We start from the raw sequence: 72,089 nt of genomic DNA, 5'->3' as shown, positions 1-72,089 counted from the left end.
AGCCAAGAACTACTCTATCACTCTTATGCAGACGATACGCAACTGTATTTTCGCATCTGCAACAAAAAGGATCATCATCCCAGTTTAGAGAAATGTCTCTCTTTGATAGAAAACTGGATGACAAAGAGTTATCTTAAACTCAACAGTTCAAAAACAGAACTCCTTATGTTTCACGCCAGCCGAAAGAGTCAACTGGCAACAACCTGGACACCCCCACCCATTCTGGGCCAAATCATCACCCCTAGCTCCAAAGTCAAAAGTCTCGGGGTCATCTTCGACACCTTCATGACAATGGACGCACAAATAGCGTCAGTAGTCAGCGGATCGCACCATCTGTTGCGCCTACTACGCAGACTTATTCCATTTATCCCCAAAGAAGACGTAGCAGTCGTGGTGGGAACAATCGTGAATTCCAGACTGGACTATGCTAACGCCCTGTACCTCGGACTCCCAAAGTACCAAATCTCCCGTCTGCAAGTCGTTCAGAATACGGCCGCCAGACTGGTGACTGGGAAAAAAAAATGGGAATCAATCTCACCTTCGTTGAGAACCCTTCACTGGCTGACAGTAAAAGACAGAATTGCATTTAAAGCACTCTGCCTGACACATAAGTGCATCCATGGGAAGGCTCCGCAATATCTTTGTGACAAGATAGAACCTCACAATTCGAATCGCGTTCTGCGATCCACCGACCAAAATCTGGTCAGGGTACCAAAAACCAAATATAAGTCCAAAGGAGAAGGAAGGTTTGCTTTTCAGGGTCCTAGACTATGGAACGCTTTACCAACCAGCATTCGGTTGGAGGAAAACCACCTGACTTTCAGAAGACAGATCAAAACTCTGCTCTTTTGATGTCATGAGACACGAACAACTAGCGCCCAGAAGCGATTCAGTTCGCATGCGCCGTGCTTTATAAGTTTTTCATTCATTCATTCATTCACATGACACACAGGGAATCTAGAACACATCAGGGTACATGTCACATAGGGAATCCAGCACACATCAGGGCACATGTCACATATGGAATCCAGCACACATCAGGGCACATGACACACAGTGAATCCAGCACACATCAGGGCACATGTCACACAGGGAATCCAGCACACATCAGGGTACATGTCACACAGGGAATCCAGCACACATCAGATCATATGACACACAGGGAATCCAGCACACATCAGGGCACATGACACACAGGGAATCCAGCACATATCAGGGTACAGGAGTTTTTTTAAATGCAGAGTAGCATGGGAAGCAGCTGTAATAAGAGCTCTTTCATAGCGCGATCCTTCCGGCCAGCCCCTCCTTTCCACCCGTCCACCCCAGGCACTCCAATATGACATCACCTGGGGTGGACAGGAGGAAAGGAGGGGCAGGCCGGAAGGATCGTGCTATGAGAGAGCTCTTCTTACAGCGCTACTCTGCATGCTGGCCGAGACTCAATCTACCTGTCAGCTCTCTGATTGATGGGTAGATTGCGGCGGAACCACTTGGGACTTTTTGCTGAAACCTAGACTTAGATGGTGGACAGCACAGAAAGTAATTAGACACTCCCTGAAGAGGAGAGAGCTATTAATTGCAAGGAGGCTGTCCTAGAAAATTGACTCTTCTTGGAGTAGTCTAGTTTAACTAGAACATTTCCTAGGCAAGTAAATAAAAATCACTTACCGAAAGAAAAAGCTCTGCAAGTAAGCATTTACAATTCTTGATTTTTTGCTTTAAGACCCGGTTCACACCCTATGCAAGTTGCTGTTTGCATATTCCAGGTGCATTTGGCATTTTTCAATACACTTAGATGCAGCAAGCACTCTGCTCCCAATGGAAAATATTTTCTGAAGGTTGTCCTTGCCTAATGCAGCAGGACAGCCACTCAGCATGGGACCAAGAAGCAAGAAGAGATCACTGGAGTAGAGGGATTCCACCTGTATGGTATATGCATAACTTATGGTAAATGCATGGCTACATTGTTCTAAGCTGGACCAATGTGTAACAATGTATAAAATGCCATACCTGGAATTCTTCTTTAACCTGTTCAGACCCGGGCCATAGTAAAAAGACGGCCACAAGGTGACTCTACATTGCTGGGAGGCCGTCTTTTTACATCCTCGGGTCCTCCGGCCACTGGAGGCGCGTGCCTGGCGTGTCACTGAGATGCCAATGGGCTTACCTGGCAGCAGCGATGGCCGCCAGGTACCCGCGATCTTCAGTGACAGAGCAGGGACGTGGATCTCTCTGTGTAAACACAGAGATCCACGTCCTGTCAAGGAGAGGAGACTGATGCTGTGTCCCTTGTACATAGGAACACAGTCAGTCCCCTTCTCCCACAGTAAGAATCACTCCTAGGGTACACATTTAACCCCTTCCTCGCCCCCTAGTGTTAACCCCTTCCCTGCTAGTCACATTTATACAGTTATCAGTGCAGTTTTATAGCACTGTTCGCTGTATAAATGTGAATGGTCCCAAAAATGTGTCAAAAGTGTCCGATGTGTCCACCATAATGTCGATGTCCCAATAAAAATCGCAGATAACTGCCATTACTAGTAAAAAAAAAAAAATGTCAGAATTCTATCCCCTATTTTGTAGCCGCTATAACTTTTGCGCAAACCAATCACTATACGTTTATTGCGATTTTTTCCCCCCAAAATATGTAGAAGAATACGTATCAGCCTAAACAAAAAATATATAAAAAAAAAAAACAAGAATTGGGATATTTATTATAGCAAAAAGTAAAAATATTGTGTTTTTTTCAAAATTGACGTTATTTTTTGTTTATAGCGCAAAAAATAAAAACTGCATTGGTGATCAAATACCACCAAAAGAAAGCTCTATTTGTGTGAAAAAAGTATGTAAATTTTGTTTGGGAGCCACATCGCACGACCGCACAATTTTAATTTAAAGCAACGCAGTGCCGAAAGCTGAAATTTCGCCTGGGCAGGAAGGGGTATATGTGCCCAGTAAGCAAGTGGTTAATAGACATGTGCGTTCCCGTTCATAATGAATGGATTTTCGTATGAATTTGTTAGTATTCGTACATTTGGATCAATTCGAACATCCGAAAAGCTGAAAGAACCAAAATACGAAAATTACGGAATTACGAATAAGCAAAATAACGAACAAGTGAAAATACGAACGTACGATTGGACAATCTTACTAAATTACTAAACACCGAAACAGCAAAAGAACGAAAATTATATCTATAACGAACGATTTGCATTCTGTATTTTAAATCCTTTGTTTGTTCGTAATTTCGTATATTCGTATTTTTATTTGTATGTTAGTATTTTCATTTGTGTGTTTTGTAAATCTGTTTCTTTGTCTGATTATAAATTTGATTACTTGAATCGTTCTTTAGAATGGGAACTGGGCAGTGTAGTTAGTGAATGATGTATCTTACTTAATATCTTAGCTAATCAGCTTATCTCTTTTGTGCTGAGTCACATTGGACAGTGTAAAGCCTCGTACACACGATCAGACTTTAAACAAACTTTTCCGTGGATTTTTGTCCAAAGGGAGTTGGCCGGACTTTTGAAACCGAAAAAGTTAGTCCGATTGAGCGTACACACGGTAACATTTTTTTAGAAAATGCTCATTTTGAAGTTTGTTGGTAAAAAGTCCGACCGTGTGTACGGGACTTAAGAGAAAGTCTATCTTAATATGGATTTGCCGCGTGTTGAAAATTAAACTAAAATACGAGATTGCGAATGACCGCGGCGCGAAAATTATTATCTAACAAAATTACGAATTTTGAATCAATGAAAATAAATTATACAGAATTACGAATTATTCAGTGTAAATGAAAATAAAACTGTTACGAAAATACGAACGGGTCCGAATAGTAAAACTTGCTTACGAATCACGGAACGAGACAAAACGAAACAAAAAAAAAATGAAATTTTTTGTTGTGCACATGTCTAGTGGTTAATACATAATTTCTTTTCAGACTCTCAAAGATGTTTAAAGTGTTCCAGCTTTGAGAAACCCAACAAACAAAGATCTCAGTGTGTTCTAAAGAACATCGAATTTCTCTCTTATAAAGAAGGTTTAGGAATTATTTTTTCTTCAATATCTCTTCTATTCTTTTTTATAACAATTTTTATCTTTGGAACTTTTTTGAAGTGTCATGAGTCTCTGATTGTGAAAGCCAATAATCGAACTTTGAGCTACATCCTTCTCACTTCCCTTATGTTGTGCTTCCTTTCTCCTTTAATGTTCATTGGCCGACCATCAAAAATTGGTTGCCTTTTACAACAAGGAACATTCGGAGTGGTTTTTACTATCTCCGTCTCTTCTGTACTGGCTAAAACCCTGACAGTCGTCATTGCCTTTAACGCCACAAAGCCAAGGAGTAAGTTGAAGAAACTTTTAGGAACCAGATGGTCTATAATCCTGATCTGTCTCTGTTCTTTGGTTGAGATCCTGTTGTCAGTCACATGGATTATGTCTTATCCACCATTTCCAGATGGCAATACAGAAACCGATACTGTTTTTCTAACATGCAACGAAGGCTCGATCACTTTTTTCTTTTTAGGAATTAGTTATATTGGACTTCTGGCTCTGATAAGTCTTATTGCTGCTTTTCTAGCTAAGGATTTCCCAGACCGTTTCAATGAAGCCAAAAACATTACATTCAGTACATTGATATTTATCAGTGTGTGGGTGGCATTCATTCCGGCCTATCTGAGCACAAAGGGAAAAAATACGGTGGCTGTGGAGGTATTTACCATTTTGTCTTCCAGTGCTGGGCTATTGTTATGTATATTCTTTCCTAAATGTTACATCATTTGTTTCACGCCTGACTTTAATAAAAGTTCCAAAACTCATTATTGTATGTAACTTCGTAACCTAATATAACCTACTATATTCTGTAAAAAATAAATAAACTAAAATAAACATCTTCAGTACAACCTGTAAAACATACAGCATGTTCAGCTCTTAAAGGCTGGAACAACATATTGTTGGAATGTTCTTTTATTATTTTGTATTATTCGTATTCATTTAATATTCCTGATTAAAAAAATAAACTTTTGAACTTTTTCGTTTTTAAAATATGGCACTGCCCATATACTGTAGTGACTATGCTGACATATAAATATTTCTATAAATATTACTATAATTTGAAAATACAGCAAACTGAAATGAGGTGATACAAAGTATGCAGTCATCACTATTCTAGCGAAGAGTACTGATTTTTATCCTATACAGACAACTATTTTATACAAGTTTTCACTGAGCCAGCTACAGCGGAGGGGCGGTGCAGCTAGATTTGATTGTTGACAGTAGACTAAATATTATATGAAATGTGTTCACTTGGGGAAATTTGTGTACAAATAAAAACTGTGTGGTCATAGTAAAGTTTGTATTTAAGATCATATTAACCTCCCTAGCGGTATGATTATTTCAGAAAAAAGGTGCTGAAAGCGGTACCATTATTTGCAAGGAAATTTGGCGTTTTATACTGTAGGCCTATAATTCTTAGGAATAACTCACTTAAATCTGTCCAAACAAGAGTCTAGTAGACATCCCGGGGTATGATTATTTTTTTTAAATTATAAATTATAATATAATAAATAATTATAAATAATTATAACAAATAATACTATAATTATAAAAAAAATTATTCAATAATGTAATCAACTCAAAATCACAGAAATTTGCTCAGTTGCAGAATTGTCGCTGTCATTACTTTTATTTTTTTATGACGAATTTCCCCACAAATCGCTATCGCACAATTGTGCAAGTTATTATAATTTATTATTGCTGTTTAGCTGCTCTAAAACCATTTTTGACATAAAGGGACACTTTTGGTTGCTATGGACAATCTACAGTTTTCAGGCAGAAAGAACAGTTTTTATTATGTAAAAGTACATGCAGGGCACTGGGCAGACCACTAGGGACAAGGGGGGGGGGGGTGTATTTTTTACATACAGTACTGTAATCTATAAGATTACAGTATACTGTACGTAAGGTGTTTGTTTACCTTTTTGAATTTGGCGCTGTTCTCCGCCCCGTGCGTCGTAACGTCGCAGGGAACGGAGATCGGCCGCACACAGAGGCACTGTGTGAATCGAGCGAGCACCTGCTCGCTCACACAGCGCGGTGGCATTGCTGGATTCAGGGACAAGGTAAGTAAACCAGGCCTGTGGATTCTGCAAGGCGAGCCCAAGTCTGATTTGGGGTTACCGATCGCAGCACAAAAATGTAACCCCGAGTCAGACTCGGGAATACCGCCAGGGGGGTTAAACAAGGGGTGGGTACAATTTTTTTGGTCTTTTTAAATATGTGAAAATAGATTGGCCCAGATTCACATACATCGGCGCATATTTTTGCTGGCGTAGCGATGGGGAATAACTTTACACCGGACATACGCCTTACGTAAACCGCGTATATGATGCGCCGGGCGCAAGTACGTTCGGGAATCGCCGTATTTCCCTCATTTGCATATTTGAATCGAAACTCCCATACGAGTCCAGCGTAAATATGCGCCCAAGAAACGCCGGCGTAGGCAAGTTACGTCGGTCGTAAGAAGCCTATTTTCATGCGTATCTTGGTTTCTGGTTCGGCGCAGAGATACGACGGCGCACATTTGTACTTACGACGGCGTGTCTCGAGATACGTCGGTGTAAGTGCTTTGTGAATCTGGGCCATAGAGTGTAGATATGATCGCACTAAAAATATTTGTGAAATATGATAAATCTATCTGCAATAAACTGCATTAATCAATCTAAATAACTATATCTATCATAGTGATATGTCTATGTGCATATGGGGCCTTAAAATGTGAATAAAGTGACAGTACAAAAACAGATACTATTGCAGCACAAGTTGGTAAAATAATACAACAACTTTATATAGCACATTCATCTGTTTCATAAAGTCCAAAAAATTTCACTTATGGTTTTGGTGCTGCATGTTGTAGCGGTTCTCTCCCATGACTCGCAATGAGCAACCCTCAAATCAGCCTATAAAGCCCGCTCGAGACGCCAACACAGCCCACTGGCAATGGATCGATTCCTAGAGAAGGGTGGCTCAAAACCCAGCCGGCTCAACGCCCGCCCAATCTGTCGGACGAAGCACCGCTCCCAAACATGGTGGAGGCAGCTGACATGAAGGTCAGTGCAGCTCCTGTCCGTGTCCTTCCCCTGCCCACAGATAACAATACAGAGCAATAAACAATGGATAAAGTCCAGTGAATACAATGAAATGTTCAGGACAGACAGCACCCCAGTGCACTTTAAAAATTGGGAACCACCACCACATGGACTTAGGCTTACCAGAAATAAGCTTAATATAAGCGTTATTTGAAATCCAGAACGGGTTATCCCAGAGGTTGGTATCACAGCATAAGGTAAATGCTAGTTTCACACAGACCACAGCTGATCGCGGGATCCACAACAGAATACAGCCAGGACACAGCGTGGGATACTCATCAGCGGTTGTATCATGCAGCACAGCGGTGAACTGACACTGGAAGGGTGAATGGCTGCAGGAATCCATTGTTTATGTTTTTCACATATGGAATTGATTGATTTCTCTTAGTTGGCGCAATTTTTTATTTTTTATTTATACTTGTGTTAGGTCACGTGATTGTTGCCTTCTGTGATTTTATTTTATCACGTATTATATTTTTGAGTTAGCGCAAATTTTTCTTCTTTATTAACAATACAGAGCGCATTGTTCAGGCAGTGGCTGCTCTTCTGACCCCTACTCTTGCAGCCTCAGTTGAAAAAGCTGTGCAGACAGGGATGGCACAAATTAATAGAGAACTGGGTGATTATGCTGAAAGACTCTCTAAAATTGAAGATGAACTTTATCAGGCCCAGGCTATCAAACAACAGCAAGACAAAACTAATCAATTCTTACTTCAAAAAACTGGAGGACCTAGAAATTTTATGCTGCCAATTGATACATGAGTTTATAACACTATTCATCATTGTTATCTGCTGAATATACAAATATATATCTATGATTTTTAATGCTATTAATTATGTGCATGTGTATAAATATGACATTATGGGCCAGATTCACATAGAGTATCAGAGATACGCTACGCCGCCGTATCTTACCTGGCTCTAAGTCGAATCCAGGAAGATTTTGCGCCGTAAGTTACGGCGGCGTAGTGTATTTCTCGGCGCGTATTTCAAAATGGGCGGGTAGGGGCGTGATTCATTTAAATGAAGCGCGTCCCCGCGCCGATTGAAATGCGCATGCTCCGTTTCGAAATTTTCCGCCGTGCTTTGCGCGAAATGATGTCGCACCGACATCATTTTTTTAACTTAGACGTGAGTTACGTCCTTTCCTATTCACGGACGACTTACGCAAAAAAAAATATCTAAATTCGACGCGGGAACGACCGCCATACTTTAACATGGCAAGTCTATCTATACGTCACGAAATAGCAGCTTTAACTATACGCCGGGAAAAGCCGACTAGCGACGACGTAAGAGAATGCTACGTCCGCGCGTACCTTCGTGGATCGACGGAAAAAGCTAATTAGCATTCCCGACGCAGATAATGACGCAAACTCCACCGAGCGGGCGCCGAAGTATTGCACCTACGATCCGAAGGCGTATGAAGCCGTACGCCTGTCGGATCGAAGCCAGAAGCCATCGTATCTTGGTTTGAGGATTCAAACTAAAGATACGATGCGGCAAATTTGAAAGTACGCCGGTGTATAAGTAGATACGCCGGCGTACTTGCTCTGAGAATCTGGCCCAATTTTTTTACATGAGCTGAATTACTGTTATGCAATTATCAATTTTACTACTTTATTAAAATATGAATTCATTTAATCTACCCCTTCGAGTCAACTACCTCATCTAAAGTCCCAAATCCCCTTTTCTTGTTGATCTGAACCAGGGATGGAGACACATAAACGATGTGCCTCATTTAAAGTCCCAAAACTCCCCACACATTGTATATACAATCCTTATCATGGGCCGAATGGTTTTGTATTGGATCTAAAGAGCGGGTACTACTAGATCCCCATGCACCCAGAAGACAGCTTTTAATAACCCGCTGGGGTTTTTTGAGTTTGAGCGAATGCCACAGGGATCAACTGGGGCCCCTGCCACTTTCCAGCGACTGATGGTGAACACTGTGGGTGATATGAACTTGGTGTAAGTATTTGTTTACCTAGATGACCAAACATTGGAAGAGCACGAGGGGTTGAAGCTGTCATTGGAGAATTGCCAGTTCAGTCAGTAACATACCTAGGGAACAGACTTCAGTCACATACCTAGGGAACGTGGTGTCTGCCAAAGGGATAGTAACTGACCCTCAAAAGCTGGAAACAGTCACTTCTTGGCCCTGCACAACTATCGTCACCGAATTGAGGTTGTTCTTGGGCTTCTGCTCCTACTTTAGAAGATTTGTGAAGAACTTCACAGATTGCTCGGCCATTGAATGAGGTGTTACAGTAGCAAACGGAAAGGGCACCAGCAGAAAACCCAGAGGGGGGGGCCCAGGAAGCCTCGAAAGTCTATCCAGGAACAATGGACAGTGAGGTGTGAAAGGTCCTTCTAGCGGTTAAAGGAGAGCCTGGTTGAAGCATCGGTGTTGGCCTACGCTGATCCCTCAAAACCATATGAACTACATGTGGATGCCAGCAGAGATGGTATTGTTTTTTTTCCAAGAGGCGCAGGGGAGACTTCGCACAGTGGCCTATGTGAGTCGCCCCCCCCCCCACTATCCTGTGCACAAGTTGGAGTTCTTGACTCTTAAGTGGGTTGTAGTAGATAAACTACCTGACTATCTGTATGGGGTCACCTTTGTGGTAAGGGCTGACAACAACCCCCTGATTTATTTATTATCCAAACTGGACGCAACTGGAAACTGGTGGTTAGCCGCCCTGTACAAAGTTTCAATACAGTTTGAAATATCGACCGGGAGATGCTGATGTTCTCTCCCGAAGCCTCATTACATCCAGAATAGTCAGAAGAGTCGGGTCCATTTACCTCTCGAAGGTCTACAGGCTGTGTGTCACGTACCTGGTGGGTGAGCCTTACATGTAGAGGAAGGCCTCCCGTACAGCTCCGGCTCGAGGGCTGCTGATGGTGTTGCACTCCAATACGGGAAGTAAAGAATATAAATATAAAGTGCTGGAAAATTGGGGTGACAAAATAACACAATATCCAGTGATGGACTAAACGTGTACTAATACACAGTTTGGTGTTCAAATAAACCAGGTATTAAAATAATAAAAGATGCTCAGATATGTCAAATAATAAAATAATACAAATGGTCATGAGTAGAGTGCAAATGATGCAGATAGAGTGACTATAGTGTAAAAATTTGCAAATAAAGTGACTGTAGTGTAAAATTACAAAAAAATAACAATAAAATCACATTCAGCAGTAATCCAGGAAATAAACATGCAAAATGGTGCAAATGCAGCATAGTCCAAAATAAATGCAATCTTCCAAGTGAAAGCGGGTGCAGGGTGCAAATCGTAAGGTGCTAGCTGACATCAACACCGTAGCGATGTGACATATGTGTTGTGAATCTTCGGTGTAAAATGACACCCACGGGTGTGCTAAATTATTACCTTACTGCTGAAAGGTAAACAACATTTAACGTGACGTGGCGTGACGGTGACGTTGACGCCGCCACGTCCGCAAACTAGGAAGTAAAATACTTCCACGCATGCGTCGAATACATTCGACGCATGTGGGAGATTTCTGTCCGCTGGTTAGGTGTACTAACCAGCGGACATGTTGGACGGACGGGTTTCCAGCCGACAAGTTTTAAAGCCTGCTTTAAAACTTTTGTCTGCTGGAAACCTGTCTGCTAGGCTGTACACACGATCAGATCTGTCCGCTGAAACTGGTCTGCGGACCAGTTTCAGCAGACATGTTCGGTCGTGTGTACGAGGCCTAAGAGGTTAAAACAAATTCACTATCTCTAGAGTTATTTTAGGTCTTACAAAGAGACTATAAGTCTGGTTATAACAAACTCCCCAGACCATTAATTCAAAGGTTTGAACACTTAGTTTGTCCATACCAGTATCCCAGGTTATAACTCAAAGGTTTGGACACTTAGTAAGATAAACAAGAAAAAGGATGCTGGTACAGACTAATACAAACTGTGTAGCATTGTCTTTGTATAATGAAGCCATACGTCATCCAAAAATAAGCTATTATATTATGTATCTTAAATTGTTTCTTTCACATATCTTAACAATGTATCTGTGTAGTAATTCATATATAAATTAGTTTAATACATGTGCATTATTATGGTAAAAGGGTTACAAATCTATAGCCAGATTCAAGTAGGTCGCCGCATCTTTAAGGCAGCGTAGCGTATCGTATTTACGTTACGCCGCCTTAATTCAGAGAGGCAAGTACTGTATTCACAAAGCACTTGCCTCCTAACTTACGGTGGCGTAGCGTAATGGGCCGGTGTAAGTACGCCTAATTCAAATGAGGATGGGGGGGCGTGTTTTATGTTAATGTTTGGTGACCTGACGTGATTGACTTTTTTTACGAACGGCGCATGCGCCGTCCGTGTACATATCCTGTGTGCACTGCTCCAAAGTACGCCGCAAGGACGTATTGGTTTCGACATGAACGTAAATTACGTCCAGCCCCATTCACGGACAACTTACGCAAACAACGTAAAAATTTCAAATTTCGACGCGGGAACGACGGCCATACTTAACATTGACTAGGCCAGCTATTTGTTGGAATAACTTTACGCCGGAAAATGCCTTACGTAAACAGCGTATCTTTACTGCGACGGGCGCACGTACGTTCGTGAATCGGCGTATCTAGGCATTTACATATTCTACGCTGAACTCAACGGAAGCGGCACCTAGCGACCAGCCTAAATATTGCACCCTAAGATACGACGGCGTAGGAGACTTACGCCGCTCGTATCTTAGCCTAATTTAAGCGTATCTGGTTTCCAGAATACGCTTAAATTTACAACGGCGCAGATTCAGAGTTACGTCGGCGTATCTACTGATACGCCGGCGTAACTGTATCTGAATCTGGCCACTAACATCTTATGAAAAGTGTGAAGGATATTAGAAGCTGTATTTGTCAACCAAATGACTTCAATCTTGAGGAATGTTACTACCCTTAGCTAATATGTGGGTAGATTTTCCCAAGACATTAATCTGAGCCAAGCGCCAGGTTGTCTGGACGGAACTTGACACTGTTTGACAGATTTTGACAATTAATGGAGTTTTGTGGAGCTTAAATCACAAGGTGCCGTAAATGATCTTTGACTCGATTGGAAATAATATTAGAAATTATTTATATTACGCTACTGCCCTCTGGTGGTGAAAATACTTAATTATTCAAGATGGCGTCTATTTGGTTGCTATGACAACCTACCCAATCACATCGTCACTTGACGTCATAGATTGCATAGCTGTGACATACACACCTACTTTTGGGAGTAAGATAAAAGTAGCAGCTGATATAGCAGTAAGGGGTCTCTCTAAATAGATCTCGCTGGCTTGACATCTGACTAACTCTCAGGAGGACAGGAGCTGGAAGGAGGAGATCTTTTAACGCAAACATGTACGAATGTTGGGAGAGGTCCCTTTATGAGACTCATAACGGGACAGAACCCTTAACTACTGGTAACGTATTATTCTGTTTAATATACCTTTTGGTAACTGAAGAGTTTTGCATATACGTTAACTAAAACCATTTAATTATATATAGCAGAGCAACTTGGAGTTATATTATTTTTTAACTGCAGTATGAAATAATTATATTCCAAATATTAAAAGACATACAGTTTTGTCTGTCTTTATAAAGCTAAAGCTAGATTTGTACAATGTTTTTATAATAATATATGTGTAAAAGAGATTCATCCTAAATTTAACATAAGCCTTGATTGTATTGTCAAGCCATGTGCACAATATGACATTTGTCTGCGCACGCTTAAGAGGGTAAGAGAAGGTCTGTTTGTTTTAAGAAAGATAACATAGTGTTAAAGTAAACAAAATTTGTTTACACCTTCCGTGAAGTAACGGGAAGACATTTCACAAGTTACCAGGTTTAAATATACAAGTATCATTTAAGTATTGAACTGTGGATAAATCTTGTAATATGACATTTGTCTGCGCACGCTTAAGAGGGTTAGGCTGCATTCACATCTAGGCGGACAAAATCGCGGTGTTTTGTCCCGCGAATTGCGGCGACAAATAGCGGCATTTTGTACCGCGATTTGCGGCGACAAAACGCAGCGATTGTCCGCCTAGATGTGCCCCTAGATTGTCCCCCTATGGAGATGGTTCCCATCTCCTATGCTGAACGCCGAAAGCCGCCTGAAAAAAAGGTCCGGGACTTTTTTTCAGGCGGCAGGCGGCAGGCAGCAGGCGTGGAGATGTGAACCATCTCCATAGAGGGCAATGTTAAATCATCCCTCTGGCGTGTCGGGGCGGCAGCGGGCATCACACTACAGGCGACAAAACGCCTAGGTGTGAATGGGCTCTAAGAGAAGGTCTGTTTGTTTTAAGAAAGATAACATAGTGTTAAAGTAAACACAGTTTGTTTACACCTTCCGTGAAGTAACGTGAAGACATTTCACAAGTTACCAGGTTTAAATATACAAGTATCATTTAAGTATTGAACTGTGGATAAATCTTGTAATATAGAGCTAGAATATAGAGGTAGAAATATATGTGAATATTATCTGAACATTAATAACCATTTATCTCTGATTGTAGAAGTATATCATTTATTTGTTTTATCATGAATTATGCCTGATTTTTCTGTATCTTTAGTTAATAAATATATATAATTTTAAATATTAATTTGTGTTACTTGTCTTCAAACTAGCACGGATCAAAGAACTTAGGATTTCTTGTTTGATGTTGTAGGAAGTTGTAAATCTCCCAAATCAAAGATTTTCATATTTCCATTAATACAAAACTATTTTAATATTTCAGTATAAACATTCTGACAGTATTTTGTACGAAACAATTCCAAATTGAATTTAGGACACGAATCACAAAATATGAATTTTCGTCTAATACGAAACGGAATGGAACCAAACGAAACAAATATATTGACGCCGCACATGTCTACTGATTCATGATATTTAGTGACTGTGAATACTTTCCAGAATCTGTGGGGTGAAACAATCATCATACATCTGACAGATTAAGCAGTGAGGTCATATAAGTTAGGGCTGTGGAAGTAGGTAAGTTAGGGTTGGAATCTCTTATCCTACAGATTTGTAGTAAAGATCTATGATTTAGTTAAAGTCTCCATCCACTATACATATGTTTTCAGGAACCTTCAACACCCAGTCAGTTAGATCTTGGAAAAAAGATTTACAACGGTGAATTTGTTGCATAAATGTTTGTAATTGCAATTTTGTGGGAAGCTATAGCTAAATTAATTGTTAGCTTACAACCAGAATGGTCTGCATCCATCGAGATTAGTTTATATAGTACGTTTTTATGTAAAAGAATGGCTATACCTGCTTTTCCTCCTACTGCAGAAGATCCTTTAACCTCTCCCATCCATGATTAATGGAGACATTGTATGTCTCCTGACAACATCTGCGTGAAAATGCTTTAAATGGCATAGAACCTTCGTTCCCTTTTTAGGAGATCTTAGCCCCCTGACATTCCAAGTTATACCTTTAATAAAAAAAATGATTAACTAAGGCATGGTTCACACTAGTGCGAATTGGATGCGGGGTTTTTCTCCGCATCCTATTCGCATGACAGGAGATTGTTACCGGTTTTCTAAGGAGTGCTGTGTGTCCTGTGTGTCTAGGTTTCAGGGCCAATTTTTTGCCTGAATTTGGCCCTGAAACACAGAGCCAAAGACACACAGGACTCCATAGAGAGCTGGTTATACAATCTCCTGTCATGCGTATAGGATGCGGTGGAACCTGAATCCAATTTGCACTAGTGTGACCCCTGCTGCGAGCCTTGTACGGTATTAGTGAGAACCCAGCCTTAATATTGTAATGTGGGTCGAGTTTACATTTTGTGCTTTGGGCTATTAGTGTTTGAGGAATAATTATTGACCCATTAAATACCAACATTATTTAGGACACATTTCCTTGAGCATATAAAAAACAAAATATTCTGAATTGTCAAATTAACACATAAAACAAAATAAAATATACCATAAACCAGTATGCACTAATATTTTTTACACATAAAGTACTCCACTATCTTATATCCAAGCAACCTCTGAGCCCTTTGTAGCTTTGTATCAGGTAATAATGTGGAGATCCGGCTAGCATACGTTTAGCATTAAGTTGAGAAGTGGTTGAATGCAGTAAAGACAAAATAAATTGATTACAGAAGCACTGCAGCCTAAATTCTGATAATTACATGGATAAGCTCACATACCTAGCAATTAATAATATACCAACAGCCAGTTTCGCCTACATACATTGTGTCCTGCAGTTATTGTAGATGTGTTATTCCTCAACATGTTATAAGTTGTCCTACCTGTCCAGTTTAGCGCAACCGCTTAGGAGTTTTCCTGGGGCTACATTGCTGTTTCGGAGATTGGCTCCTGGACACTTTTGGAGAGCCTTCATCTCTGACAGAAAGTTAGCAAAACTCTGAGGAGTAATTGTAAGAGACTCCAGATAGCTTTTGGCTATTGATGGAGATTTAAAATCTTGTAGGTGATTTATGATAGAAGACAAGCAAGAGTACATTTTACATGTTTCTGGAATAGAGTACATTGGCGTGTGACTTCTATTGTGTAATCTGCAAAGAGTAGCAGTTTTTGCCCATCTATTGAGCTATCTTGCTTTCCTATAATTTTGAAGAATCACCATTTTGTTGGTATAATTAAGAAAGTGGGTTGTAACCCGGTCTAGGTGTTGTGTGATCTTCTGAATGTGCCCCAACTCTGTAAACCCTTTCTGCCATGCATGTTGTGATTCCCAGAGCCTCATGTGTTAGTTTAGAACAAATATCCATAAGCAAGTTCCCCCTTTAAGATTCTGGGGAACCTATACCTCTAAGATTATTTTGTCTAGAGTGATTTTCTAGGTCTTTTCAGTCTATTCAACAAGAGTTTCTAGGGATTAATGTGTTTAGAAATAGTGAGAGATGCCTGCTTATGCTCAAATGCAAATATTCTCTGCTCAACCTGTGTAAGCCTTTGAGAGGGCTCCTGTAAATCCCTGCGGAAGTGCTCTTATTCCTGGGAAGCCACTTTATCCACAGCCTCTGTGATCTTTGGTGTAAATAAATCCACCACTGCTTGTGCTATTTTGGTGTAAGCTGTGTTCCCTCCATGATGGGTATGTGCAGTGAGGGGAGAGCACTCTGTGTCTGCTCCTGTGTCCGCTCCTATTTTTGGCTGAACGACCATCATAGGGCTTGGGTCAGTTGTGATGTCTTGGAGCTGACAGGGAGAGAGTGTGACCTGGACCTTACTATAAAACAGTCAATGAAGTAAGCTGTGCATTATCTGGATCAATTACTGGCTAGCTGTGGCAGTCAGTGTCCCTGAGAGCCACAACACCTGTTATATGATAACATTGTACTGCACTGGTGACAGCATGTTAAAATAAAGTTTTTTTTTTAAAAAAAATCCTTGTTCCAAAAATGTTGACAAAAAAATGCAACTTCAAAAAACTTGCCATGCCTCTTACTAAATACCTTGGACTGTCTACTTTCCAAAAAAGGGTAATTTGGGGGGAATTTGAAATGAGATAGGTCATCAGTACATCAGAAGTGATCAATTTTCACATATATATTCCATAGTTTGTGGACTCTATAACTTTCCTACAGACTAAATAATATACACTGATTTGGATTATTTTCACCAAAGAAATGTAGCATATTACACTTTGACATAGATTGATAAGGAAAGATTATTTTTTCGCTTCTCTGCCTTTTGGCTAAGATCAAGTGTAGTATCTGTTCTTATCAGTTGCCAATAGGTGGTGCTAAGCTGACTGTCTCCGGTACCCTGTGGCAGGGGGAAAGGGATGGCAGTCGGCGGACGCTAAGCCTGTTGGCGTGGAGGTGGAAGCCTTCTGATCGGGACAGAGAGGCATGAGGTCGAAGCCAAGAGGCCGGGTCCCTGGCCGTTGGCCTGGATTTGGTGGTATCTGCCCCAGTCAGTTGTTCTGGAGGGAACCCTTGCTTCTCCTTTAACCGGGAAGGAGCGGGTAGTACTTCCAGAATGTGATTAGGTGGGAGAGTTAGGGGTTGTGGGTAGAGTCTGCGTCAGTAGGCTCTCCCCGACCTCTTCTCCCACCTTCCTGGCTGGGAAGGGTGCTGCCGGTCCGGACCGGGGGCTAGGGACCGTTGAAAAGCCTGTGGAGATTGTGCCCCTGGAGTGGCAGTCCAGGGGTGCCATACATTGCACGAGTGTTTGAGGGGCACTCATCGTGTGGCACCTTCAGGTCACTGATCTCCACAACACACTTTTCACACCTGCCTCTAGGGCCGGGCCTTTTGGCTAGGACCAGAGGAATTTTTGCTTCCTGGCCGGAGGGCCGGCCAATGTATTGCACATTGGTCACTTTACCTCACTCTCCCATCTTCCTTCTCCCCACTTTCCTTTTTTTATTTTTCCCCGTGTTTGTTTGTTTTGTCACTTTTTTTGTTTGGTGCTTGGCACTTTATGTGTGGCGAGTAGGGTGCTGGTCCTCGGGCCGGTCTCTGAAAGTCTTGGGAGTTGGTGGACTCGGCCTTCTGGTTAGGTTCACCGGCTCTCATGGGGTCTCCCTTCGGGGGAGCCTCACTGAGGAGGGTTCTGTTTCGGCAGTCCCTCCGAGGATGTTGGGTCCTTGTGGCTTCGGCTGCTTGGACCAAGATGGGTCCATATGGCTTCGGCTGTATGGACCACAGTAAATCTAGTCCCTGTCAGGAGCCTAACGCCCCGGGGGATCAGAGACGGGTCCTCTTCGGAGGACCACTGACGTATGCACCCGTCGCAGTTTTTTGTGATGTCACTCTTTATGTGTGTGCACATTTTTCCCTGCACCGGGTGGAGTTTTTGGGTTGTGTTTTGCACGCCACAGGCTTTTCAAGAAAAAAAAAAAAAAGATTATTTTTTTTTGCAAAATTTTATAACAGACACAAAGTCTTTTATCATTTATTTAGGAGAAAGTAAAAACCCAGTGGTGATTCAATAACATTAAAAAAAAAGCTCTATTTGTGTGAACAAAATGATAAAAATTTAGCTTGGGTACAGTGTTGCACGACCGCGCAATTGTCAAAGTGTGACAGCACTGAAAGTTGAAAATTGGACTGGACAGGAAGGAGGTAAAAGTGCCTGGTATTGTGGTGGATAAAGTGGTTGAATGCCTCTGAAACAAAAAGTCAACAAATCATATCCCTCTATAGTGTGTACTAGCTTCAATGCAAAGCACCTAATGTGAATTGTGTCTGCTGTCTCCTCTGCTATCTGCATGAGTCACTCCCGACAGTTTAACTTTAACTTAACACCAGGCCACCTCCCCATCCAGCACACCATAGGTGACTGGCAGCCTTAGCTGTGCATGTTTCCCTATGTGACTGTGTAGATAGGGGTGTGTCCATTTCCTCCACTTAGGTCTGAGGTTATACTTAGCTCTGTGCTGTGTAGAGTGTGACATTAGATCCTTGCCCTCTGCCTTCTGGAAGCTCAGAAATAGTCTTTGATCTTTGTGCTTTAGAAAACTCTAGAGAAGAGAGAGATAACCAGGTACAACTCATGTAAGAGGATTTGCTTCATTTCTGTGTATCTCCGGAGGCTAGTCATTCCTGTGGGTAAATCTAAGGGTTTACAACCACCTTAAGGCTCTGTAGGAGTCTATGTTATTCCATGTTCACCCCAAGATGAAGATTTGCAGTCCAGGGACCTCGGCTGTGGAATGCGTTACCAACTACCATCCGACGAGAGTAGGACTACTTGGCCTTCAGGAGAAAGATTAAAACCCATCTCTTCTGAGGTTGAGGAGCTTCCTTACCCCGGGAATGGAAACAGCGCCCAAGGGCGATTCAGTTTGTATGTGTTGCGCTTTACAAGTTTTTCACTCACTCACTCAACCCCTACACATACACTTTAAGTCTGGTTTGCTGAAGTTGAGAATCTTCACTTAATACCCAATCTTGTGCAGATGAAAATAGTAAACAGTAATTTGCTTTTCACCTAATTGGATGATTGAAGTGAATATTTAGAGTGAAGATTCTCAAATCCTTTTATAAATCAGCCTTAATGTACATAGATGCTACATTGTGAATTGAAAATAGATTGCAAGCAGCATATTGTTTTTTTATAACCCACACTTTGTTTTCTTAGTTTTGGATAGAGCAAAAAAAAATTAAAACCCCTATAAAGTAATGTGAATAAGCACAACCACACAAAATACAATTTCCAGAGGATTCTAATAAAGTGATTAAGCTCAGATAGAATACAGAAAAATATAGATAGAATACAGAAAAACAGGGCTTTTTTTCCCAGAGAAAAGATGCAGGAACTCAACCCCCTCCCCCATGCTACGCCTGTCTGTGATCCCCTACCCACCCCTAGAACCACCCCATGGCTCGCCTCTTATCTCCACCCTCACACACCTCTTTTCTTGCACAGCATAGCCTCTCTATCCATGTTACCAACCTGGGAAATAGTATAATCAATATTCCTTTCAGAACATCCCTTCTCAAGAAATCTAGACTTAAAGTGTTTGCAAAGTCAGATTTTTTTTTCCTACTGCATTCTATGCAGTAAGCTAAAAAAAACTTCTGTGTGCAGCAGCCCCCCTCAACCCCCCTAATACTTACCTGAGCCTATCTCGATCCTGCGATGTTGCAGGAGTGTCTGAGCTCCCCAGGACACTCCCTCCTCATTGGCTGAGATGGCAGCATGGTGCCATTGGCTCCCGCCGCTGTCAATTAAAGTCAGTGAGAAAATGGGGGGAAGGGGGCGAAGCCGAATGGCGGCTCCATGTCTGAATGGACTCACAGAGCAGTGGCTTGGCTTGGGTGCCCCCATAGCAAGCTGCCTGCAAGGGACCCAAGAAGATCTGGGTTGCTCTGTGCAAAACCACTGCACAGAGCAGGTGAGTATAACATGTTTGTTGTTTTTTTTTTTTTAAACTGAGTCTTTAGTATCACTTTAGGAACAGAACATTGGTAACCCACCTGAACAATTAAGCCTATGGAGGAGGTACATTGATGATGTCCTCCTACTTTTGGAGGGTGACTTGAGTTTCCCAAAATCGAAACCAAATTGAAAGAGGGATTATGCTACAACATATGGCAAGTAATCATCAAATACATTTTTTAGATTTAAATATCCAGGTGGAGGATGGCCAGCTAATAACCACTACCTATTTTAAGGAAACTGACCATGATGCATATATACCCAGGTCTAACTGCTATAACCCCTCTTGGCTTAATGCAGTTCATAAAAGCCAGTTTCAACGTATTAGGCGTAATTGTATTAATTTTCCTGATCTCTATCAACAGGCTTTTTTTCTTAAGTCTAGACTTCTTGAGAAGGGACATTCTGAAATTAACATTGATGATACTATTGCCCAGGTTGGTAACATGGATAGAGAGGCTATGCTGTACAAGAAGAGTGCCGCTACTGAGGTGTCTATTGATAATAGGTTTGTGTGGTCCTTGACTACTAGTTATTCTATTCAATATCGTGCGATTAAAAGAATACTTAAAAAACATTGGGGAGTTCTTAAATATGACGGGGTATTGTGTATAAGGATGAAAAGGTCCTGCAACATAAAGTTGCTCCTAATGTTATTGACCCGCCCCCCCCCCCCCCCCCCAAAGCAGTCTTTTTTCAGTCTATGAAAGGCTTCTTTTTCTCTTTTTTTTTATATTATATTTTTTTCATTACTATATTCCCTTAAATTTGTATATATTATTTTTTTATTGTATCAATTTTTGTGTATTTTGAGGTTTCTATAATATGTTTTTTAGCTGCAGTGTTCCCATGGACTACCTCTACCGGCTTTTTTTTACAAATATCTATAAAAATTGCTTTTGCTCCGGTTGAATTTCCAGCTTCATCTTTGGATACTAATTGTGTGTGTTTTTTCTCCATTAGATGGTGGTAATTTTGTATTTAATTGCAGGCTTTTATTATATATTATCCTTTCCTCTACTGATGGCACTATTTCAGTATGTAAGAGCATTTCGTGGCCAGCAGTGAAGATGGCGATGCCGCTATATTTATAACCCACCAACGTGATGAGATATCACTTCAACCCATTTCTAGACAATGTCATATATGATGAAACGCATAGGTTGGGGCCTACAATGGTGGCGTGCTCAAGTTATTCATCCCTGATTGGTTGGCCTAATCCATGCCCAGAGGGGAGGTCATGGGAGCACAGCAGATGCTGTTTTTTGGACACTTGCTGAACTTTTTTATCCTAGAATCTCATAAGTGCCTCTTTTTACCTTGCCAAAAAAGCATTTTATATTATACTGCACTATGACAGCGCTTCTCTTCTTTTTACCTTTGAGTGCCGTTGGAACATCATTAACTATGGTTGGAGGGAGGTCTTATTTTCCCATGCTTGTTCTGACCACCTATGGTTTAGTGGTCAATGTTATCTGGTAAGCAGCTTCAATAATCTGTCTGGGTTGTGAATCATGGTTTCTTTTTGCTGCCAATCTCGATCAGCATCAGAGTTTTCTACACTTGTCTGTCATCTATCACAGAGCACAGAGGAGAACATTCTTTGATGATTGTTGGACTTTGCTTTATGGTCTTTTTTTCATTTTATTAACGTTTTAACTACATGGATACATTATTCCCCTCTCTTATGCTACGAATTTTTGTCACTTTTTATAAATTATTTTAGCGCTGCACTTTTTTTATATTATAATGCAGTGCTTGTGACCTGAGTAACTAATCACTATGCCCAGTTATGTGAGGCTGTAAAATACAAATGTTTCCAGTGGCACTGACAGCAGTTTGGTTGTGGCACACAAGATAAAATCTGGTACCTTACAGTTCCTACTATTTACTTTTTGTAATGAATATATTTACCTATATTTAGGGAAATATAAATGTGTCTATTTGTAGCAGTGAAGAGATTCTCCCTCAGAGACCTTAACTCTATGTTTGCTACATCAGTGATTGAACCAAGGTCTTTGGGGGAAGATATCCTCCTGGGGTTCTTTAGAGTCTCCAGTAGTTGAGAGGTTAATTTGCCTTCCTGCATTCACCCAAATTTAATTATATTGTTGTATTTATATTATGGATTCTCATCATTTTTAGCAGGCAGAGCATTCCGACACAGGTGTACCGTAGATCTGTACTTCACAAAATGTTAGATATGTTGTTTTTCCAGGTAGGACAATGTTCACATAGCGGCCCTTCATATCAAAACAATGGAAGGTCAAAGTGGTACCCAGTGGTATTGCTGTAATCTGAGCACATCTAAAAAAACAGTAAACAGAGATTTGTTGCAGTAGGAAGGAATTGAAAAGAGAGAAGAGAACTAGGAAGAAGAAAAGTATAAGGATAAAAATGAGAAGAGGAGAAAGGAAAGCATACAGGATAAACAAGGAGAAAAGGTAGCAGAAAAATGCCATGAAAGAGGGGGGGGAGGGGACAGAGGAAGATGAGAGAAAAGAAAGGTAAAAGATAAAGTGTATGGAATGGGATTGTACAAAACAAGACTAGGAAGAAGAAAAATAGATAAGGAAGGATATGAAAGCGTAGAGAAAGGGAAGGGACATAACAACGGGAAAACAAAAAATAGAAGATGGATATGGAAAAGAAGGGTCCAAAAAAACATACAAGAGATTGGTGTATAATATTCATATAACATATACAGGGAAATCTCGGATTGCAAGTAACGCGGTTAACGACCGTTTCGCAATACGAGCACCGTCTCGCAATATGAGCAGGATTCAAGCCACAGCGGTGTGCAGCACCTGGCCTGAGGTTGGGGGGCACTGTAGCTTCGCAGAGCCAATTGGAGTCATTTGGAAATGCTCGGAAAAACTGGGAAATAATCCGCCCGAACCTTTCTGAGGTTTTCCGAGTTCAGCCAAACTGTCCCCGAGCCTTTCCGAGTGTTTCCGAGGCTCTCCGGTGCCCCCCCCTACCTCTGGCAACATGCAATATTGCATACCATAGAAGTCAATGCGGAACAAATTATTTTCATTTCCATTGACTTCTATGGGGAAACTCGCTTTGATATGTGAGTGCTTTGGATTATGAGCATTCTCCTGGAACGGATTATGCTCATAATCCAAGGTTCCGCTGTACATTCTTATTATAGAACTCAGAGTGCCTCCTCCTATCTCTCCACAAGATGCAATATAACAAATGCGTGAGGATAATTACTCGATCGCACATATAGATTCAAAATTACGGCAATACGTATTGAGAGATTGTCTATAAATAGGAGAGAAAACAACAATTTCAAATTTCAACTCAAATTTGGCCATTTTATGATTTGCCATGTGGGGATCATTTTTCACCTCCCACGTTATTTTTGAGTACTATGCACTCACTTTCGTTTATTTTTTGCACTTTAACTCTGACGAAGCTTTGTTTTAAGCAAAACATGTAGGTTATTTTGGGCTTTTATTTAATTTGGGGAGTTCTTGTTCTTGGTTGTGGGTATACATGGCTTCAGTAGGGGTATAGCACCTCAGTTTGATGAGAAATTAATGGTGGTCATTAGAGAGAGAATATGATCTATAATAAGGTAGCATTTATTGAACTACTGATATAGACAGAATGGCTGGAGTAGAGCTGTAGATTTGATAGAAAATCTAAGCAGATACTACAGATAGAACTAATGATACAATTATCTGAGCTGAGCTATATTCATCAGACTATAAACAGTTTATAGGCACCGGTCAGGTTATCTATCGTATTCCAGGTAGGGTATTAAAGTAGCCTTCTGCAGATAGACAGTTTGCCACAAAGCCAGCAGATCAGATAGTTCTACTATACAGCCAGAGAGATCCTGTTCAGGAGCAGGGAAGATATTTGCTGTATTAAATATTAACCACTTCCATACAGGGCACTTACGTACCTTCCTGCCCAAGCCAATTTTCAGCTTTCAGCACTGTCGCACTTTGAATGACAATTGCGCGGTCATGCTACATTGTACCCAAACAAAATTGGCGTCCTTTTTTACCCACAAATAGAGCTTTCTTTTGGTGGTATTTGATCACCTCTGCGATTTTTTTTTTTTGCGCAACAACTAAAAAAAGACCAAAAATTTTGAAAAAAAATAAGTTTTTATTTTTTTCTGTAATTTTTTTGTAAATAAGTAAGTTTTCTCTTTCAATTATGGGCACTGATATGGTGGCACTGATAGGCACAGATGAGATGGCACTGATGGACATCGACGAGGTAGTACTGACGGGCACAGATGAGGTGGCACTGATTGGCGGCGCTGGTATGCGGCACTGATGGGCACACATAGGCGGCACTCATGGGCACACATAGTTGGCACTGATGGGCACTCATGGGCGGCACTGATGGGCACTCATGGGTGGCACTGATGGGCACTCATGGGCAGCACTGGGCACTCATAGGCGGCACAGATGGGCACTCATGGGCGGCACAGATGGGCACTGTGGGGTGGCACAGATGGGCACGGTGGGGTGGCACTGATGGGCACTGTGGGGTGGCACTGATGGACACTGTGGGGTGGCACTGATGGACACTGTGGGGCGGCACTGATGGACACTGTGGGGCGGCACTGATGGACACTGTGGGGCGGCACTGATGGACACTGTGGGGCGGCACTGATGGACACTGTGGGGCGGCACTGATTTACTTGTTGCCAGTCAGTGCCCATTTGTGGGCACTGATTGGCTTCTTTTTTTTTGCATCCTTTTTTTTTTTCCCAGACTTTTTTATTTTCAGACTTTTTTTTTTTTTTTTTTTGACTTTTTTTTTCTCGATTTTTTTTGTTTTGCCCTTCCCTGGTGGGCATCCCTGGTGGTCCATGTGGCGATCCGAGGGGGGGCTGCGCTGATAAACAATCAGCGCGAACCCCCCCTGTCAGGAGAGCCGCCGATCTGCTCTCCTCTACTCGCGTCTGTCAGACGCGAGTGAGGAAGAGCCATCGACGGCTCTTCCTGTTTACACCGTGATCAGCCGTGGTTGGACACGGCTGATCACGAGGTAAAGAGTCTCCGTGAGAGACTCTTTACCGAGATCGGTGTTGCGGGGTGTCAGACTGACACCCCGCAACAACGATCGCCGCGATGCGCGCCCCCGGGGGCGCGCAGCGGCTAAGAATCCTGAGGACGTCATATGACGTCCGGTCAGGATTCTACAACCACTTTGCCGCCGTCAATCTGTCATTGGCGGGCGGCAAGTGGTTAAAGAACCCAGGTCAGGTTGGGACCACCGTGGTAATCTCTCATCTTTCATTTTTTGAGGTGACCCCTTTAACCACTTAAGACCCGGACCTTTAGGCAGGTAAAGGACCCGGCCAGTTTTTGCGATTCGGCACTGCGTCGCTTTAACTGACAATTGCGTGGTCGTGCGAAGTGGCTCCCAAACAAAATTGGCATCCTTTTTTCCCACAAATAGAGCTTTCTTTTGGTGGTATTTGATCACCTCTGCAGTTTTTATTTTATGCGCTATAAACAAAAATAGAGCGACAATTTTGAAAAAAAATGCAACATTTTTTACTTTTCGCTATAATAAATACCCCCCAAAAATATATAAAACATTTTTTTTCCTCAGTTTAGGCCGATACATATTCTTCTACCTATTTTTGGTGAAAAAAAATCGCAATAAGCGTTTATCGATTGGTTTGCGCAAAATTTATAGTGTTTTCAAAATAGGGGATAGTTTTATTGCATTTTTATAAAAAAAAATGTTTTACTACTAATGGCGGCGATCACCGATTTTTTTCGTGACTGCAACATTATGGCGGATACATCGGACAATTTTGACACATTTTTGGGACCATTGTCATTTTCACAGCAAAAAATGCATTGCTTACTGTGAAAATTACAATTGCAGTCTGGGAGTTAACCACTAGGGGGCGCTGACGGGGTTAAGTGTGACCTCATCTGTGTTTCTAACTGTAGGGGGCGGGGCTGGACGTGTGACGTCATTGATCGTGTTTCCCTATATTAGGGAACACACGATCAATGACAGCGCCACAGTGAAGAACGGGGAAGCTGTGTTTACACGGGGAGCGATCGCGGGACTCCAGCGGAGATCGGGTCCGCGAGTCCCGCGGCCGCAGTCACGGAGCCTGCGACCCACGGCTGGACACTTAAAGAGGACGTACATGTACGTGCTTGTGCCCAGCCATGCCATTCTGCCAACGTAAATGTGCAGGAGGCGGTCCTTAAAGCGGGAGTTTACCCAAAAAACAATTTTTAACATTAGATTGAGGCTCGTTTTGTGAAGGGGAATCGGGTGTTTTTTTTTAAATCGAAGCAGTACTTACCCTTTTAGAGATAGATCTTCTCCGCCGCTTCCGGGTATGGTCTTCGGGACTGGGCGTTCCTATTTGATTGACAGGCTTTTGACAGGCTTCCGATGGTTACATCGTGTCATGAGTACCTAAAAGAAGCCGAACGTTGGTGCGGCTCTATACGGCGCCTGCGCACCGACGTTCGGCTACTTTCGGAAAATCGTGACGCACTGTATGCGACCGTCGGAAGCCTGTCGCAAGCCTGTCAACCAAATAGGAACGCCCAGTCCCGCAGCCCATACCCGGAAGCGGCGGAGAAGATCTATCTCTAAAACGGTAAGTACTGCTTCGATTTAAAAAAAAACACCCGATTCCCCTTCACAAAACGAGCCTCAATCTAATGTTAATAATTTAGTTTTTGGGTGAACCTCCACTTTAAGTGGTTAAGTAAAAACACGATACATTCTTTCACACACTTTCAATATTTTATCTGTGAACTAATAAAAGTTACGTTTTAAGACCAGTTGGCTTAGGTGCCTTGGGATACTCACTCTATGTTGTAGTGTAAATGTAAATGTGACTGATACAATAATAACTCTATGAAATCTATGATTGTTGGACCTATGATTGTATTAGTCGCATTAACATTTATATTATATTGTGTTTTATTGTAGTCCTGATGAAGGGGACGTTTTTTTTCTGACCCCCGAAACACATTGGCTGTTAATTACAGTAGTACAAAAAAAAGCAAAACAAAAAGCAGAAGAAATAGGATATACTGTAGAACAGGAAGGGTCTTAACAGAAATAGAAATAAGTTACATACAAACAGGACAAAGAAGAAGAAAAGTAGAAGAAATTTATGAAAGGGGAGGGGGACATAACAAGACTAGGAAGAAGAAAATAAGAAGGATATGGTTGAGAAAAGGGCGGGTGGGACACAACAAGACTAGGAAGATGAAAGGAAGAAGAATATGAAGAAGGATAGGAGAGAAAGAGGCAAGATGGATGGCAAGAAAGATAGGACAAAGAAAAGGCATTGGGGAGAGCAGTAGACATGAAAGAATGGAGAATGAAGTGAAAGAATACAAATTTGGAAAGAGTTTTGGGTAGGTAGGAGCTTACCTTGCATTGTTGTTCCCATTGTTGGTTAGTGAGTCTCCAATAAGAATTTCTGCTCCATTAATATATTCTGCACAGCAGTCCAGTCTGTTGGTGATCATTATATGGGATATTTTATAGCTTGCCAACAAATCCACTCTCCACCAGGGTGACAGTTCACTTTTACTAGAGAAGCAGGACCTGGAGGCATATATCGGATCAGTATTCCCATCTATAGCATTCATTCCTAAGCCTAAAAATTCAAAAGTTGAGGACTGGGTTGCGCGGCCCTGAAGGGCGAGGTTATCTGGTTGAAAAGAAAAAAAATATTTAGAGAGGATAGAGGCACCTTTATAGATGTTTAGGCTGTCTTACTGCTAATATAAAGAACTTTCAAAGACAATTTCTGTTAACTATGAATACTTATTCAGCTACATGCCTTCATAAAACAATAAGGATTTTTATTGTGAGCACACTTTTTTTTTTGGTAAACACGATCATTGTGAATAAACAACATTATATTAATATTCTTTTTAATACAAAGTCCAAATTTGGAAGTTGCAATTGCTGATCTCTATCTGGAAACACTACCCAATTGTCTGTCATGTCTGTCATGCTGATGCAACCACTTAGTTCATTCAGCATTACTAACCCAGAATAAATAAACATTAATGCCATGTACACATGATCGGAAATTTCGACAGCAAAAGTTTGATCTGAGCTTTTGAACGGAAATTCCGACCGTCTGTATGCTCCATCGGACTTTTGCTGTTGGATTGAGAGCTGGTTCTCAAATTTTCAGACAGAAATAATTTCTATTGGAAAATCCGATCGTCTGTAGCAATTCCGACGAGCAAAATTCAGGCGCATGCTCGGAATCAATTTGACGCATGCTCGGAAGCATTGAACTTAATTTGTGTGACCGTGTGTATGCAAGCCAAGCTTGAGCGGAATTCTGGCGGAAAAACCATTGAAAGTTTTTCCGATGGAAAATCCAATCATGTGTACGCGGCATAAGTGAGGTCAGTGCACCCAATCTGTCTTTTGTGGTTCAAACTTCAGGGTTTCAAGCAATTCACTTTATTGTAATATTGCCATATTACAAACTAAGTCATTTAGGACCTAGGCTTGTCCTTTGTCAGTAACTCAATAGGACTATTACATTAGCATGAAATCCAGGCAGCTAGCATTTACATAGTAGCTCCATTTTTATTGAGAAAAAAAACAATCCCCTCTGGGTGATCAATGTACATTGCAACTGTTCTAACAATTTTTTTTTCACCGGTTTCTACTCTGAAGAACAAGTTTTTGTTCTTCTCCGTCCAGGGCCGGTGCTACCTATAGGCAACAGTCGGGGGCGCCACCACCTGTAAACAGTGCGGTACAATCCGCATTGAGTGCAGGCTTAGTAAAAACGGGCTGCCTGCACAGCCGTGGTACCCGATGCTTCAGTGACAGCCAGAGATCAGTGGGAGAGCAATTCTCCTTTCTTGCTCCATCCATATGATAGAGCTGGGAGGACTTGTTCTCACATGAGCTCTGGCATGTGATGAGTAGGGGTGGTGTCAGGTGAGTGCTATAGCACCCCAAAAATTCCTCTCAGCACCCCAATCAGCAGCCACCTTGTGTGCCTAAGGGAAGATGTCAGTTTAGAGTCCGGGTCTCCTGCTGGTCATGATGACTGCAGGTAGACCCAGCTCCTTATACCAGCAGCACTCCCACCCCTGTGTGTACAAAACACATATCCAGTCTGTAATGTCCAGAGAATGGCACACAGCAGTAAGATGCAGGGCTGGAGGATGTTATTCCAGTGCCCGATCAAGGGGAGGGAGGGATCTGTGCATTGTAATACTTTTATCAGTCTTAGCCAATCATGATTTGTCCAACCCCTCCCCCTTACCCTCCCGCCACATTTTAACTTCGGTTCCAAAGGAAGACGAAGAAGCTAAAACAACCCCTCAGCTCACTAAGTCCACTGTGATTTATTTTTTATTTTTATGTTTACTTCAGGGAGGGGGAGAAGGAGGTTTTGCAGCAGCATAGACACACTTTGTTCTTTTAGTGCAGATTATGGAGGAAGAGGAGAACAGAACCAGAATTCTCTCAAAAAGCTGTTCATGTTGTATTTATTCAGACACCAGACTGTTGAAGAGCCTTAGTGACAATGTCAGATAGACAGAACACAGACTTAATGCATTCATTTCTATCAGCAAAAATCATGTTGATTACATACTCTGACTGGGGGAAAAGAATGCATGATGTCTGTGTGTTCTGTCCAACTCTCCCTCTACTTGCTTAATTTTTAACTCTAATGCCTTGTACAGACGAGCATACATGTACGATGAAACCGGTCCGCCGGACCGTTTTCACCGTACATGTCTGCCCGGGGATTTCTGTATAGTGGCTGTACTCACCATCATACAGAAATCCGCGCGTAAACAATACGCGGGGCGTGACCGCGCCGTCGCCGCGACGATGACGCGGTGACGTGGGCGGCCCTGCCAGTTTAATGCTTCCACGCATGTGTCGAAGTCATTCGACGCATGCGAGGGATGGCGGGCGCTCGGACATGTACGGTAGGTCTGTACAGACGACCGAACATGTCCGAGCGGACAGGATTTCAGCGGGCTGTTTTAAAACAAGTCCAGAAATATTTGCCCGCTGGAAAAAGGCCCGGCGGGCAAATGTATGCTGGAATCCTGTCCGCTCGGGCCTACACACGACCGAACATGTCTGCTGAAACTGGTCCGCGGACCAGTTTCAGCAGACATGTTCGGTCGTGTGTACGGGGCCTTACAGTTCAGTCACACTAGCTTTGCTCTCTGAAGAGCAATCCACATTCAGATCACTCTTCAGAGATCATTAAACAGGCAGTGAGGAGGCGTTATATCACCTACTCATTGCCTGCTTGAACCCCTAAGAAATGTGATGAAATATATAATACTACTTTAACCACTTGCCTACTGGGCACTTTCACACCCTTCCTGCCCAGGTGGATATAGGGGTAGTAGAAGAGGTATGTGGAGAAGTGGGTATAGGAGCAGTAGAAATGGTATGTGGAGAGGTGGGTATAGGGGCAGTTGAAGGAGTATGTGGAGAGGTGGGTATAGGGGCGGTAGAAGGGGTATGTGGAGAGGTAGGGACAGGGGCAGTATAAAGGGTATGTGGAGAGGTGGATATAGGGGTAGTAGTAAGGGTATGTGGAGAATTGGGTATAGGGGCAGTAGAAGTGGTATGTGGAGAGGTGGGTACAGGGACAGTAGAAGGGGTACATGGAGAGGTGGGTACAGGGGCAGTATAAAGGGTATTTGGAGAGGTGAGGTGGATATAGGGGTAGTAGAAGGGGTATGTGGAAAAGTGGGTATAGGTGTAGTAGAAGGGGTATGTGGAGAAGTGGGTACAGGGGTAGTAGAAGGTGTATGAGGAGAGGTGGGTATAGGGGCAGTAGAACAGCATGTAGAGTGGTGGGTATATGGGAAGTAGAAGGGGTATGTGGAGAGGTAGGTATAGGGGCAGTATAAAGGGTAAGTGGAAAGGAGAGGTGGATATAGGGGTAGTAGAAGGGGTATGTGGAGAGGAGGGGGTGGGTGTAGGGGCAGTAGAAGAGGTATGTGGAGAAAAAAGGTGGGTAGTAGAAGGGGTATGAGGAGAGATGGGTATTCGGGCAGTATAAATGATATGTGAAGAGGAGAGGTGGGTATAGGGACAGTTGAAGGCGTATGTGGAGAGGTTGGTATAGGGGCAGTATAAAGGGTATGTGGAGAGGAGAGGTGGATATAGAGGTAGTAATGAATGAAAGTCTAAATATTTTTCTCGCTAGAGTTTTTTTTAAACACTCACTCTAACTTAAAGTCTTGTCAATTTTCAAAGCTTTCTAGATAGAGACTTGGCTTATTTTATATACTGTAGACCTATATTTTTAAAAAAAATAGCACTTTGTTTTGAGGCATCATTTGGCTGTGGCATCATCTTTGCAAATGTATTCAACACCCATCAATACCCATCTGTATTGTAAATGTATTCAACCCTCAGCTGATAACAATTTTCAAAGTCGGCTTTTCCGGGAAAGAACACAGGGATGTGTCTGGCCCTGGATATTTGACATAAGTGCTGAACAACTCGTAGCAAGGGCAACAACAATCATCTTGATGGACCTTTCACTTCAGCGTCTTCAAATAACTTATGTACAGTATATGGTTGAAGATTCATAAATTTGACCCCTAAGTCTACTCAGTATGCCTTAAAGAAGAGGGTCCAATAAGTGGTCACATTTGTTGGCCCAAATCAATAGAATCATTTTCATAATCTTTAACAGGAATATTTAGAAAATTCTCTTTTTCCTCCTCTCAAAAAATATCAAAGCCTGACAAGTTCTGGTAATAATTCTGCAGTTCATAGCTGTGGCTGACAAAATCAAATCTGAGCCTTTCAAGAACTCAATAAACTTAATAATGCTAGCCAGAAAAGACTAATTCCATTAGCTGACAGCCGTGTTTTGAAGATTTTTATACTCTGACCCCACAAATGCACTTCTGGAAGAATGGTCAAACATTCCCATAGACACACTCCTAAACCTTGTTGACAGCCTTCCCGCAACAGTTGAAGCTGTTATAGCTGCAAAGGGTGAGCCAACTCAATATTGAACACTATGGTTTAAGACTAGGATGTCATTAAAGTTCATGTGCGTGTAAAGGAAGGCGTTCCAATACTTTTAGAATTATAGGGCCAGATTCTCGTAGATCGGCGTATCTTTGCGCGGGCGTAACGTATCTGATTTCCGTTACGCCTCCGCAACTTAGACGGGCAAGTGCTGTATTCTCAAAGCACTTGCTCCGTAAGTTGCGGCGGCGTAGTGTAAATAGGCCGGCGTAAGCCCGCCCAATTCAAATTTGGAACAGGGGGGCATGTTTTATGTAAATAACTTGTGACCCGACGTGATTGACGTTTTTCACAAACGGCGCATGCACCGTCCGTGGAATATCCCAGTGTGCATTGCTCCAAAGTACGCCGCAAGGACGTATTGGTTTCGACGTGAACGTAAATGACATCCAGCCCCATTCACGGACGACTTACGCAAACGACGTAAAATATTCAAAATTCGACGCGGGAACGACGTCCATACTTACCCATACGGAAGAAAAATATATTTCCAATATATTTATTTAAAAAATATATATATTTTAAATATATTTACAATATATTGGCCTACGCGAATATATTTTTACATCTATTCCAAAAATGTAAATTAAAATATATTTTCCAAAGGCATATATTTGAAAATATATTTTTTTTAATATATTTGACAGATATTTTTGAGCATCTAAAAAAAATACATTTAAACATATATTTTTAAATATGCCACTGCCTGTTGTCAATCAGCAAAGGAGAGGATTTGAAGGAGAACATTCTTCTTCAGGTCTTCCTCTGCTGATTGACAGCAGGCAGTGGGAAGGGGGCGCAATAATCAGCCTAATTTTAAAATTGAAACAGCCAATGGCAGTCTGGCTATGGTTCCCCCACTACCTGCTGTTTACATTCAGCTGCCATCAAATAAATTGTGCAGAAGGAGGTTAGTGGTGTCTTTGGTGTGTGTGTGGGGGTGGGGTGGGGGGGGTGTAGGTGGAAAGCTAATTTTTTTTGGGGGGGGGGGTTCTGACAGATGGGCCGCCAGCCGCTGTCAAAGCACCTGACCAAGACTGACAACTGGTGAATGGAAAACCGGAATAAGCACTTGGAAGAAGAAAACCGACATCTGAGACAACTTGCCTTTGGTAAGCGGACAACTTTATTACGTTGGTGGCACCTTCCGTTTTTTTATATCACCACATTCAACTGGCACTGTATCTGCAGGGCCGCCATCAGGTAGTACACCTGTAAGGGGCCCGGATGGCAACCCCCTTTTTTTTATTATTTTTTTATAAAAAATATATATTTTTTTTTAATTATTTTTATATATATATATATATATATATATATATATATATATATATATATATATATATATATATATATATATATATAAAAAATATATATATATTTTTTTTATATATTTTTATTTTATTTTTTATTAAAGGGACAATTTTTTTAGGGGTCCGGAGGTTCCCAGGGGCCCGGAGGCCCACAGGGCCCCAGATGGCAACCCCCCTTTTTTTATTTATTTTTTATAAAAAAATATATATATTTTTTAATATATTTTTATTTTATTTTTTATTAAAGGGACAATTTTTTTTAGGGGTCCGGAGGTTCCCAGGGGCCCGGAGGCCCACAGGGCCCCAGATGGCAACCCCCCTTTATTTTATTTATTTTTTATAAAAAAATATATATTTTTTTTAATATATTTTTTTATTTTTTATTAAAGGGACAATTTTTTTTAGGGGTCCGGAGGTTCCCAGGGGCCCGGAGGCCCACAGGGCCCCAGATGGCAACCCCCTTTATTTATTTATTTTTTATAAAAAAATATATATATTTTAATATATTTTTATTTTATTTTTTATTAAAGGGACAATCCCCAGGACAATCCCCAGGACCCTGGATGACAACTCCCCTTTTTTATTTATATTAATTAATATTTTTTTATATATTTTATTTCTTTTATTTGTTATATATATATATATATTATATTATATTATTATTATTAAATTTTATTTTATTCTGGGCCCCTGGGGACCACCCGGCCCCTTACAGGTTGGGGAGGGGGGGTTTTGGGTAAAAATGAATGTAAAAAGAGCCATGACGCAGAGTGACCCCTGCTGGAAGAAAAGCAAAAAGCCTACAGGACCTGGTGGATTCCTTAAGGAGGTCAACAGCCGCAAGCGAACCGTCTCCTATTCCAAGTACTCACCCCAGGCTACCGAGCTTAGCTTCCGTGTACAGATCGAGAACGGGCGTATTCAGGGCGTTTTACCCGTAGGCAGATATTAAGTTAGCTCTCAGCCCTATTTATAGCAAGTGAAAATTTGTTACAGTTAACTTATGGAGAGAACATTTTTTTTTTTTTTTTTTCGCTGTTATTGCAGGCGATATCTACTAAACTATTACTGGTTTTACTCTCCCCCCTCCCAGAATCATTGTTTTATTATTTATTACTAAGAAAGGATAAAAATTCAAGGAATGAAAGTGTTTTCCTGAAATATGCAAATTTACAATAAACAAGCAACATGATTGGATAATACAGACTCCTCCCCCTATAGATATGGTAACTCCTCCCACAGTTTTTACACTACATAGACAAGTAATATTTAAACTGCGACTGTGCCTTCAATTTTAATATTTCAGAGACATACTATACATCAAAATGTAGGTCTGGGTCTTGTGATTCACACAATATAAAGATATTCGCTGTACGATTTATTTATTTTAAAAAATATCGCCTGAAGAAGGACAAGTATTAAAAAAAAAAGCCAGAATTTCTGGTCTCTGCTCAGAGGCTGCATATCAACAAACATTGGTTTCCTAGGAAACGCTGAGGTGAATAACTTCTCACACACAGCTGTGAAGTGAATTTTTAGCTCCTCCCACACAAGGCTGAAAGGTTTACATCTCCAGGGGCACTGTCTCCAGTCAGGAGTATTGGTGGAGGCAAGAACACATCACACAATTTCCCCAGAAATTGTATCTTTTCTAGTTGATATCTCAATTGCTGGGCTTTTTTTTTGTCTGGAGGTAGGGTAAGACTTTTACTGAAAGAACAAAAATGGGATTGGAATTGCAGATTGCTAATTTACTAGGGTTTGTTTATTCTTCTGTTTTACTATGTGTATATAATTTAATGTGTATTTTTTTATTTTTTTAAATATTCTATATTAAAGCTTTTCCATTTGTAAGACATTTAAAACATTTCACCAACATATTTCAAAAGTGAAGTTTTTCTTATATATCTTACATTTTTGTGTATTTTTTATATACATACATTATTATTGGTAGCTGCCTTTAATTTGGATTGCTTCTTAAAATACACATTTACAGTATATCCCGAATTACAAGTGTGTCGCCGTGGAGATGAACCGTTACATGGAGATGAACCTACATGACTCATCTGGTTTACACCCTACTCTGCAGGGCGGCCATCAGGGGGGTACAGGCAGTACACCTGTAAGTTGCCCGGAGGCCCACAGGGCCCCAGATGGCAACCCCCCTTTTTTTTATTTATTTTTTTATATATTTTTATTTTATTTTTTATTAACCACTTAATACCCGCACGCCGTCCGTCATATGACGTCCAAAGCGGGGACCTGTTATCCCGGGTGGACGTCATATGACGTCTTGGGCTTTGCGGGGGGATATCTCAATGATGCCTGCACCCAGAGGCATCATTGAGATATCATTTTTTAGAGGCGGCGATCCTGCGCACCGTAAGAATGATCATAGCGGCGGTTCTGCCGCTAGATCGTTCTTACAGGCGGCGGGAGGGGACATCCCCCCTCCCGCCGCCATCCGGTGCTTCTCCGGACTCTCCCGTCCCATCGGGGGCCCGGAGAGATGATCGCCGTCCGCCGGATGTTTGCCATAGAGATGACTGGTGACCAGATGGTCACCAGTCATCTCTATGACCGTCGGAGGGCGCGGGGGCGCGATGTGATGACGTCACGCCTGGGTCCCTGTAAGTAAACAAACCGCAATTGCGGCTAGTTTGAATGAGATCTGTGAATTTTTTTCACGATCTCATTCTTTCCAGCCTGGAGGAGAGATGTGGGGTCTTATTGACCCCGCATCTCTCCTTAAACAGGACCTGTCACACACATTTCCTATTACAAGGGATGTTTACATTTCTTGTAATAGGAATAAAAGCGATTGAAAAAAAAAGTGTAAAAAATAAATAAGTAAGTAAAATAAAAAATTAATAATAATAATAAAAAAATTAAAATGCCCCTGTCCCTGGTAGCTCACGCTCAGAAGCGTACGCACATGTAAGTCCCGCCCACGTATGTAAATGTCGTTCAAACCACACATGTGAGGTGTCGCCGCGTGCGTTAGAGCGTGTGCAACAATTCTAGCCTAGACCTCCTCTGTAACTCTAAACTGGTAACCTGTAAAAATGTTAAAGTGTCGCCTAAGGAGATTTTTAAGTAACCAAGTTTGGCGCCATTCCATGAGTGTACGTAATTTTAAAGCATGACATGTTAGGTATCTATTTACTCGGTGTAACCTCATCTTTCATATTTTACCAAAAAATTGGGCTAACGTTACTGTTTTGTTATTTTTTAATTTATGAAACCATTTTTTTACAAAAAAAAGCCGTTTGAAAAATTATTGCGCAAATACGGTGCAAGATAAAAAGTTGCAATGACCGCCATTTTATTCCCTAGGGTGTCTGCTAAAAAAACATATATAATGTTTGTGGGTTCTGAGTAATTTTCTAGCAAAAGAATGATGATTTGTACATGTAGGAAAGAAGTGCCAGAATAGGCCCGGGAAGGAAGTGGGTTTTAAAGCCCGGTATTGAAGTGGTTAAAGGGCCAATTTTTATTTAATTTTTTAGGATTTCGGAGGTCCCCAGGGCCCTGAATGACAACCCCCCTTTTTTATAATTTTTTTTTTTATATATTTTTTATTTCTTTTATTTTTATATATATATATATATTATATTATATTATTATTATTATTATTATTATTATTATTAAAGGGCCCAGAGGGCCCCGGATGTCAACCCCCCTTTTTTTATACATTTTTTTAGCTTATTTTTTATATTATTTTATTTATTTTATATATATATATATATATTTTTTTTTTTTTATTATTAAAGGGCTCAGAGGTCCCCATGTGGCAAACCCCCCTTTTTTTATTTATTTTTTATTAAAGGGCCCAGAGGTCCCCAGGGCCCTGGATGGCAACCCCCCCTTTTTTTTAATAAATGTTTATTTTTTTATATTTTTTTATTTATTTATTTTTTATTAAAGGGCCCAGAGGTTTATTTTTTTTATTAAAGGGCCCAGAGGTCCCGGATGGAAACCCCCCTTTTTTTGTAATTTCTGTTTCTAAAAAAAAAAATGTGTGTGTGTGTGTGTATATGTATATATATATATATATATATATATATATATATATATATATATATATATATATATATATATATATATATTTTTTTTTTTTTTTTTTATTAAAGGGCCCAGAGGTCCCCAGGGCCCCAGATGGCAACCCCCCTTTTTAAAAATAAATACATTTAAATATATATTTTTTATATATTTTTTATTTTTATTAAAGGGCCCAGTCAGAGGTCCCCAGGGCCCCGGATGGCTACCCCCTTTTTTATATATATTTTTCTTTATTTCAAATTTTTTTGTAAAGTGGGGGGCACTTCTCAATTCGTGGCAGCCTCCCTGCTTCTCAATCTTAGGCGGCAGCACCCCCCCCCCGGTTCTCTTCTCCAGGGGGCCCATGCCTGAAGCTGTGTAAGGGGCCCCATAATTCCTGATGGCGGCCCTGTGTATCTGATCATCATATCTGCATCATCCTTCATTATTCATTTGGTCATCAGTGTTTGAGTTTTGTGGTGATATCATTAAGAACTTTTGAGGTTTGGTTTGCCAATTGTGTGCTGTTGGCATACAATTTTGGGATCACTGATTTGGCGTATTAACCTCTCATTGTTTATACATATAATTGGACATTCATTTTGTGAATTTATATACACATTTTTCCGTGCACTCTGATTTTTTGTTTTGGTTAATTATTGTGCACTGTTTTTGGCATATCAGCCCCTGGATGCCAATCTTTCAATGTGACTTGGTATTGGTGACATTTTTTAATTTCAATTGAATTTTTTATATTGGCGCAGTCTTTTCATTTTTTATCAATTTATTGTGTGTTATTCCACCAGTACTGCTGCCTTTGTAATTTTTTATTTTTGTTTATCTTTATTTTCTCTTTGACCAATCATTTGCCCTTTTATTCTACAGTGTTTTAAGGCAGAGTTAGGCAACCTTAGAGAGGTGGAGATCTACCTGAACAACATGGGAGAAGTCAAAGACCACAGGGCACAGTGTCTTCCAGTGTTGCCTCCCCACACCTGACTAAAACCTATAATTGCCATACTACCGCACTGCAATCACATGCCTTTCACTGCAATTATTGGTGTAAACATTTTGCCTCCTCACCACCTTGCAGAATTTCTCAGAGGCGCATTGGAGCATTGCATACCGCACTTGTGAATGAGCCCTTAGTTGCATTTGGCAATAGCACTTTTAAGGCTCATTCACATGTGAATTTGGGGGTTGTAAAACCCTGCCCCCAATCCCTACCCCCTTTAGCTGCTAAGTGGGAGGGGGTCAGGGTGCAATATGAGGTGGATGCTTGAGAGTTACTATTAGCTCTCAAGCAACCTGAAACAACAGTACCAATGGGGATAGTTGGGTAACTGGGAGTTTACTGTACTACATTCATTATAGTATCAGTGAGTACACTGAGGTAACTATATACTATATACACAAGTAGGATTTTTGTTTTGTGGAACATCCTTACTTTTACCTTGGGTGAAACCCTCCTGGAATATTTTTGATCTAGTGGGGGGGGGGGGGGGGGGGTCAGCAGCAGACTGGAGGAAACCCTCTAATCATGTAAAAGTACATTTTTCCACAAGTTATCAATTTCTAACAAATGAAATGAATGGATATAGTGAGGTCATTATGTTACGTAAAAAGTTTTTATGCATTTCCATAGAGTTGCCTGGCGTAATGGATACTTTGAAAACAACAAGAGCACAGCTAATAGCACCGAAGAATGATGGTGGAAGTTCATCCTGTGTGGGTGTATCGTGTGCATCACCTTCTGTCCCGTCTGAAGAGTTGAGCTTATCTCCTTGTCAAGTGTCGTACTCAAGGCCTAAACAGGTAGGTTTTCTTTTGGTACCGAAACATTAAAACTTTGTCTTTTTTTTAATATCAAACATGTTCTACTCCTATTTACCTGCTCTGTGTAAGGGTTTTTGTACAGAGCAGCTCAGATCCTTCTCTTCTCAGGTCCCATGCCAGTGCTCCTGAACCAGAGCTCTGTGTGTCCAATCACACACTGAGCCTTACCTTGGCCCCATCTCCTAATTGGCTCACTGGCTGTGATTGACAGCACTGGGAGCCAATAGCTCCCACCGCTACAGAAAGCCAATCAGCAGTGCAAGTCCCTGGAGAGACAAGGCTCTCGTGGACATCGCTGGATCGAGAGGGGGCTCATGTAAGTATAGGGGGGCTGTTGCACACAGAAGTATTTTTTTACCCTTGTGTCTTTACAAGCACTTCAATAAAAAGTAACTTTTAAGGCGGTGCCTCGAAGCGGCTGACAGATGGAGTGTACAGTGTACAGTTAGACTCTATGGGGTAGATCCACATAGAGAGTACGCCGGCGTACTTTCAAATTTCCTGCATCGTATCTTTAGTTTGAATCCTCAAACCAAGATACAACGGCATCTGGGTTAGATCCGACAGGCGTACGGCTTCGTACGCCTCCGGATCTTAGATGCAATACTTCGGCGTCCGCTGGGTGGAGTTCGCATCGTTTTCCGTGTCGAGTATGCAAATTAGCTATTTACGACGATCCACGAACGTACGCATGGCCGTCGCGTTCTTTTATGTCGTCTGTAGTCGGCTTTTTCTGGTGTATAGTTAAAGCTACTGTTTTGCGGCGTATAGTTAGAATTGCCATGTTAAGTATGGCCGTCGTTCCCGCGTTTAATTTGAATATTTTTGTATTCTTTTTTCTTTTGCGTAAGTAGTCCGTGAATCGGAATGTACGTAATTCATGTCTAAGTAAAAAAAATTACGTCCTAGCGACGTCATTTAGCGCAATGCACGGTGGGAAATTTCGGGACAATGCATGCGCAGTTCATTCGGCGCGGGGACACGCTTCATTTAAATGAAACACGCCCCCTAATAGCCGATTTGAATTCCGCCGCCAGAGATACACTATGCCGCCGTAACTTACGGCGCAAATTCTTTGAGGATTCAAAGCAGCCAAATGTAAGTTACATCGGCGTAGCGTATCTCACATACGCTACGCCGAACTAAATGTATGTGGATCTACCCCTAAGAAAACATCAGCTTTGACATGTAGACTGTAAGCCAATTTGACTGTTGTGTCAAAATGATATATCTTGTTCAGTCTGGTAGTAGTCTGAACTAATAAGGCAAGTTGTAGGCAAGATGTTGATTTTTATACAGATTTTTGAAAAGTCTACAACATTTTTATGTTTTTATACATGCTTAATATTGTTAGTTTTATTTACTCAGCTGCATCTGTTAGACCCCTTTCACACTGAGGCAGTTTTCAGGCGTTTTAGAGCTAGAAATAGCCTCTAAAAAGCTCATAAAACTGCATCCCTTTCAGTGCAATGAGTAATTTCACACTGGGGCGGTGCGCTTGCGCAACATTAGAAAAAGTCCTGCAAGCAGCATCTGGGGCGGGTTGGGAGCGCTATACATAGCGCTCCTAAAACGCACCTGCCTATTGAAATTAATGGGCAGCACTTCCAAAGCACCTTAAAAGTGCATTAAAAACGTTTCCTTATTCCCTTTTTAAAAAAAAAAAAAAACGCCTAAAAAGTGCTACAAAAACACTGCAAAACCGCTGGAGCTTTAGCAGCGCTGCAGTGTGAAAAGGGTCTTATATGGCTTTTGATTCACAGGGAAAATCTATTAAGTCTAATATTTTCCATTTACTTTTTAAAGCTGCTACTTTGGCAAAGTTTCCTGGGACTTCATAAGGTGTGATCAGTGACGCTGTTACGAGAAAAATTGCGGCGTTGAAATATCACCTGAAGGGAAACATCAGGAACCTCAGCAGAATACCACAAACTTCTATGTCATTAATGTCATTTACCACAGTTAACACCACTTTCTATTCCCTGTGTTGTAGTTTTTGTATATTTACATGATAATAAAGTTGTGTGTATTGTACTGTGTTATTGTTTTTATTTACAAATGTTTGCTGGTTTTATAGGCCTACAATATATAAAATACAATATTTAAATACACAGCATTTCAAAATGTAATAGGAATGTATTTTTTTAAATTTTGCATTCAGAAGTACATTTACATTTATATTTAAAATATATTTTAAAAAAAACATTCTTAATATATTTTTCCCAAATATATTGCCATATATTTTAAATGCTACAATTTTGGCCATATTCAATATATTCAAAAAATATATTTCATTGTGAATATATTTTGGAATGCATTGTGAAATATGTTGCAAATATATTCATAAATATATGTTAAATGTACTTCTGAATGCATTTAGCAATATATTTTTGCAGCCATAAATATATTGCAAAGTGCATTTTGGAATGCATTGTGAATGTATTCAGAAATATATGTAAAATGTACTTCTGAATGCATTTAGCATATATTTCTGAATATATTCACAATGCATTCCAAAATGCACATTTCAATATATTTATGGTTGCATAAATATATTGCTAAATGCATTCAGAAGTACATTTAACATATATTTATGAATATATTTGCAACATATTTCACAATGCATTTCGAAAAATATATTCACAAATATATTAAAATATATTTTTGAAATATATTGAATCTGGTCAAAATTGTAGCATTTCAAATATATGGCAATATATTTGAGAAAAATATATTAAGAATGTTTTTTTTAAATATATTTAAAATATATTTTTCTTCCACATGGGTAATATTGGTACGCCGCATGTACGCCTCATATAGCAGGGGTAACGTTACGCTGGGAAAAGCCTAACGTAAACGGCATATCTGTACTGCGTCGGCCGGGCGTACGTTTGTAAATTTGCGTATCTAGCTGATTTACATATTTCTAGGCGTAAATCAGTGTACACGCCCCTAGCGGCCAGCGTAAATATGCAGTTAAGATCCGACGGTGTAAGAGACTTACGCCGGTCAGATCTAATAGAAATCTATGCGTAACTGATTATAAGAATCAGGCGCATAGATACGACCGCTCAGACTCAGAGATACGACGGCGTATCTGGAGATACGCCGTCGTATCTCCTTTGAGAATCTGGGCCCTAGTGTGTAGGGGCCTGTGTAGGAGCTGGTGTTTAATGTGGTCCTTACATTACACTATTCTTGTATCTTCATTTGTACCTTTTCTTAAGCAGATGATGTGTTCATCGTTGGGCACAGGTGTTCCATAGATCTGAATTTCACAAAATGTGAGGTATCCTGTTTTTCCACGCAGGATTAAATTCACATATCGTCCCTTCATATTAGGACAACGGAAGGTGTTAGTGGCACTTAGTGGTATTGAAGCGATTTGAACACATCTGAATCAAGAGAATTCATAAAAAATAAAAACTGTATTAAACAAAGGAGACAATTAAACTAGAATAGGAGAGCAGGGAATAAAAGCTGAAGTGGAAGGAGTTAAAGGTGGAAAAAAATAGGAGGAAAAGGAGGTGGAGGACAAAGAGCAGAGGCTGGAGGAAAAGTGGATGAGGAGTAGGAAAGGTTTTGGCAAGAATAAGTTCACCTTGGATTATTGTTCCCATTGTTGGCCAAGGAGTCTCCGACAAGTATTTCTACTCCGTTAATGTACTCAGCACAGCAGTCTCCTCTGTTAGTGATCATTATGTGGGAAATTTCATATGTTGCTAACAAATCCACTCTCAACCAAGGTGAAAGCTGGTTGACACTAGAAAAGCAAGACCCCTGGCTGTAGATTGGATCTGTATTGCCATCTATGACATTCAGTGCTGAGCTCAAAGCGTTAAAATTTGTGGAATGAGTTGCACGGCCATAAAAGGCAAGATTTGTATCTGGTAAAAAAAAGAGAACAAATAATTACATGATGCCAAGCTGTATTGATCTTTTTCTTACTACTGAAACACTGGGCTTAAAGGGAAGCTATTTAAACTGCCCATTGGCATCCTATTCTTGTACTTAGAATTTCAATTTGTAGGCAATCATGTCCAAAATATCTCATATGAACATTGTATTTTTTTTTCTCTGTATATGATCTCAAAACTAAATACATTAATTAACTTTTTCCAAATTATATATCTATGTTTTCAATTTAAATTACATAAGCTAGATCCCCAAAAACTTTTTTTAGCTTTAAATAAGTAAGGAGAGAATAGAACTTCAGTCAGGTTTTTGTTAATGACTGTGAACTTGTAAAGGACTCTTTCCCTCATTTCCTGACCAAGTTACAACATGATCACTGGCACTGGAAGTAAGGGGAAATAACTGCACTAAACAGGGATATAAGTGCAATGAATACATTTCCTGCCAATGGAGTGGGGTCATTTTAAAACCCTTGCCTGCTTTTTATTGCTGTCTATCTCTCCATTTGAGATTTACTCTTTTTAAATGTTTGAATATACAGTAGGTAAGCTTTACATTTGGCCTACACTACAAAACATCTCAAACATTGCAAATTTGCTATGTTATAGAGAACATCTGTGTGTTTTTTAAGTGCAGCTACAGGGTGGGTCAACATTGGGAAGGCAGGTGTTAGGGCCTGGACCTGAAACCCCTGCTGTGTCTGGCAATGACACTTCTCACTGAGCTATGTGAGATGCTGGACAGGACCCCATAGCTCCCAACTGTCCCTGATTTCGAGGGACTGTCCCTGATGTTCCTCTGTCTCTCATTACTCCTCATTTGTCCCTCATTTTGGTCTGATCTATATAGATGTACAGTTTATAAAATGCACTTTTTATCTATCAAAAAGTCATTCCCAGTGCTAAACCTTTCATCTGATTTCTAAATTGCTGCATTTGTAAATTCCAAAAGCCAATATAAAAGAATAGTAGTGGTAAAAAAAGCACTTGTGGGTTTAACCAATCTTGTTTTTTTGTACAAGGCCCCTTTAAGGGGGCGTGGCAAGGGGTGTGTCCTATGCCTGCATACTTTTGCTGATAGTTGTCCCTCATTCCCATCTCAAAAAAATTGGGAGGTATGGGACCCATCTGATCCATTGGACAGCCCTGCCTTGTTCCTTGACTTCTGCTGAACCTTGAACTCTTTGCTTCATGAACTTCCTGATTTAAGCCATGTCTCTGCACTTCCAGTCTGCCAGATTATTGTGCTCTCTCCAGCCAATATCTTGCTCTTGTCTGTCCTGCTGCTGTCCATTATTTTTGCTACCACTCATTACCAACCTTTGGCTTGTTCCTCGACTATGGCTCTGCATGATCCCAACCTGCAAACACTTGTTACTAGACATGTGCATTCGTTTTCGTCCAAATGCATTTTCGTCCGAATTTTGTGGATTTTTGCGAACGAACGTGCAGAATCCGAAATCCGAAAGGTCCAACATAAAAAATGCTTTAGTGCAATATAGATAGAAGATTCGACATGACGGTGACAATAGCGATCTGTTTCTATCGAACATGCGGTCGAATGTGCCTAATCTAACTCTATTAGTCCAAGTTTATTCGACATCGAGAGAAAAGATTCTACATTATAGAGACATGAAGATTCGACGAAGCAGCTAAAATCATACGATTGCCACAAACAGACATTTATGCTCAAATGCTCTGCCCATAGGCTACAGAAGAATTCTAATGTTGGTTGACTAGTAATAATAATTAATAATTAATAATAATGATTAATAAATAGAATTATTACTAGTCATACAACATTAGAATTCTACTATAGCTTGTGGGCGGAGTATTCGACTGGAAATGTACAATTGCAGCGTCGAACAGTTTAGCTGCTTCGTCAAATCTTCTTAGAACATTCTACGGAAACCATAAGCCTTAAATGACAGATTCAACCTTAATTAATTTGGATTTTTGGACGAATGCATTTTTTTTAAGAAACAAATAAAAACGAATTTCCAGAGAAACTAAATAAATTTATTTTTCGGACGAAAACGAAATTCCGAAACAAAATATTACAGTCTACTTATTACTGGCCCTTGGCTTGTGTACTGACTATGCTTCTGTTTGATCTTTACCTGCTATATCTGTTACTGGACCCCGGATTGCTCACCTCTTGATGGGGCGATCCTGAGGATTGCGACCTGGTAATAACACACAGCAAAACACATTTCCACCATCAGGAGCTCTGTTGAACACCAGTTAGTACTTAGACTCCGCACCTCCGCATGCATCATCCACAAGGTGACCTGCTTGCACACATATACTGCTGGTCGGTGGGAGTCCCCTACTACTATAGCTACTGGTTTCTGAGTCTGACCCCTGATCCTGACAGAATAATCTGCTAAACAGAAACTGCAGAGACATGGCTTAAATAAGTAAGTTCATGGGAGGAGCAAAGAGTTCAAGGTTCAGTAGAAGTTAAGGAACAAGGCATGATTGTCCAAAGGATCAGACAGGGTGCTGTCCAGCATCTCAGGTAGCTCAGGGAGAAGAATCATTGCCAGGGGACCCAGGTTTATGTCCAGGCCCTGACAGCAGGTGAGCCCATGTCCTCACTGGAGGATTTTATGCTAGAGGCATGATACAAAATTAAAGAAAAATCACCCAATTGTGAGGTAAAATTTCAACATTGAGCAACTTACTTTCAGTTCTGTCACCCTCAGTCACAGGTACTCCATAGATCTGAAGTTCACATAATGTGAGATACCCTGTTTTTCCCCGTAGGATCAAATTCACATATCGTCCCTTTGTATCGAAGCAATTATAAGTCAGAGTGCCACCCAGTGGTATTGATGAAACTGTAGCACATCTGCACACACAGAAAAAAAACATTACAATAAATGTGGAGAATAAAAAGTTTGTTGGCCATGTTTTATTTTTCCAAAAGGAAGCAAAATTAGTAGTAGAGCAGATGAGGTGAAAAAAAAACTATTAATATAGAAAATAAAATAAAAACGCAGGATGGTAAGATCGAGAGGAGAGGAGTGGAGAGTAAGATGGGAAGAGAAGTAGAAGAAAGGAGGGCAAGGGATAAATGGAGGAAAGAAAAGGGAAGGGGAAGAGAAGTTAAAGGGAAGGGGAGGGAATGGGAAGGGGATGGAATGGGAAGAGAAAGGGAAAAGAAGGGAAGAGAGGGCAATTTTAGAATGGACAAAGGAGGGAACAGAGGGCAGAGGTGGGTAAGGAGTATAGGGAAAGAGAAAAAAGAAGGGCAGCTCATAAAAGAAAGAAGGGTCAAGATGGGAATGGAAAGAAATGAATGAATGCCAGGGATAAGAGGAGAAGAAGGGGTAAGATGATAATGAAGACGAGGATAGGACTACAGGGAGTACAGCAAGAGGTAGAAAGGTGAGAAGGGATTGTTATACAAAATGTTTGCGAATATTTTGTGAGCGTCCATATGCCTTTGCCCTCTTACTCCCCCCCCTCCCCCCTTTTTTTTTCTCTCTCACCTCTCCCCCCAACCCTCCCACCCACCCTGCTCCCGTCCTCTTGTTAAAATATACATAAATCAATACTATAAACTCAAAATGGAAAACATCCCTTTTTCTTACAATTGTATATTACTTATATTTGGCAAGAGTTTGTTGTATTGCGCTTTCTTTGCTCCTTTATCCCTCAATACCTATTGTCAACTATTTGTTACAATTTTTTTTGAATAAACTTTGATTCTGAAAAAAAAAAAGAGAGAAGGGAAGGAATGGAGAGAAGGGCAAGCAATGAGAGGAAAGAACAGAAAGGAGAGCAGTAGATAAGATTATAGGAGGAAGGAGTGGCCTGAAAATGGTGGGAGGGAAAAGGAAGGCAGGGATGAGGAGGACAGGGGGGTTGGTTCATGTATGAGACAAAAGAAAGACAAAAAATGAAAGAGGAAGAGGTGGTGTAAGTTGGGAAGAAAAGATGAGAAAAGGAGGACAAAGGATGAAAAAAAGGAAAGGAGAGAAGAAGCAGAAAAAAATAAAAGGATACCGAGGAGAATGACTCAAGAGAATAGAAAAAAGAGATTGAGGAAGAAGGGAGGGCAGAGAAAAAGAGAGATACTGTATTGAGAAAGAGCTTGAGAGAAGGGGGCGATAGCATAGGAGGAATAAAAAATGGAGAAAGAGAAGAAGAGAGAAGATGGACAAAAAGAGCAGCTGGACAAAGAAAGGGGATGGGGATTGAGTGAAGAGGAAGACAAATGAAATGAGGCAGGGCAAGAGACGAGATGGGGAAGGATAGAAAAGCAAGAGTCAAGAGGAACGAAGAAATCATCAGAAGAATGCAATTAGAAGTGGAGAAGGTTTTGGGAAGAGGGAAAAGAGAAGCAGATTAAAGGTTCAGTAGAAAAGAGGAAAAAAAGGATGAGGGGAAAAATCAGAAAAGGGATAAGAGAAATTATGGGAAAAATTAAAATATGAAATATACTTTTGATTGTTATTGCCATTGTTGTCCAGTGAGTCTCCTATAAGAATTTCTGTTCCATCAATGTAATTTGCACAGCAGTCCCCTCTGTTGGTGATCATTATGTGGGATATTTTATGAGTTACCAATAAATCCACTCTCAGCCAAGGTGAAGCCTCAAGCTTAGTAGAGAAGCAAGACCCTTGCCAAAAGTTTGGATCCACATTTCCATCAATGGCATTTATTGTTGAGCTTAAAGAATCAGTAGAAGATTGAGTAGAGCGGCTCTGAAGGGCGACATTGTTATCTAATTAAACATAAAAATAATCTAATAAGATCTCCAAAGTAATGTTTAAAATTCTACTGTTTTTCTCCTGGTGATTTAAAGAGGTTAGAAATGTTTATAAGCATTCAAGTAAAATACACGTTTTCAGTAATATTATTGAAGTAAACTACAGAAACTAGTGGTCCATGTTCAAGTCAGCAGTTTAGGACCTCAGCATCCCTCTTATGTAAGAGCATGATCTGCTGAATAGATGGCTAGTTTGTCATTCATCAGATTATGTTAAGAGATTTTAAAACTGTGCACACAGAAACTAGGCAAAGGTATTAAACCCAAAAGCAAGCATTTATTATATTGCAGCTTACCAATTCTTAGATATGTTAGATGCATTTTTTTTTGTCTTTCATTTATTTTCACCTGGTAATTTGGCCAGTAGTTTTTTTTTTTAATATAACAAATTGTTCTGCTGATGTAGCAATTACATGGTTGAGATAAACAAGAAAACCATCTACCACCATCTACCACTGACAAGGGTACTTTCAATAATCAGCTTTTATTTATTCATGTAAAACCAAAAAGGAAACAAAAGATGATGTAACTGCTTATAAAGTGTTAGCTAGAGTTTGGCTTCAAATTGTTAGTGTATCTAAATCTGCTAGTAGATCTAGCACCACCCACTCCCAGACTAAGGCCCCATACACACGAGAGAATTTATCCGCGGATACGGTCCAGCGGACCGTTTCCACGGATAAATCCTTTCAAAGATTTCCGCAGATTTCTATGCGATGGAGTGTACTCACCATCGCATTGAAATCCGCGCGGAAATCCTCTGGCGATGACGTGTCGCGCCGTCGCCGCGATTATGACGCGGCGACGGGCGCGACGCTGTCATATAAGGAATTCCACGCATGCGTCAAATCATTACGACGCGTGCGGGGAATCCCTTTGGACGGATGGATCCGGTGAGTCTGTACAGACGAGCGTATCCATCCGTTGGGATGGACTTCAGCAGATGGATTTGTTGTGCATGTCAGCAAATATCCGATCTGCTGGAATCCATCCCAGGGGAGATTTATCCGCGGAAAAAGATCAGCTGGTGTGTACACACCATAGGATCTATCCGCTGAAACCCATTTGCTGGGATTTATCTGCGGATGGATTCTATGGTGTGTACGGGGCCTTGCAATACTGCTGTCCAAATGTGTCTCTGGCTCCTTTATCCAGAGTTGGGACCCTCTATTACAGGAGGTTTGTTACTGGGAAGATCATCAGGTGAAAACAGATCAAAAAAGCTTATCTTATTATTTAACCCAATGCTCAAAAGACTGACCTGGGGTTAGATTATTAATGGTACTTCTTGCCCCAGTAACAAAGAGTTCAAACAGTGAACCTGTCAAAACCCATGATACGGGAACTTGAAAGACCTAGTACCATCATTAATGTAAGAAACAGTAGCTCCATACTGTTCATGAAACAGCCTAAAATCTGAGATTGATGCACCCCCTGATCTTTCCTGGTCATATTTATAAGTGCTTTCCACAAGTTTTCTCTGCAGGACAATGTTTATAAATGACAAAATGTAGGTATGTGCTAAAGATGCTCCTAAACAAATCATATTTGGTAACACATGTGCCTGGTATGATGCTGCATGCATTATTTTTGTAGGCATGCCAAGATAAATAATTGTTTTAATTACTGTACTTACAAATCTCAGTGCTGCCAGCCAGAGTCCACAAGAGGGTGCAAGTGAACCAAATCATGATTCCTGTAGTGAAAAAAAATAAAGAAAAAGTTGCGCTAATCCTGTGAAAAAATTAATAACGGATATAGCAGCCAACACCAACAATGGAACAATGTTGTATACATAAATAAAAAATAAAAAAGTGCAGCGCTAAATTGCATAAGGTAAGAACCCTATATACAAAATATTCTTTGCAAAAATGCAAATGTAGTGCTCACAACCAAGTGAGAATAGATTGGACCTAAAAGTAAAAAAATTATGAATACCTAGAGGTGTATATATAAAAAAAAATGAAGATAATGAACGACAGAAATCTCTTATCGATTAAAAATTAAAACAAGCTGCACACACAAGTGAACACACTCGTCAGCGACGGTGTGTCAATCAGGCCTGTAAGAGCTCCTCCAAACGATGGTAACAATGGAACAGCCGATGAAAATTGTTGATAATCACCATCCGAAGCTGTTCCATTGTTACCATCGTTTTGAGGAGCTCTTACAGGCCTGATTGACACACCGTCGCTGACGAGTGTGTCCACCTTATCTGGTAAGAGTACCCATCTTTTACATTCTCCATTTACCATTTGGATGCCTTGGCTGATCCTGTATGGGTGATACTTTGATGTGATTCCTCTCACCTGTGTAAACCACTATTGGATTGTACCACAGAATGTGCATCTGATTCCTGCCTTGAGATGACTCACCTCACAAGTTTCCTAACTTAGTCTACCTCAAAGACATTTTTTCTTTCTTTATTTTTTATTACAATGTTTTATAATAAGAACAGTTCTAACATTGGACTTCCTTCACATCACCCTTGTGGTATATATTGGTATTCACATGTACTATATATTTATTAAAATTTTTATAAAAAATGTTTTTTTTATATATTCACCTCTAGGTATTCATAATTTTTTTACTTTTTGGTCCAATCTATTCTCACTTGGTTGTGAGCACTACATTTGCATTTTTGCAAAGAATATTTTGTATATAGGGGGCCAAATCCTCAAAGATCCTGCCTAACTTATCTTTTCCCATTTAAGTTACACTGACTTAAAATTTCTACCTAAGTGCCCGATCCACAAAGCACTTACCTAGAAATTTCAGGCCGTGTAACTTAAATGTCTCCGGCGCAAGGCGGTCCTCTTCTGCAGGGGGCGATGACAATTTAAATGAGGCGCGCTCCCGCGCCGGCCGTACTGCGCATGCTCGTGACGTCATTTTCCCGAAGGGCAGCGTGCGAAATTACGTTACGCCGGGCTTTGTGGATTGCGACGGGACAATAAAGTTGCGTCGGGTAAAAAAAAAGTTACGCGCCAAAAAATAAAATTCAAAATTAAAAAAATATCGCGGCGATCGAAAAAAAGGTCTGTTTTTACAAGGTATAACTAGTTTACACTTTGTAAAAGCAGAACTAATTTTACGTATGCAAACGTAAACTTACGCAGAAAACACAAAGCTGAGGTACTGCATCCTAAGATCCGACAGTGTAAGTCTCTTACAGATGTCGGATATTCTGCCTATCTTTGGAAAACTGCTTCTGAGGATCAGTTCCAAAGATAGGCACAGGGATACGCAGGCTGAACAGCAGTTCCGCCTGCGTATCCCTTTTGAGGATTTGGCCCAACGTTCTTACCTTATGCAATTTAGCGCTGCACTTTTTTCTTTTTTATGATTCCTGTAGTGGCTTGTTCTTTAATGACATGAGTGAGTAAACCTGAACACAAAAGAATGAAGTCACATGAAGGAGGAAAAATTTTAGTTGATTCAGTTTCATATCTTGTCCTGTGTACATTGAACATTTCCATATTAGAGACAGCCAAGGAGTTGCAATAGGGCTGATTTGTTAAAGCTGAACTCCAAGTAGATAAAAATGTACAAATACAGCTCTGTAATCATTAATACATCAATATTTTTTTTAATGCAAGCAGTTTATGAATTAGTTCACATGGACATACTATAGCAGAATAGTTAGATCGTGGTGCGCTTTGTGCGCAGGACTTTCCCAGCTCGCTTTATATACCAGCACGGAGCCCAGGACGGGTAAGCTACTCTGTTCCATCAGTGTTCAGCAGTGTTGCTCATCTTCCTTTAAAAAGTTTTTTTTTTATTCTTTCTCTTTCCAAAATACAATGTATTACACAAAAAATCCTCGCACCCATACATATGATGCGTGTTACATGCAACAGGAAAAGCGGCTATCGCCGACCGTGGTCGTGCTATATATATAATAAATTATCTTATCTCCCCTAACCCCTCCCCCCTCCATCCATTTCCATCCCCCCCCTCCCAGGTAGCTCCTATGCCATCTTGACCAAAGAACAAAAAGAAAAAAAAGGAAAGAAAAAGAGAGAGAAAAAAGAGTCAATCGAAATGGAAGAGGAAGTTGCCTTTTATACGAATCTGGTTTATAATCACTTTTTAGGGAGGGACCAAAATCAAGTGCAGCTTGTTTTAGTTTTTAATCGATAAGAGATTTCTGTTGTTCATTGATAGGGAAAGTTTCCAGTGGTACCAATCGTTTTCCTCTACGGAGGGAAACCTATGCATCTCAACCAAGGTCCCCAAACTTTTTTAAAAAAGTAATTAGTTACAGTTACAAATTACTTGTCCGAAAAAGTAATTGAGTTAGTGACTCAGTTACTACATTGGCAAAGTAATTAGTTACTCAGCAAAGTAACTGACTTTTTTTTTGCCGGCGTATGATGACCCCCTAATTTTCCAGCAAAAATTTTGGTTTTGGGATATACTCACTGTATAAGACGACCCCTCACTGTGCCATCATACATGCCTCACTGTGCCATCTGTAACATGCCTCACTGTGCCTGTAACATGCCTCACTGTGCCTGTAACATGCCTCACTGTGCCTGTAACATGCCTCACTGACAGTGAGGCATGTATGATGCCACAGTGAGGCACGTATGATGCCACAGTGAGGCACGTATGGTGCCACAGTGAGGCACGTATGATGTCACAGTGAGGCATGTATGATGGCACAGTGAGGCATGTATGATGGCACAGTGAGGCATGTATGATGGGCGTCACTACCCCTGACAATGCCCTTGTCTGCTGTTCTTTCCAGAAGTATGGTGCCGTTTGTGTTCAGGCATTATCTAGTGTCTACAATCACTTCTTGGGCTGAATTAATGGTTCAGAGATAACACCAGCATGTAAATTCTAGTTCCTGCCTGTTTTATTACCATTGTGTCTTCTTATAGGGAAGATGTCTGCTCACTACTTTCAATGTGAGACTAGTCTCACATTGAAAGTAGTGAGCAGACATCTTCCCTATAAGAAGACACAATGGTAATAAAACAGGCAGGAACAAGAATTTACATGCTGGTGTTATCTCTGAACCATTAATTCAGCCCAAGAAGGGTTTAAAATTATGAACAGCTTGAGGAAGGTTTGAACACTGTATTGGATGTCAACTGTGCTGATTCTTAAAGCACAAATCCAGCTGAAACGTTTGTTTTGCTTGCAACAGAATAGGGGAAGGAACCTCTCTCAGGTTTGTATTGGTCCTATTATCCCTCATTTGCTGTGTAGTCACCAAGAAAGGAAGTAAGCAAAATCTGCTCAATGAAGAGCCTGTTATATATTTATTATAGACAGATAATTGGAGTCTTTTAAGCTTTACAAGCAATATCAGCACGCAGAGTCAGCTCAGCCAGGAGCACTAGCACAAAGTTCATATTTCACCAACAGGCCTAAGGCCTTAGACTAGGCCGCTCCCCCTCCCACTCCAAATCCGATCCTCGGCTCCTCACCTGGCTGCGCAGGGGCCACAGTCGGTCAGTGGCGGTGCTGTCTGCTTGCGCCCTCAGGAGGTATCCCGGAGTCCGGACCGGTGGTGGTGGAGTGGAGCCTCAGCGGGGGACGGGGCAGATGTCGGCGGCTGAGGAGTGACTCAGGTGAGGAGGACACGAGTCATGACACTGCTGCAGGTGGCCACGGGTGGGAGACTCCAGGCGCGTGCATGCGCCAGCGCCACCCACGAGTCACAAATCATTGTCAAGACAAGAAGATGATGTGCACTGTGCAGTGCATGTGACCCAATCACAACAGGCCACTGGCCAGCTCCATCCCGTCGGCCCTGACAGAGTGACTGACACTCACAGTCACAGACGTGATCACTCAGACATGACCCCAGAGTCTGCCCGGACTGCCCCCACCCGCGCGCTCAATGTATTCTCGATAACGCCACCCATGTAATGGGAACGGCGTTCCCGAGAGGGTAAAAGTAATCTGGTAGATTACTAGTTACCCTCAGGAGGCCAATCGTTACGTAACGGCATTTATTTAAACGCCGTTACTTACAACACTGGTGTTCAGATAACCAAGGCTTCTATATCTTTGCTGTTTATGAGTATGGAGATGTGATTAGCTCTCATATTGACAACACTGCACAAGTTGATTTTGAGTGCTTATTCTGTGGACAAACACACTGTAACCCATGAACAAGGAACTTGATTATTATCCTTGCTACATCCTTGATGCTAATTTGTCTTACTGGAACTATGCCTAATAAGCTATTCATTATTTGTTGAAGCAACCATCCAGCTTTATTTACAGATCTGCAGTCATTCCAGTATTTTCGTGTAAATATATTCTCCAGCACACCGAGGATCGCATAAAAAACGTCCAAAAAATGTATTGCAAAGAAACCATCACAAAAATAGCAACGTTTCGAAGTCACACAGGACTTCGCCAACAATTGCCTGACGAAGAGGTCCTGTGTGACTTTGAAACGTTGCTATTTTTGTGATGGTTTCTTTGCAATACATTTTTTGGACGTTTTTTATACGATCCTCGGTGTGCTGGCGAATATATTTACATGATTGCTGTTCCAGTTCCCTGCTGGTGATCGCTTCAGCACCCTTTTTTCTCATTGGCCGTTCTCCAGGAAGGTGTGCAATTGGAATATTTATTGATTCCAGTATTTTCAACATCCAATCTCAGAGATTTTTCCATCACAGCCATAACTTGATGATTGTATTCATCCTGATAAGTAGGGGTTTATTTCAATTATTTAGGTCCAGTGGTCTATTCAACTCCCCACTCTCTTTTAACACAACGTTGTACTTTTTACAGTGTAATTTATATTGATATAGATACCCTGGAGGAACATTCCCCTTTAGATAATTTGCTTTGTATATAATTTCAGGGGAATCTTGTTTAAATTTTCGTATGCTCATCAATAAAGCCTTGTTTACTCACTGATGACCATTTGTGGTTGATTCGCTCTTAGATTATCGTTTGGGCCCACTATTGGTCCCAAACCCCTCCAGTTTTTCTAATACTATAGCAGAAGACTGTGTGAGGGCCACGTTTGCTCACATGGGGATGCACAGGTGTTCCATGCATCCCAATGTTGCCCATCCCATTCATGTCAGTTGGGACGCATGTTGGACCAAAGTGCTGGTACCTTCAGTTAATGCCACCAGATGTGCATAACGGTTCAAGGCAACCAAGGAAGGAACTATGTGCCACCTTGAAAGGAATTTAGAAATGGTTTAGAATGCAATCACATTTTTACGGCCATATTTGGTAATGAACCATATCTATGCCAACGTTTTATGAGGCAAAGAAGTACCAAGGTCAACTTCTCATTTTGTGACATACTTTTGAGGTTATCTTGGAGAAGGGGCTTACTAACGGAACACATTAGGATAATGAACCCCCGGATGTGTGGGTCAGCCCAACATCAAAGTTTATATGGTATGCAAGTGTCATAAGACGATTGTGGTTTGGAAATGCTGATGATAAAGTTTCTGATCTTGAAGTACCGAAAATTTTCAGGGATGTTGTGTTTTTCTCTGAAATACTGAACAGGTTGAGTAACATCCATTGAGTAGAAACTATATAAATGCATGTTATTGGAACAAATGTAATTCCTTGAGTATTCATGAGAATCAATACAGTAAAGGGGGGAGGATTGTATGGGTAAGATAAAAGTGGGAGATGGGGAAATGTAAGATTTCCAGAAAATATAATAGAATCACAAATTATCTGGAAGTTAGTGGTAACAGGGTTTGGTAACTTGGATCTGTCCCTTGGAAGCAGCCATATAATGTGTATTCTAAGGTGGTAGATTTTTAGAGCTTCTATACTCACCTAGAAAATAAGGTCAGAAGTAGCATGGTATAATAATAATTGCCTTTATTGTGCCAATAGATTATATTTAGAAAAATTAAGGATTCCCAAACCTCTCGTTATTGTTGTAGTCTTTTTTGGTTCCAAATAAAACACCATACATGGGTCTCAACTATTCAAAGGATGTATGAGGGATGTGTACTGGAAGAACCTGAAAAGGAATCTGCTGCTATCCGTCCAAACCAGGAAAGTCAAAATTCGCTCCATGCATTAAGAAGCAATTTGATTTTGTTGATCATGTATGGGTAATTTGCAGAAAACAGAGACAGGTAATAAGGTAAACACTGGGGATGGGCCGAACAACCCCCCCGCCCCGGTTCAGTTCGCACCAGATCACCTCGAACAGGCAAAAGGTTCTAGCGAACATGTGAACCCTATTAAATTCTATGAGACACAAACATGAAAAATCAAAAGTCCTGCTTTTAAAGGCTTATATGCATGTTATTGTCATAAAAAGTGTATGGGGACTCGGGTACTGCCCTATGGGACATGTATCAATGCAAAAAAGTTTTAAAAATGATCGTTGTTTCAGGAGCAGTGATTTTATTAATGCTTAAAATGAAACAATAAAAATGAAATATTCCTTTAAATATCGTGTCTGGGGGGTTCCCTTAGTCTGTCTGTAAAGTGGCACATCTGTGCGATGTATAGAACATGCTGCAGTAATAATAACATTTCTAAAGGAAAATATTTAATTAAATATGCTCGCGGCTGTAATGTATTGCCGGCTCCCAGCAATATAGATGAAAAATTGATGAAAAAAATGGCGTAGGGGTCCCCCCCAGTCCATACCAGGCCCTTTGGGTCTGGTATTGATTTTAAGGGGAACTCCACACTAAAATTAAAAAACAATTGGCATGGGGTCCCCCCCATAATCCTTAACAGACCCTTATCCGAGCATGCAGCCTGGAGGTCAGGATAGGGTGGAAGAGTGAGCGCCCCCCCCTCCTGAACCATACCATGCCACATGCCTTCAATATGGGGAGGTGGGAGCTTTTGGCTCTGCACCCCCCACCCCAAAGCACCTTGTTCCCATGTTGATGGGAACAAGGGCTTCTTCCTGACAACCCTGACCATGGTTCTCAGGGTCTGTGAGCGGGGGGGCTTATCATAATCTGGAAGCCTCCCTTTAAAAGGGGGCCCCCAGATCCCCGCTCCCTCCCCCTATGTGAATGGATATCAGGTACATTTTACCCCTACCCATTCACCAAAAAAAGTAAAAACCACAACAGGCAGTTATTAAAAAAGGAAAAAAGTGTGCAGCAATGTCTATCCATCTTCAATCACAACACCCGACGGACCCAAAAAATAGAAAAAACTCCACCTTCATGGGAGGCCTTCCAGTGACCGCTGTCTTTTTGGTTTGACAGCTATTGTATAGGCAAGGGCAGGGTCAGCCACCAATGTAACCTGGATGACTCCGCCCCACTGACATCTCATGATGTCAGAAGGGTGGTTATACTCAGGGCCTATATAACAACTGTCAAAGCCAAAACACAGAAGTCGCCTGGAGGCCTCCCAAGGAGGCAGAGTTTATTTTTATTTTTCAGGTTCGTCGGGCGGCGTGATTGAAGATGGATGGACATCAAGGCAAACTGTATTTTTTTTTTTAATAAAGGATTTGTCAAAAACTGTCTGTTTGGGTTTTAACTTTTTGATCCTTTTTTGGTGAATGGGAGGAGGTACAATGTACTCGATACCCAAATAGGGGGGGGGGGCAGGGTCTGGGGGCACCCTTCCAGATAACAATAAGTCCCCCTGCCCGCAGACCCCGACAACCATCGGCCAGGGTTGTTGGGAAGAGGCCCTTGTCCCCATCAACATGAGGACAAGGTTCTTTCAGGGGGCACCCCAAAGCACCCTCCCTATGTTGTGGGCTAGCAGCCTAGTATGGTTTAGGAGGGGGGGCACTCGCTCGTCCCCTCCTTTTCCTGGCCTGCCAGGCTGCATGCTTAGATAGAGGGTTTGGTATGGATTCTGGGGGATCCCACACCTTCTTTTTGGTAAATTTTAACCCTTAAACTCTATAACAGACCCAAAGGGCCTGGTATGGATTTTTGAAGCACTCCACGCTGTTGTTTTCCCTTAATTCTGTCATAGGGTTCACCTTAACCACTTCAATACACTGTATTATATACTCTGCACTGCACTATGTTATATATACTACACTGACTGCACTATATATTCTACACTGTATTATATATAGACTGCCCCCACCCGCGCGCTCAATGTAATCTCGGTAACGCCGCCCATGTAATGGGAACGGCGTTGCCAAGAGGGTAAAAGTAATCAGGTAGATAACTAGTTACCCTCAGGAGGCCAATCGCTACGTAACGGCGTTTATTTAAACGCTGTTACTTACAACACTGGTGTTCAGATAACCGAGGCTTCTGTATCTTTGCTGTTTATGAGTATGGAGATGTGATTAGCTCTCATATTGACAACACTGCACAAGTTGATTTTGAGTGCTTATTCTGTGGACAAAAATCTGACCTCCAGGCTGCATGCTCGGATAAGGGTCTGTTAAGGATTATGGGGGGGACCCCATGCCAATTTTTTTAATTTTGGTGTGGAGTTCCCCTTAAAATCAATACCAGACCCAAAGGGCCTGGTATGGACTGGGGGGGGGGACCCCACGCCATTTTTTTCATCAATTTTTCATCTATATTGCTGGGAGCCAGCAATACATTACAGCCGCGAGCACGTTTAAATTAAATATTTTCCTTTAGAAATGTTATTATTACTGCAGCATGTTCTATACATCGCACAGATGTGCCACTTTACAGACAGACTAAGGGGACCCCCCAGACACGATATTTAAAGGAATATTTCATTTTTATTGTTTCATTTTAAGCATTAATAAAATCACTGCTCCTGAAACAACGATCATTTTTAAAACTTTTTTGCATTGATACATGTCCCATAGGGCAGTACCCGAGTCCCCATATACTTTTTATGACAATAACATGCATATAAGCCTTTAAAAGCAGGACTTTTGATTTTTCATGTTCGTGTCTCATAGAATTTAATAGGGTTCTCATGTTCGCTAGAACCTTTTGCCTGTTCGAGGTGATCTGGTGTGAACTGAACCGGGGGGGGGGGGGGGTTGTTCGGCCCATCCCCAGTGTTTACCTTATTACCTGTCTCTGTTTTCTGCAAATTACCCATACATAATCAACAAAATCAAATTGCTTCTTAATGCATGGAGCGAATTTTGCCTTTCCTGGTTTGGACGGATAGCAGCAGATTCCTTTTCAGGTTCTTCCAGTAAACATCCCTCATACATCCTTTGAATAGTTGAGACCCATGTATGGTGTTTTATTTGGAACCAAAAAAGACTACAACAATAACGAGAGGTTTGGGAATCCTTAATTTTTCTAAATATAATCTATTGGCACAATTAAGGCAATTAACATTATACCATGCTACTTCTGACCTTATTTTCTAGGTGAGTATAGAAGCTCTAAAAATCTGCCACCTTAGAATACACATTATATGGCTGCTTCCAAGGGACAGATCCAAGTTACCAAACCCTGTTACGACTAACTTCCTGATAATTTGAGGTTCTATTATATTTTCTGGAAATCTTACATTTCCCCATCTCCCACTTTTATCTTACCCATACAATCCTCCCCCCTTTACTGTATTGATTCTCATGAATACTCAAGGAATTACATTTGTTCCAATAACATGCATTTATATAGTTTCTACTCAATGGATGTTACTCAACCTGTTCAGTATTTCAGAGAAAAACACAACATCCCTGCTTTTGAAAATTTTTGGTACTTCAAGATCAGAAACTTTATCATCAGCATTTCCAAACCACAATCGTCTTATGACACTTGCATACCATATAAACTTTGATGTTGGGCTGACCCACACATCTGGGGGTTCATTATCCTAATGTGTTCCGTTACTAAGCCCCTTCTCCAAGATAACCTCAAACGTATGTCACAAAATGAGAAGTTGACCTTGGTACTTCTTTGCCTGATGAAACGTTGGCATAGATATGGTTCATTACCAAATATGGCCGTAAAAATGTGATTGCATTCTAAACCATTTCTAAATTCCTTTCAAGGTGGCACATAGTTCCTTCCTTGGTTGCCTTGAACCGTTATGCACATCTGGTGGCATTAACTGAAGGTACCAGCACTTTGGTCCAACATGCGTCCCAACTGACATGAATGGGATGGGCAACATTTGGATGCATGGAACACCTGTGCATCCCCATGTGAGCAAACGTGGCCCTCACACAGTCTTCTGCTATAGTATTAGAAAAACTGGGGGGGTTTGGGACCAATAGTGGGCCCAAACAATAATCTAAGAGCGAATCAACCACAAATGGTCATCAGTGAGTAAACAAGGCTTTATTGATGAGCATACAAAAATGTAAACAAGATTCCCCTGAAATGATATACAAAGCAAATTATCTAAAGGGGAATGTTCCTCCAGGGTATCTATATCAATATAAATTACACTGTAAAAAGTACAACGTTGTGTTAAAAGAGAGTGGGGAGTTGAATAAACCACTGGACCTAAATAATTAAAATAAACCCCTACTTATCCGGATGAGTACAATCATCAAGTTATGGCTGTGACGGAAAAATCTCTGAGATTGGATGTTGAAAATACTGGAATCAATAAATATTCCAATTGCACACCTTCCTGGAGAAAGGCCAATGAGAAAAAAGGGTGCTGAAGCGATCACCAGCAGGCAGGGCCGGCCTTAGCGTTGTGCGAGTCGTGCGCCCGCACAAGGCGCCATCAGCAACAGGGCGCCGTGCCTGTTGAGTCCTGTGGCCAGTAGCAGCCGGATTTCTCCACTCGCTATCGCTGTCACAATATGCGATGTGCTTTGAGCCAGTGGGTGCTCTGTGATTGGCCGAACGGGCCATGTGCGATGGGCGGGGCATGCCAGGAAGCAGACATGGGGGTCTGTGAATGGCCATGCTGAGCTGGTGCTGGTCATGTGTGGAGGCGGGGGCGGAGCTGCACTGTGAATTCAATGATCGTGCCTGCTTGCTCCCGAAGTCCTGCCTCCCGATGTGTGTCTCCTGAGGGCTCATCTGCCAGGTCAGTTTACCCCCCCCCCCTCCTCTGTGTCACCCCCTCGAGGGAGTAGGTATTGGTCTGGGGAGAGGGAGGGAGCAGCCAGAAAGTCAGTGTGTAACGTCATGTGTGATGCCTCCATAGTAAAATGCTGGGCCTTTTACTATAGGGGCTCTGGTGGACTACAAGGCCCAGCATTTTACTATAGGGGGCTCTGGTGGACTACAAGGCCCAGCATTTTACTATAGGGGGCTCTGGTGGACTACAAGGCCCAGCATTTTACTATAGGAGGCATTGGTGGGACTAAAATGCTGGGCCTTGTAGTCCACCAGAGCCCCCTATAGTAAAATGCTGGGCCTTGTAGTCCACCAGAGCCCCCTATAGTAAAATGCTGGGCCTTGTAGTCCACCAGAGCCCCCTATAGTAACATGCTGGTCATTGTAGTCCACCAATGCCCCTATAGTAAAATACTGGGCCTTGTAGTCCACCAGAGCCCCCTATAGTAACATGCTGGTCATTGTAGTCCACCAATGCCCCTATAGTAAAATGCTGGGCCTTGTAGTCCACCAATGCCCCTATAGTAAAATGCTGGGCCTTGTAGTCCACCAATGCCTCCTATAGTAAAATGCTGGGCCTTGTAGTCCACCAGAGCCCCCTATAGTAAAATGCTGGGCCTTGTAGTCCACCAGAGCCCCCTATAGTAACATGCTGGTCATTGTAGTCCACCAATGCCCCTATAGTAAAATACTGGGCCTTGTAGTCCACCAGAGCCCCCTATAGTAAAATGCTGGTCATTGTAGTCCACCAATGCCTCCTATAGTAAAATACTGGACCTTGTAGTCCACCAATGCCTCCTATAGTAAAATGCTGGGCCTTGTAGTCCACCAGAGCCCCCTATAGTAAATTGCTGGGCCTTGTAGTCCACCAATGCCTCTATAGTAACATGCACCAATGCTGTAGTGTCTGTGTGTATTGTGTAGTGGTCTGTGGGTAGTTTATTGTGTAGTGGTCTGTGTGTATTGTATAGCGGTCTGTGGGTTGTTTATTGTGTAATGGTCTGTGGGTAGTTTATTGTGTAGCGGTCAGTGTGTGTATTGTGTAGCGGTCTGTGGGTAGTGTATTGTATAGCGGTCAGTGTGTGTATTGTGTAGCGGTCAGTGTGTGTATTGTGTAGCGGTCAGTGTGTGTATTGTGTAGCGGTCAGTGTGTGTATTGTGTAGCGGTCAGTGTGTGTATTGTGTAGCGGTCAGTGTGTGTATTGTATTGTGTAGCGGTCAGTGTGTGTATTGTATTGTGTAGCGGTCAGTGTGTGTATTGTATTGCGTAGCGGTCTGTGGGTAGTGTATTGTGTAGCGGTCTGTGGGTAGTGTATTGTGTAGCGGTCTGTGGGTAGTGTATTGTTTAGCGGTCTGTGGGTAGTGTATTGTTTAGCGGTCTGTGGGTAGTGTATTGTTTAGCGGTCTGTGGGTAGTGTATTGAGTAGCGGTCTGTGGGTAGTGTATTGTGTAGCGGTCTGTGGGTAGTGTATTGTGTAGCGGTCAGTGTGTGTATTGTGTAGCGGTCAGTGTGTGTATTGCGTAGCGGTCCGTGGGTAGTTTATTGTGTAGCGGTCAGTGTGTAGCGGTCTGGGGGGGGCGCCACAGGATTAGCTCGCACAGGGCGCCTGAACACCTAAGGCCGGCCCTGCCAGCAGGGAACTGGAACAGCAAAAATAGCAACGTTTCAAAGTCACACAGGACCTCTTCATCAGGCAATTGTTGGCAAAGTCCTGTGTGACTACGAAACGTTGCTATTTTTGTGATGGTTTCTTTGCAATAAATTTTTTGCACGTTTTTTATACGATCCTCGGTGTGCTGGCGAATATATTTACACGAAAATACTGGAATGACTGCAGATCTATAAATAAAGCTGGATGGTTGCTTCAACAAATAATGAATAGCTTATTAGGCATAGTTCCAGTAAGACAAATTAGCATCAAGGATGTAGCAAGGATAATAATCAAGTTCCTTGTTCATGGGTTACCTTGTTCATGTAACCGATGAACAAGGAACTTGATTATTATCCTTGCTACATCCTTGATGCTAATTTGTCTTACTGGAACTATGCCTAATAAGCTATTCATTATTTGTTGAAGCAACCATCCAGCTTTATTTACAGATCTGCAGTCATTCCAGTATTTTCGTGTAAATATATTCGCCAGCACACCGAGGATCGTATAAAAAACGTCCAAAAAAATTATTGCAAAGAAACCATCACAAAAATAGCAACGTTTCGAAGTCACACAGGACTTCGCCAACAATTGCCTGATGAAGAGGTCCTGTGTGACTTTGAAACGTTGCTATTTTTGTGATGGTTTCTTTGCAATACATTTTTTGGAAGTTTTTTATACGATCCTCGGTGTGCTGGTGAATATATTTACATGATTGCTGTTCCAGTTCCCTGCTGGTGATCGCTTCAGCACCCTTTTTTCTCATTGGCCTTTCTCCAGGAAGGTGTGCAATTGGAATATTTATTGATTCCAGTATTTTCAACATCCAATCTCAGAGATTTTTCCGTCACAGCCATAACTTGATGATTGTACTCATCCGGACAAGTAGGGGTTTATTTTAATTATTTAGGTCCAGTGGTCTATTCAACTCCCCACTCTCTTTTAACACAACATTGTACTTTTTACAGTGTAATTTATATTGATATAGATACCCTGGAGGAACATTCCCCTTTAGATAATTTGCTTTGTATATCATTTCAGGGGAATCTTGTTTACATTTTTGTATGCTCATCAATAAAGCCTTGTTTACTCACTGATGACCATTTGTGGTTGATTCGCTCTTAGATTATCGTTTGGGCCCACTATTGGTCCCAAACCCCCCCAGTTTTTCTAATACTATAGCAGAAGACTGTGTGAGGGCCACGTTTGCTCACATGGGGATGCCCAGGTGTTCCATGCATCCCAATGTTGCCCATCCCATTCATGTCAGTTGGGACGCATGTTGGACCAAAGTGCTGGTACCTTCAGTTAATGCCACCAGATGTGCATAACGGTTCAAGGCAACCAAGGAAGGAACTATGTGCCACCTTGAAAGGAATTTAGAAATGATTTAGAATGCAATCACATTTTTACGGCCATATTTGGTAATGAACCATATCTATGCCAACGTTTCATCAGGCAAAGAAGTACCAAGGTCAACTTCTCATTTTGTGACATACGTTTGAGGTTATCTTGGAGAAGGGGCTTAGTAACGGAACACATTAGGATAATGAACCCCCGGATGTGTGGGTCAGCCCAACATCAAAGTTTATATGGTATGCAAGTGTCATAAGACGATTGTGGTTTGGAAATGCTGATGATAAAGTTTCTGATCTTGAAGTACCGAAAATTTTCAAAAGCAGGGATGTTGTGTTTTTCTCTGAAATACTGAACAGGTTGAGTAACATCCATTGAGTAGAAACTATATAAATGCATGTTATTGGAACAAATGTAATTCCTTGAGTATTCATGAGAATCAATACAGTAAAGGGGGGAGGATTGTATGGGTAAGATAAAAGTGGGAGATGGGGAAATGTAAGATTTCCAGAAAATATAATAGAACCTCAAATTATCAGGAAGTTAGTCGTAACAGGGTTTGGTAACTTGGATCTGTCCCATGGAAGCAGCCATATCATGTGTATTCTAAGGTGGTAGATTTTTAGAGCTTCTATACTCACCTAGAAAATAAGGTCAGAAGTAGCATGGTATAATGTTAATTGCCTTAATTGTGCCAATAGATTATATTTAGAAAAATTAAGGATTCCCAAACCTCTCGTTATTGTTGTAGTCTTTTTTGGTTCCAAATAAAACACCATACATGGGTCTCAACTATTCAAAGGATGTATGAGGGATGTTTACTGGAAGAACCTGAAAAGGAATCTGCTGCTATCCGTCCAAACCAGGAAAGGCAAAATTCGCTCCATGCATTAAGAAGCAATTTGATTTTGTTGATCATGTATGGGTAATTTGCAGAAAACAGAGACAGGTAATAAGGTAAACACTGGGGATGGGCCGAACAACCCCCCCCCCCCCCCGGTTCAGTTCACACCAGATGACCTCGAACAGGCAAAAGGTTCTAGCGAACATGAGAACCCTATTAAATTCTATGAGACACAAACATGAAAAATCAAAAGTCCTGCTTTTAAAGGCTTATATGCATGTTATTGTCATAAAAAGTGTATGGGGACTCGGGTACTGCCCTATGGGACATGTATCAATGCAACAAAATTAAAAAAATGATCGTTGTTTCAGGAGCAGTGATTTTATTAATGCTTAAAATGAAACAATAAAAATTAAATATTCCTTTAAATATTGTGTCTGGGGGGTCCCCTTAGTCTGTCTGTAAAGTGGCACATCTGTGCGATGTATAGAACATGCTGCAGTAATAATAACATTTCTAAAGGAAAATATTTAATTTAAACGTGCTCGCGGCTGTAATGTATTGCTGGCTCCCAGCAATATAGATGAAAAATTGATGAAAAAAATGGCGTGGGGTCCCCCCCCAGTCCATACCAGGCCCTTTGGGTCTGGTATTGATTTTAAGGGGAACTCCACACCAAAATTAGAAAAATTGGCATGGGGTCCCCCCCATAATCCTTAACAGACCCTTATCCGAGCATGCAGCCTGGAGGTCAGGATAGGGTGGAAGAGTGAGTGCCCCCCCCTCCTGAACCATACCATGCCACATGCCTTCAATATGGGGAGGTGGGAGCTTTTGGCTCTGCACCCCCCACCCCAAAGCACCTTGTTCCCATGTTGATGGGAACAAGGGCTTCTTCCTGACAACCCTGACCATGGTTCTCGGGGTCTGTGAGCGGGGGACTTATCATAATCTGGAAGCCTCCCTTTAAAAGGGGGCCCCCAGATCCCCGCTCCCTCCCCCTATGTGAATGGATATCAGGTACATTTTACCCCTACCCATTCACCAAAAAAGTAAAAACCACAACAGGCAGTTATTAAAAAAGAAAAAAAGTGTGCAGCAATGTCTATCCATCTTCAATCACGGCACCCGACGGACCCAAAAAATAGAAAAAACTCCACCTTCATGGGAGGCCTCCCAGTGACCGCTGTCTTTTTAGTTTGACAGCTATTATATAGGCAAGGGCAGGGTCAGCCACCAATGTAACCCGGATGACTCCGCCCCACTGACATCTCATGATGTCATAAGGGTGGTTTTACTCAGGGCCTATATAACAACTGTCAAAGCCAAAACACAGAAGTCGCCTGGAGGCCTCCCAAGGAGGCAGAGTTTTTTTTTATTTTTCAGGTCCGTCGGGCGGCGTGATTGAAGATGGATGGACATCAAGGCACACTGTATTTTTTTTTTTAATAAAGGATTTGTCAAAAACTGTCTGTTTGGGTTTTTACTTTTTGATCCTTTTTTGGTGAATGGGAAGGGGTACAATGTACTCGATACCCAAATAGGGGGGGGCAGGGTCTGGGGGCACCCTTCCAGATAACAATAAGTCCCCCTGCCCGCAGACCCCGACAACCACCGGCCAGGGTTGTTGGGAAGAGGCCCTTGTCCCCATCAACATTGGGACAAGGTTCTTTCAGGGGGCACCCCAAAGCACCCTCCCTATGTTGTGGGCTAGCAGCCTAGTATGGTTCAGGAGGGGGGGGGGGGCACTCGCTCGTCCCCTCCTTTTCTTGGCCTGCCAGGCTGCATGCTTAGATAGAGGGTTTGGTATGGATTCTGGGGGGATCCCACACCTTTTGTTTTGTAAATTTTAACCCTTAAACTCTATGACAAACCCAAAGGGCCTGGTATGGATTTTTGGAGGACCCCACGCTGTTGTTTTCCCTTAATTCTGTCATAGGGTTCACCTTAACCACTTCAATACACTGTATTTTATACTCTGCACTGCACTATATTATATATACTACACTGACTGCACTATATATTCTACACTGTATTATATATACTACACTGACTGCACTATATACTCTGCAATGTATTATATATACTACACTGATGGCACTTTATACTCTGAACTGTATTAAATATACCATATGGACTGCACTATATACTCTAAACCAGGCATGTCCAAAGTCCGGCCCGGGGGCCAATTGCAGCCCGCGTTTTGGTTTAATGTGGCCCCACTGGTAATTTTGATATATACATATTTTTTGTGTCCCCCAACGAATCGTTGGGGGGCCACAAAAGATATATCCCGTATTTATCTTTCTTCCAGCCTTTGGAGAGGACAGGACGAGTGCCGTCAGATTACATACAGGAGAATCTCCTGTTTAGTCGATGGCCTCTGTAATAGGAAGTCCCGTCTCCTGGGCTGGCATTGGACGACTGTTCTGTCCATCATAGGAGGAGGGACTTTGTATCAAAGAGGCCGCCGTGTAAACAGGAGATTCTCCTGTATGTAATCGTTTGGCGCTCATCTCGCCCCCCTCCCTGTCCCCTCCGAGGCTGCAAATGGGCATGGGTCAGGCAGCATTAATGGCAATGGTGAGGCTGCATTCAGAGGCTGCATTAATGGCAATGGTGAGGCTGCATTCAGAGGCTTCATTCATGGCAATGGTGAGGTTGCATTCATGGCAATGGCGAGGATGCAGATGGGCACTGATAAGGCTGCATTGATGGGCACTGACCCTTATTTTGCTTCACAGTTCACTATTTAAAATGTTATTTTTTTCCTGAAATTTTCCTCCTAAAGTGAAAGTGCGTGTTATACGCTGATAAGTACGGTATATCAAAATAACACGTCTGAGCTCAACCTTGGACTCTATACCACACACAGCCACAAAGGCAAGAGAATTCTTGTTGGGCAGTGTATTAGTTAATTTGCATTTATTTTAATGGTTCGAATGTCAGGCAAAATGGTCGGCCCTCACCCATGTTCACTTCATTAAATCTGGCCCTCTTTGAAAAAAGTTTGGACACCCCTGCTCTAAACTGTATTATATATACTAAACTTACTGCACTATATACTCTCCACTGTATTATATATACTACACTATATACTCTGAACTGTATTATATATACACTACACTGACTGACTGCACACTACACTACCTGCATAATCTCTATTCATTCACTATATACGGCCACTGTGTAAGCAGCAGCCTTATATAGTATGGGGCGTGGACTTAGCACCTGAGCCATGATTTGCCAAAGGCACCCTGCCTTTGGCTAATCATGGCTCTCACAGCACATCACACTATGATTCCGAAAATGCGTGGAATTTTGAGCGTCGGAATTGTGCACACACGCTCGGAATTTCCGACAACAAATTTTGTTGTTGAGTTGTTTGCAAGTCACAGATGTTTGTAACTTGGGGACTACCTGTATAGCAGTGTGCGGAGGGTTCATCCAGAATTTCAAATGTTAACATGTGGTCACACACCTTTAGCACTTGATAGATTATGCACATGTAGAAGCTATTTGGGCCTTTAGCTCAGGTATATTTTACTTCTCTCACAGAACCGGAGGCACTCAATGGCAGTGATCACTAAAGCAGGCCGCTCTCTCCAACACAGCAGCCCACTTGGATGTCTTATTTTCCCCACCAGTTGGGCTTCTCTCTTTTCTATTTCCCTGGCAACTCTCTGTCCTGGAACTTCTAGATCCATCCAGTCATGGGCTTGATAGACAACTATTACCCCCAATAATTCCAGTTGATTCCCAGCAGCCCTTTTCTCTCTCAGGCCCCGTACACATGTCCGAGAAACTCGACGAGCAAAACACATCGTTTTGCTTGTCGAGTTCCTTGTGAAGCCGCCGAGGATCTCGGTGAGCCAAGTTTCCCCATTGACTAACGAGGAAATAGAGAACATGTACACACGATCGGGTTTCTCGGCAGAATACGGCTCCGATCGAGTTTCTGGCTGAATTCTGCCGAGAATCGTGTGTACGGGGCCTCAGGTTGCAGTGACCTCCTCCAGCCCAAGCTTGTCCAAGCCAAGCTGGCTTCAGAACTACACATGCACAGTTCCAAAGCCTGGCAAAAACTAATTTGGTTATGCGCAGCCTCCATCCGTAAAGGACATTTCAGACAGCTTGAAGATTGGCTGATATGTACATACTGTCTGTAAATTTACAGACAGTTGGCAGCCCTGCTCTGCACATGCTCAGCTGCTCTCTATATATTATATTATCAAGCTACACTCTGATACCATCTTGCAGCAACTTCTTCTAAGCAGGTGGCAGCTAACAATCCTGGAAAACCAGCAGCAAAAACAATGGTATAATATAACCACAGTATAACTAATACAATGCCCACATTTCAGTCTAATATCCTAACAAGAATTAGGCAGATGCTATATTTAGCCCAGGTAGATGGAAGACATAGATAATAATAGTTTTTAGGTGGAGGTGGGGTAGTCTTCCCTGAAAAGAGTTTTCAGGGATAACCTAAATGTGGCGAGATTAGAGAAAATATTGGGGTAGGGAGTTCCATGGCATGGGAGCGGTTATGGAGGATAGATAGATAGATAGATAGATAGATAGATAGATAGATAGATAGATAGATAGATAGATAGATAGATAGATAGATAGATATGCTGCTTTCCGTGGGGCTGATTTACTAAAAGAATAGAGCATAGTGAAGTAAAGCAAATACTCACTTTTTGTTTAGTGAATGAGGTGAAGCTGTGTCATTTTAAATTGCCCTATCCCTTGCACATGATTAAATGAACACAGCTTTACTTTATTTACTAATCTAAGTAACTATACATTTTCCTGGATGCAGAACCGATACAGATCCCTGACTGGCTGCAGATATTGCCCCGCACGATGGGAAGATCGGGACCCGCAACCTACAGACCCGACCTGGAGAACCGGCAGAGAGGACGTGGACTGAGAAGACAACGAGACCCCTCAGGAGAGGGGCAACGTGAGTAGGCCCTGGGCCGCATTTTCCTGACCTCCACAATGTTCCCTAGACTGAACCTTTAGTGCATCCCGATCCCTTTCCACGATGCCCCGGAGTCTTCCCCAGGATACCATTCTATCAACCCCATGTCACCGGTTCCCACGCCCCGAGGGTTTTTTGTCTTTTTGCCTGTGCTGAGGGGGAGATGCCCGCCTTGCCTGTTTGGTAGGCCCCCCCCGCCCGCGCCTCGCCTTGAGAGATCCGGGAGGCACGGCCCAGGACACCAGGGAACCTTGACCTTGACCGTGCCGGTCCATTACACCTATGGGGCTCCCACGCTGTTAGAGCGCGCCCCGGACTACCTCATGGACCCCCACACTCCGCCCCACGGGATACGAGCTTACCCGCACTTTTTTGGAGACCACCTTCGATCGGAGCTATCCCCGTGGGCCGAAAGACCCCCGCTTCTCCATTTATTTTTTACTTTTTTCGGGTTTTATGTTACTTTTCCGGGCACACCTCACACCATGGACCCATCTGACACTGCCACAGGCAGCTGCCCCTATCTGTTGCACTTTAAGGAGAGGTGATTGCTGTGCTGCCCGATGCACCCAGAGAGCAGAGGTGGGAGCGGGGTGGGACCCTATGTGTTCCTCTGTGTTTGACTGGGAGGGGGGGGGCGGTGGTATGTTACCCCTGGATGGAATAGAAAGTGCTCGGGGACCGGAGCTAGACAGACCTGGAGGACTATGGGAGGGGGGACCTCCGCATGGGAATAGAGTAGATGAGAGGGGGAAGGAGACGGGGGAGCTTCTTACGATTGTGGGGGGAGGGGGGATCGGGAACCTGAGACCCCACAGTTTGTTTTTGGTGTTCACTACTCGGCCTCCCTATCAGTTGAACCCCTCAGTGTTGAATGGGGTCCTTCAGAGGGGACGTCTGAAGTTGATCGTACGGTCCTTAAGTTAATTGTTTCCTGCCTATATTCTGCTGTATATTATATATGTTTTGTTACAGATTGCATTGCCATACCTGTGTTTTACTGATAACTATGGTCGGGGGGGGGATGGGCGGGGTCGGGAGTTCACAGTGCTGGCCCTGTCCACCCACCTACCCACATAGGCCTGCGCTCGTACCCCAGACTAGCTCTGGTGAGCGTTCTAGCTTATTAAGCTAATTTAGATTTCTCTTCTAGCCACACTCTCTAGTGCCGGCTTCCTAATACGCACTTTACTTTTCCTACCTCTCTACTCTCCCCACTCCCGGACTTCTTCGGAAGACCTCCTGCTCCCTCTCCCCTACCATCCCCAACCTTTCCGTCCGTTCCCTTACCCCCACCCGCCCGCGAGCATGGACACGCTGACTATTGCTTCACTGAATGCTAAAGGCCTGAACACTCCCGAAAAGCGCAGGATGCTGCTCCACGAGGTGCGCAGCCTGAAAGCGGATGTTGAAAGCAGGAGACGCACTTCAGGGAGGACAAGCTCCCAATCTTAAAAAATACATATTACCCTACGGTTTATCACTCCTCCTATTCGGAGGCGAAATCTCGAGGGGTTTCTATCCTGATAGCGGCCGGAGTACCCTGGACGACATACGGAGGGACACGGGGGGACGCTTTCTGTTCTTAAAAGGCCGGGTAGGCTCGACAGCCGTGACCCTGACAAACCTTTACGTCCCAAATGAGAACCAAGACAGCTTCCTGACGAAACACCTAGAAAGACTGTCGAAATTTGCTACCGGACAACTGATTGTGGGGGGTGACTTTAATGTCCCACTGTCCCCCCGGGAGGACACTTCCTCAGGGACTTCTTCGTCCTCGGGGAAAATGCGGGGACGTATACACACCTGCCAGCTAGTAGACACGTGGCGCCTATTTCACCCAGGAGAGAAAGACTTCACTTTCTTCTCCAGGCCTCACCAGGTATACTCCTGGATTGACTACCTTCTGGTCCAGCACAGGAACCTGATTGTGGTCAAAGACGCCAGGATAGGATCGATAACTTGGTCAGACCACGCCCCAATAGTCTTAGTATATGCCCTGTCAGACGCGGAGACGGAAAGGAGACACCCATGGAGACTGAACAAATCCCTATTGCAGGATCCGGATGTACTGGCAGACGTAGTAAGGGAGCTCCCAGCTCCTACTACTATTTGTCAGGGCACTAAACTTTCACGGTCACATTCCCCAGTTGGCTCTGGGTGGAATCGAACCCAGGACCTCTCCATTGCTGGTCCAGGTCTTTGCCTCTGAGCCACTGCTCAGTGTTATTCTTCTTGCTGTCCGTTGGAGCCTGGTTCTGAACCTGTGCTACTTTGAACCAATCAGTGGCCTGAGAGGCCTATTTAAGCCAGCCCCTTCCTCCTTGCAAATTGCTGGTTCGTTGTCAGTGTTTGCTGC

The 72,089-nt window shown here is 41.9% G+C and overlaps 1 protein-coding gene and 1 pseudogene across 1 annotated transcript; one reads left to right on the top strand and one right to left on the bottom strand.

The window, feature by feature from the left end:
- The first annotated feature begins 16,822 nt into the window (after nucleotides 1-16,822).
- LOC120938695 lies at nucleotides 16,823-16,953 on the top strand (annotated as a pseudogene).
- A 4,685-nt stretch (nucleotides 16,954-21,638) lies between these two features.
- Nucleotides 21,639-49,712, bottom strand: LOC120936214. Its single transcript, XM_040348404.1, has 7 exons — nucleotides 49,593-49,712; nucleotides 47,629-47,911; nucleotides 45,864-46,030; nucleotides 42,864-43,149; nucleotides 42,479-42,657; nucleotides 27,441-27,723; nucleotides 21,639-22,343 (listed from the first exon to the last, which is right to left on the bottom strand). The coding sequence occupies exons 1-7, from the start codon at nucleotides 49,645-49,647 to the stop codon at nucleotides 22,178-22,180; spliced, it is 1,419 nt and encodes a 472-aa protein (XP_040204338.1). The 5' UTR covers nucleotides 49,648-49,712; the 3' UTR covers nucleotides 21,639-22,177.
- Nucleotides 49,713-72,089: the final 22,377 nt, after the last annotated feature.

The sequence above is a fragment of the Rana temporaria genome, chromosome 4 (assembly GCF_905171775.1).
Source record: "Rana temporaria chromosome 4, aRanTem1.1, whole genome shotgun sequence".
Lineage (NCBI taxonomy): Eukaryota > Metazoa > Chordata > Amphibia > Anura > Ranidae > Rana > Rana temporaria.
The sequence above is the reverse complement of the archived record's forward strand: the minus strand, read 5'-3'. Positions and strand labels throughout refer to the sequence as shown.

What these genes read in the sequence shown, in the direction of transcription:
- LOC120936214 (XM_040348404.1), bottom strand. Translation starts at nt 49,647, where the DNA reads ATGATTTGGTTCACTTGCACCCTCTTGTGGACTCTGGCTGGCAGCACT. An exon ending in AATGGGAACAATAATCCAAG is followed by an intron (nt 42,658 to 42,863) that starts GTGAACTTATTC and finishes CTCTTGATTCAG; the next exon opens with ATGTGTTCAAATCGCTTCAA. An exon ending in CATCATCTGCTTAAGAAAAG is followed by an intron (nt 27,724 to 42,478) that starts GTACAAATGAAG and finishes CTTTTCAACCAG; the next exon opens with ATAACCTCGCCCTTCAGGGC.